This window comes from Salmo trutta, chromosome 10 (assembly GCF_901001165.1).
Source record: "Salmo trutta chromosome 10, fSalTru1.1, whole genome shotgun sequence".
Lineage (NCBI taxonomy): Eukaryota > Metazoa > Chordata > Actinopteri > Salmoniformes > Salmonidae > Salmo > Salmo trutta.
In genome coordinates, this window is record NC_042966.1 from 40,174,546 (window position 1) to 40,246,634 (window position 72,089).

Genomic DNA, 72,089 nt, shown 5'->3' on the forward strand with positions numbered 1-72,089 from the left:
CACTGGTGCCTCCTGCTTTAGTTTTTACTTGTAAGCAGGAATCAGGATAGAATTTTTTTTGTCAGATTTGCTAAATGGAGGGTGAGGGAGAGCTTTGTATAGGCAGTCTAGTTTTTCCCCCTCAGGTTGCATGTTTAACATGCTGGTAGAAATGAGGTAAAACGGATTTAAGTTTCCCTGCATTAAAGTCCCCGGCCACTGAAGGGAGATTACCCACTCGCCGTCGGATCCTTATAAGGCACCCAGACCTTCATCCCTGATATCGGTCTCTTTCTCCTGCGAATGACGAGGATGAGGGCCTTGTCGGGTGTCTGAAGTAAATCCTTCCTGTCCGACTTGTTAAATAGAAAGCATTCCTCCAGTATGGGGTGAGTAATCGCTATCCTGATATCTAGAAGCTCTTTTTCGGTCATAAGATACGGTGGCAGAAACAAACACATACTAAAATCGGTCACATACACATGGTTAGCAGATGTTAATGAGAGTGTAGCGAAATGCTTGTAGATGTACAAAATAAGTTACAAATAATGTGAAAAAACACAATAGCACAATAGTTGCTGTTTTACGATCCCCTAACCTATCTCCTCTGGCACCATTACCTATTATATAGCTTAGGTTATACATTAATATCTAAACAGCGTAGGCAAAGACAACTTATTAAGCACACACTGAAGTGCAATTTCCCATTTTCAGCATGCACTATTTGCTAACTTCAGCCTATATCAAGGTTAGTGCCTCCCGTGGAATATAATATACTGAAAAAATATATAAATTCAACAACTTCAACAATTCAGCATGCCAATTGCAAGCTTCCTCAAAACTTGAGATATCTGTGGCATCGTGTTATGTGATAAAACTGCCCTTTAGTCCCAAGCACAAGGTGCACCTGCGTAATGATCATGCTGTTTAAATCAGCTTCAAATTGAGAGACAAGCTTTTTTGTGCCTCTGGAAAAATTTTGGGGGATCTTTTATTTCAGCTCATGAAACCAACACTATAATTTAGGTCAGTGTATAATAACGAGGAGGGCGTGTAGCTGGTCCGCATGGCCACTACCCAGATTGGCAGTCTGCCCACATGCGAGCGCCTCACGACATATCCTGGGTCCTGTTCAATAAGAAAACGTTTTGAAAACTGAGTGCTACCGGAGTAATCTGTCAAATTTAACATCTGCCCGGCCTCTTTCATATGTTTTCTACATTTCCAGTTTGTTGCTCATGGGGGGTGGGGGGGGTCACAGAATGTTGGGTCAACAAGTTAGCCAGCTAACTTTCCAAAACTGCTTAGTCTTAAGAAATCTTGACTTTAAATTGAAAATCAACAACAACCAATATACAAACTTTTTTTTTTTTTTACCTGATGAAACAGCCACATATCATTTGACTACCAGTTAGCTGGGACTTGTCTGTTCCTGATAGCAGGATTATTACATGTGGTTTGTTACATCAATCCTTGGTTTAAAAAAAAAAAAAATCAAACAGGTTCAAGCACGAGTCATAGAACAATAGGTACATTGTGGTTTTATTCTTTATCAAATTCATACATTTTGTGTTGGCAGCCAGCTACTGTAAAACACAGTACTGAAGGAGGCACTCAATGTATTGCATCCGTCCTGTGTATCATAACTTCTTCCCATCATTCATCCAACCACTTACAAAAAGACACAAAGTTGCATCTTTTCTCTATATAGTGCACTTCTATTGACCAGGGCCCGTAAGGTTTCCCTATAGTGCTCCGGTCCAAAGTAGTGTGCGATATATGAGAATAGGGTGCACAACAAAGTAATTGCACAGGTTGATGTACGTTTTAAAAACGCACAATCGTTCTCCCTTTTAACACTGTGGACTCTTGGGAGGGAGATTTCATTGTGGCTATAAGGCAGAGTAGGTTAGCTCTAGTCCAGGGAGTTAGTGTGATCAATATCGATGCAGGGCGTAGTGGAGGAACGCGCACTAATGCCCTGGACCAGAGCTAGTCTTAGGTATAACTTCTGACGTGGCCAGAATTTGTTGATGGAATGTAGGTTTGTCTTCTTCAACGTTGTTTGCAGCATAGTAACTTTTTCCTCATCCTAGATCAATGGAATGCAGCAACAAGATCGATCGTTCCACGAAATGAGTGAATTTTTCATCCCTTTGACATTTTAAAGTATGAATTCTACACCAATATTGAATTTTTAAAGCCTGTTATATTCAATGAAGCAACCTTTGGTAGACCGAGTTAACATTTTTTTATATGAATAAGACTTGCTAAAGTGCTAAAACTCAGCATTTTCCACCACAAAACATTTCCTGGTGTTTTGAAAACTGAGTTGGTCGAGCAAAACGCATCAAACCCGTTATCCATATATAGACAGGCTAGGTATGGTTTCACAATTTCATAATCTTTTTCTCAATTGCCCCTGATTTAAGATAAAAATCGTCAACCCTGTTACAGTCAACCTTGTTACTTTATTTGGCACTTTTTATTTAACATCGAGATGGGATTTTTTATTTATTAAGTTGAACATGTTCTCTTTATGACAGAACGTAAAATAAAAAACTAAAACTAAAAATCCCCCACCAAGTTACACATCTGATAAGGCACAGAATTGGTGGAACGACCCAGAAACACTTTGGCCCAGTTTTCCCAGACACATATTAAGCCTAGTCCCTGGCTAACACGTTTCTTTTTTAAGGGAGATTCTCCACTGAGAATGTATTTTAGTTCAGGAATAGGCTTAATCAGTGTCCGGGAAACTGGCCCTTAGATTCTTATAGGAGTTGCAGCAATCAACTACTACAGTACAAGAACTAATTGTTTTGGAATGCATAACTATGATAATCATGTTTTAGTGTCACGTCTTCAGTCTCTTAAACAGATGTTCCTTCCTTCATTCCTGAACTCTCTTCCTGAAAGACAAGAAACAAAAATATTTACAACCACACCCAATCAATTAATACATTAAATCAAATCAATCATTGATGGATATTACAACAACAACATGACATAACTAGGGTTGTGGCGGCCATGAAATTTTGTCAGCCAGTGATTGTCAAACAAATAATTAACGGTTAATTTCCATGAGACCGGTATTTAAAACACGTTTAACATCTCTTAGCTTACACACACAGCCTACAAGCCACTGATGCAGACCTTTGGAATGTCTGCATTTGAAAAAGTCTAATAAATCCATTTAATATATTCTACACCATCACAATAAATCCATTATTTATTTTAGACAGGTCTAAAGAAACATGATATGAAGAAAATGTAGTCTATTTCAGAAGAACAGAATATTCTGAGTTGTCCTTATGTTAGGTCCTGATCTGACTATGTCATATGGCTACACTAGTTATTTAAGCAGACAAAATGTACTTAGAAATTATTTTAGAGTATGAAGAATACAACTGAACAAATAGAAACGATATTGTCTCCAAAATGATTTCCAAGGAAGTGCACACATGCAGCTATTCTGTGTTGAGTAGTTGATGCTGCAACTCCTATAAGAATCAAAAGGCCAGTTTCACGGACATAGATTAAGCCTATGCTTAATTTAGAGTTATTTATTTAAAAATAAAAAATAAAGTAGTTGTGATACAAAGTTTGGACTCTGTGTTTTGATTTTTTATAAATTCTAAGGCTGCATGATGGGGAAGAGTTGCATGAAAGACATGAGCACTGATTTGGTTCTTGTGTGGACTGACTGCCATCCACGAGAGGAGTTGGCCTAACACAGCAACAGCACTAGCCTGTCAATCTACTATCCCCCATAGTACAGTCTGGGACAGCTGTGGGATGTGATAGATCCCAAAATCAATACAATCAATCGCATCAAAAAAAACATTTTTTTAAAAAAAGCAAATGAGGCTGATGCAACAGATCAGAACCTTTAGCTTAAAATGTTGATAAAGTATTAGGCAATTTGTTCACATTGTAAGCGCAGCAATGCGCACCTGGCAGTAGGATATAAGCGCAGCAATGCGCACCTGGCAGTAGGATATAAGCACGAAAATGCGATCAACTAGCGGGAAAACATGCCAGTAAAGCGGATTAATGTGCTTAAGTTTTGGCCACTTTAGTTGTGCTACAAACCATATCAAACATATAGGCCTATGGGCTAGCCTACATGAGGTGTGATACAAACCTTATCAAACATATAGGCCTATGGGCTAGCCTACATGAGGTGTGATACAAACCTTATCAAACATATAGGCCTATGGGGCTAGCCTACATGAGGTGTGATACAGACCTTATCAAACATATAGGCCTATGGGGCTAGCCTACATGAGGTGTGATACAGACCTTATCAAACATATAGGCCTATGGGCTAGCCTACATGAGGTGTGATACAAACCTTATCAAACATATAGGCCTATGGGGCTAGCCTACATGAGGTGTGATACAGACCTTATCAAACATATAGGCCTATGGGGCTAGCCTACATGAGGTGTGATACAAACCTTATCAAACATATAGGCCTATGGGCTAGCCTACATGAGGTGTGATACAAACCTTATCAAACATATAGGCCTATGGGCTAGCCTACATGAGGTGTGATACAAACCTTATCAAACATATAGGCCTATGGGCTAGCCTACATGAGGTGTGATACAAACCTTATCAAACATATAGGCCTATGGGCTAGCCTACATGAGGTGTGCGACTATGATTTGAATAAGTTGTAAAAGTGATAGGCTAATATTGTAACCCATCAGACTATTCTTAAAGTTGTCTTTATATATACACTAAATCGTACACAGAGTGTAATTAGTTTTGATTTAGAATGGACCATGATCATGCACCTGCCTCGAAACAGGGGCAGCAGTAAAAAATACATGTCATCTATGCACTAAAATAGTGAACGCTTTTCCCCATGTGTGGTTAATTTTCATGCCAGCCAGATAGGCTGTTATACTCCTGTTGAAAAGAGAATCAATGTGCTTAATATTAGGAAAGTGGAGAAAGAAATAAAATATGCCTAGCCTATAGAAAGCTGATCCTCCTCTTAAGAGACCATCACTCTGGTTTCTAACCAATCGCATAGCCTATAGAAAGCTGAGCCTCCTCTTAAGAGACCATCACTCTGGGTTCTAACCAATCGCATAGCCTATAGAAAGCTCCTCTTAAGAGACCATCACTCTGGTTTCTCACCAATTGCATAGCCTATAGAAATGTTGCGCAACATGAGCTCTCATAAAGAGTTGGATTTTCTAAAACATTTGCATTGACGTCAGAGTGATTAGAGGAACAATAGAGTGCCGACTACCAGGCAGTTAACAAGTTTGGTAGGTTGCCAATGACCAGCAGCAGCATCAGAGCTTGGAGAAGCTTAGTTACCGTCACGTGGAATTTGACTGCCGTCATGACTTGTGACCGCCGTTGTGTAACAGCCCTATAACCACACCCATGCAGCAGTTAAACAGTATTAGGTGTAGTCATTCAGGGGAAGGTATTCCACTAAGCATACACATTCATTCAGAGCGACTTTCAGTACAGCGAGTGCATATTTTAGTATGTGTTTGTGATCCCTGTGGGAATTGAACCCACAACCTTGGTGTAATAAAGCAGTGACGGATTGGCCTCATTAGAGCAGTCCTGTAGAGTGTTGTGGTTGTTCTGCTCCAGAGTGAACTTTAAGAGCTGCTGGAGTTGTGGTGGCTGCTTGGCCCAGGTCTTTTGTTTTTCTTTCGCATTGTTTGTAATTCATTTTGTACATAATGTTGCTGCTACCGTCTCTTATGAACGAATAGAGCTTCTGGACATCAGAACAGCGATTACTCACCTCAAACTGGACGAAGATTTTCTCTTTAATGAGTCTGACGCAAAGGATATACTGCTTTGTCATGACAAGGCCAAATCCCTGTCATCGGCGTGAAGAAAAGACAGAGGGCGGGGTGCCTTGTCAGAATTCCCTGATGACTAGGTAAACCACCACTACCCTCTGTATTATTGGCTAAAGTTCAATCATTGGAAAACAAACTGGACGATCTACGATTAAGACTAATCCAACCAACGGGACATTGAAAACTGTAATAACTTATGTTTCACAGAGACTTGGCTGAAAGATGACATGGATAATTTAGAGCTGGCTGGCATCTTCGTGCATCGGCAGGGCAGAGCACTTACATCTGGTAAGACGAGGGGATGTGTCCATCTGTCAATAACTGCGTGTGCGCGATGTCTAATATTAAAGAAGTCTCAAGGTATTGCTTGCCTGAGGTAGAATACCTCATGATAAGCTATAGACCACACTATCTACCAAAAGAGTTCTCATCTATAATATTCGTAGCCATTATTTACCACCACAAACCGATGCTGCCACTAAGACCGCACTCAACGAGCTGTATAAGGCCATAAGCGAACAAGAAAATGCTCATCCAGAAGCGGCACTCCTAGTGGCTGGGGACTTTAATGCAGGCAAACTTAAATCTATTTTACCTCATTTCTACCAGCATGTCACATGTGCAACCAAAAAAAAACAACTCCAGACCACTTTTACGCCACATACAGAGACGCAAACAAAGCTCTCCCTCCATTTGGCAAACCTGACCATAATTCTATCCTCTTTATTCCTGCGTACAATCAAAGACTAAAAGCAGGAACTACATTACCCAACCAGAAGCCATGGATTACAGGTAACATCCGCACCGAGCTAAAGGCTAGAGCTGCAGCTTTCAAGGAGTGGGACACTAATCCGGACACTCATAAGAAATCCCGCTATGCCCTCAGACGAACCATCAAACAGGCAAAGCGTCAACACAGGACTAAGAATGAAACCTACTACACCGGCTCTGACGCTCGTCTGATGTGGCAGGGCTTGAAAAATATTACGGACTAAAGGGAAACCCAGCCCCGAGCTGCCCAGTGACGCGAGCCTACCAGATGAGCTAAATGCCGTTTTTGCTCGCTTTGAGGCAAGCAACACTGAAGCATGCATAAGAGCACCTGCTGTTCCAGAAGACTGATCACGCTCTCCATAGCCGATGTGAGCAAGACCTTTAAACAGGTCACCATTCAAAAAGCCGCGTGGCCAGATGGATTACCAGGACGTGTACTCAAAGCATGAGCGGCCCATCTGGCAAGTGTCTTCACTGACATTTCAACCTCTCCCTGACTGATTCTAATGCCTACCTGTTTCAAACAGACCACCATAGTCCCTGTATCCAAGAAAGTGGAGATAACCTGCCTAAATGATTAGTGTCCCGTAGCACTCACGTCGGTAACCATGAAGTGCTTTGAAACACTGGTCGTGGCTCACATCAACACCATCATGCCGGAAACCCTAGACCCACTCCAATTCGCATACCACCCCAACAGATCCACAGATGATGCAATCTCTATTGCACTCCATACTGCCCTTTCCCAACCGGACAAAAGGAACACCTATGTGAGAATTCTATTCATTGACTACAGCGCAGTGTTCAACACCCTATTGCCCTCAAAGCTCATCACTAAGCTAAGGACCCTGGGAGTAAACACCTCCCTCTGCAACTGGATCCTGGACATTCTGACGGGCCGCCCCCCAGGTGGTGAGGGTAGGTAACACATTCGTTATGCTGATCCTCAACACAGGGGCCCCTCAGGGGTGCGTGCTTAGTCCTCTCCTGTACTCCCTGTTGACTCATGACTACACGGCCAGGCACGACTCCAACACCATCATTAAGTTTGCTGACGACAACGGTTGTAGGCCTGATCACCGACAACGATGAGACAGCCTATAGGGAGGAGGTCAGAGACCTGGCAGTGTGGTGCCAGGACAACAACTTCTCCCTCAATGTGAGAAAGACGAAGGAGCTGATCATGGACTACAGGAAAAGGAGGGCCGAACAGACGCCCGTTAACATCGACGGGGCTGTAGTGGAGCGGGTCGAGAGTTACTTGGTGTTACTTGGTGTCCACATCACCACCAAACTATCATGGTCCAAACACACCAAGACAGTCGTGAAGAAGGCACGACAAAGCCTAGTCCCCCTCAGGAGTCTGAAAAGATTTGGCATGGGTCCCCTGATCCTCAAAAGGTTCTACAGCTGCACCATCGAGAGCATCCTGACCGGTTGTATCACTGCCTGGTATGAGAACTACTCAACATTTGGTTAAATGCAAGGCGCTACAGAGGGTAATGCGTATGGCCCAGTACATCACTGGGGCCAAGCTTCCTGCAATCTAGGACCTATATCAAATCAAATGTATTTATATAGCCCTTCTTACATCAGCTGATATCTCAAAGTGCTGTATAGAAACCCAGCCTAAAACCCCAAACAGCTAGGCGGTGTCAGAGTCAGAGTACTAGGCGGTGTCAGAGGAAGGCCCTAAAAAATGTCAAAGACTCCATCCAACCCAGTCATAAACTGTTCTCTGCTACTACACAGTAGTACCGGAGCGCCATGTCTAGGTCCAAAAGACTCCTTAACAGCTTCTACCCCAAGACAAAAGACTGCTGAACAATTAATCAAAATGGCCACCTGGACTATTTATATTGACCCCATCCCCCCTTTGTTTTTACACTGCTGCTACTCGCTGTTTATTATCTATACATAGTCATTTTACAAATTCTGTCGACTAACCTGTGTCCCCGCACATTGACTCCCACGGTATATAGCCTCGTTATTGTTGGCCTTTTATTTAGTAAATATTTTTCTTAAAACTGCATTGTTAAGGGCTTGTAAGTAAGCATTTCACAGTAAGGTATTCGGTGCATGTGACAAATAAAATTGTATTTGATTTGAACATTCCGCTGAATGTGGCCCACGGTCATGTACCTTTAGCTGGGCTACGTCCTCTGTGTCCGCCTCTGGGGAGCCTCCTGCCTCTTTCAGAATGTCCAGCTGAGCCTTGAGTTCTACAGTCTTCTGAGTCTGGGGGGGGGGACAAGATCACGTAAAATAAAGACACAAGTCAGTCAAATAACCAGTCACACAGACAGTCGCTGTTTAACTAAGCAGTTTGTAAGCCAATGTCAAAGTTCTGCCCTCTTCCGATTGGCTGTTGCACGTACCTGTTCAAACTCCTCTGTGGTTTGACTCAACTGGGACTGGACCTTGAGACGCACAAAACATTAGGATATAATGCATTACACAGTGTCAGAAGATGAAGAAGTGGCTGGACACTGAGATGTGTCCCCCCCTTGCCACAGACACAGATAGATAAAAGCATTAAAGAGCTTGTAATGACTTGCACACCCACGCAGACAGCCACACACCCACGCAGACAGCCACACACCCACGCAGACAGCCACACACACACCCACGCAGACAGCCACACACACACCCACGCAGACAGCCACACACACACCCACGCAGACAGCCACACACACCCACGCAGACAGCCACACACACCCACGCAGACAGCCACACACACCACTCTGTGCATCACTCCACAGCAGGCAATAAGAAGCATCACTTCAAAAAACAAAATGGCTCTACAGTGGAAAACTAAACCCAAGCAGTGAGTGATCGTGCTAAGAATAGAGAGTGAGCCAAGCTGTGGTTAGGGCAGCTGATAGTCAACACACTGGGTGGTTAAAACAAACACAGCATGGTTAGCAGCTGCTGCGTACGGAGAGAACTAAACAGACTGGACATACTGCCTATAATAATACATTAATAATAACACCAACTAAGTCAAGACACTGGCCTCACAACATTCTTGAACTAGAGAAACAACCCAGGTTGACAGTGACACACCCAAATCTGAAGCATAGGAATACCCATGTTGCTAGACCGCTCTCGTGTGTTCGTTAGTTCGCCATATATCACACACACAGTATCAGTCAAAAGTTTGGACACACCTACTCATTCAAGGGTTTTTCTTTATTTATTTTTTTACAATTTTCCACATTGTAGAATAATAGTGAAGACATCAAAACTATGAAATAACACATATGGAATCATGTAGTAACCATAAAAAAAAAAAGTGTTAAACAAATCAAAATAAATATATTTGAGATTCTTCAAAGTACCCACCCTTTGCCTCGACAGCTTTGCACACTCTTGGAATTCTGTCAACCAGCTTCCTGAGGAATGATTTTCCAGTCTTGAAGGAGTTCCCACATATGCGAGTTCCCACATATGCTGAGCACTTGTTGGCTGCTTTTCCTTCACTCTGCAGTCCAACTCATTCTAAACCATCTCAACTGTATTGAGGTCGGGTGATGGTGGAGGCCAGGTCATCTGATGCAGCACTCAATCACTCTCCTTCTTTGAGAAATAGCCATTAAACAGGACTTGGTCTTTTACCAAATAGGGCTATCTTCTGTATACCACCCCTACCTTGTCACAACAATTGATTGCCTCAAACGCATTAACATCAAGGAAAGAAATTCCACAAATTAACTAGGCACACCTGTTAATTGAAATGCATTCCAGGTGACTACCTCGTGAAGTTGGTTGAGAGAATGTCAAGAGTGTGCAAAGCTGTCAAGGCAAAGGGTGGCTACTTTGAAGAATCTCAAATATATTTTGATTTGTTTAACACTTTTTTGGTTACTACATGATTCCATATGTGTTATTTCATAGTTTTGATGTCTTCACTATTATTCTGCAATGTAGAAAATAGTAAAAATAAAGAAAAACCCTGGAATGAGTAGGTGTCCAAACTTGACTGGTACTGTATATATAAATCACACACACAGCCTCTTCTCCTCTTCTACTGGTTTTCATAAATCAACTTTCGTTTGTTGTCCAGAAGACAAAAAGGCACCTGCCCGGGGGTCGTATCAACAACCCCAGCCCGGGGGTCGTATCAACAACCCCAGCCCGGGGGTCGTATCAACAACCCCAGCCCGGGGGTCGTATCAACAACCCCAGCCCGGGGGTCGTATCAACAACCCCAGCCCGGGGGTCGTATTAACAACCCCAGCCCGGGGGTCGTATTAACAACCCCAGCCCGGGGTCATATTAACAACCCATCCTAGTTTTTGCATCTTTAGATTTCCCCTCCATGTTTTTCTTATCTCCGTCACATGAAACCGCTAACATCGTGTTTTTTTTATGTATATATATATTTTTTTACAAAAAGTATTTTCCCGAAAATGTCCTTTTCTTTGGCTGCTTCATTACAGTAGTTGTTCAATAATATAGCCTTTTAGCTGTGTGGACAATAGGCTTGCGATTGTTTCACTTTTCAATTAATCTCATATATATATATATATATATTTTTTTTTTTTAAAGAGTCCATTCTGTGTATGCATGCATAATATTTTCTGTTGGTCACATAATTTTTACAATTTGGAACAAAATGTAACCGTTTGCTAACTGGTTAATAAGGGTCGGTTAGTCTGCAGCAGAATTGACTGAAATGTTCATCCCCATCATAAACCTTCCTAATTAGAATGTTCATCCCCATCATAAACCTTCCTAATTAGAATGTTCATCCCCATCATAAACCTCCCTAATTAGAATGTTCATCCCCATCATAAACCTCCCTAATTAGAATGTTCATCCCCATCATAAACCTCTCTAATTAGAATGTTCATCCCCATCATAAACCTTCATAATTAGAATGTTCATCCCCATCATAAACCTCTCTAATTAGAATGTTCATCCCCATCATGGGTTGTGCCGTGGCGGACATCTTTGTGGGCTATACTCGGCCTTGTCTTCGGACGGTAAGTTGGTGGTTGTAGATATCCCTCTAGTGGTGTGGGGGGCTGTGCTTTGGCAAAGTGGGTGGGGTTATATCCTGCCTGTTTGGCCCTGTCCGGGGGTATCATCGGATGGGGCCACAGTGTCTTCTGATCCCTCCTGTCTCAGCCTCCAGTATTTATGCTGCAGTAGTTTATGTGTCGGGGGGCTAGGGTCAGTCTGTTACATCTGGAGTATTCTCTTGTCTTATCCGGTGTCCTGTGTGAATGTAAATATGCTCTCTCTAATTCTCTCTTTCTTTCTTTCTTTCTTTCTCTCGGAGGACCTGAGCCCTAGGACTACCTGGCATGATGACTCCTTGCTGTCCCCAGTCCACCTGGCCATGCTGCTGCTCCAGTTTCAACTGTTCTGCCTGCGGCTACGGAACCCTGACCTGTTCACCGGACGTGCTTGTTGCACCCTCGACAATTACTATGATTATTATTATTTGACCATGCTGGTCATTTACGAACATTTTAACATCTTGACTATGTTCTGTTATAATATCCACCCGGCACAGCCAGAAGAGGACTGGCCACCCCTCATAGCCTGGTTCCTCTCTAGGTTTCTTCCTAGGTTTTTGGCCTTTCTCAGGAGTTTTTCCTAGGGAGTTTTTCCCAGCCACCGTGCTTCTTTCACATGCATTGCTTGCTGTTTGGGGTTTTAGGCTGGGTTTCTGTACAGCACTTTGAGATTTCAGCTGATGTACGAAGGGCTATATAAATAAATTTGATTTGATTTGATTTGATCATAAACCTTCCTAATTAGAATGTTCATCCCCATCATAAACCTCTCTAATTAGAATGTTCATCCCCATCATAAACCTCTCTAATTAGAATGTTCATCCCCATCATAAACCTTCCTAATTAGAATGTTCATCCCCATCATAAACCTTCCTAATTAGAATGTTCATCCCCATCATAAACCTCCCTAATTAGAATGTTCTGATGACTATATTATTGTGTGGTAGTGACCAGTTTCCAGTACCCTCCAGTAGAGCAGACCAGCAGTACAAGGATGCCCCATGACCTATAACCTCCGATGCATCCTGACCTCTGACTCTGATTGGCCGTTCTGTGCCCCGGCCTCAGGGACCGCCTTCTGGCTCTGAGCGTGCTCCGTCGCCTTCTGGCTCTGAGCGTGCTCCGTCGCCTTCTGGCTCTGAGCGTGCTCCGTCGCCTTCTGGCTCTGAGCGTGCTCCGTCGCCTTCTGGCTCTGAGCGTGCTCCGTCGCCTTCTGGCTCTGAGCGTGCTCCGTCGCCTTCTGGCTCTGAGCGTGCTCTGTCGCCTCGCTCAGCTGACCTCTGACCTGGAACAGGAAGCTCCAGGGGTTAGGAACAAGAGGGAGAGAACTGGGATACACAAACTGATACACAGACTAAGTTGACCTCAACAAGCGACCCACTGACGTTCCGGTCAGGACCACAGGAAACAGGTGCGCACTCACACATACCGTAGCCAGCTCTTCCCTGTGCGCCTGGGCCTGCGCCTGGGCCTGCGCCTGGGCCTGCGCCTGGGCCTGCGCCTGGGCCTGCGCCTGGGCCTGCGCCTGGGCCTGGGCCTGGGCCTGCGCCTGGGCCTGCGCCTGGGCCTGCGCCTGGGCCTGCGCCTGGGCCTGCGCCTGGGCCGACTCCAGCTGGCTCTGAGACTCTGACAGCAGCTGCTTCAACTGGAGAACAGACACACAGAACAGACAGACTCCGTAATGTATTACATTCTATGGTCACTCACTATCAGCCATGTGATTTAGTGAGACGGAGCACAAGACAGCCTTGTGATATGGGATGATGTCTTTCCTAGTCAGTGTACCGGTGTAATTTTCTCTGACTGTTTCTAATATATGAATGTTGAGGTGTATAACTAGTGTACCCATCTATGGTCTATATAATAATAATAATAATAATAATAATAATAATAATAAGTTTGGCGGGTGCCTGTATGTTTCCTATTTCACACACAGGAAAATGTGTTTTTTTGCACCATCGGAGAGTAGGGTCAGGGTCTGCCATCATCAACGGTGACCCTGGAGCAATTAGGGTTAAGTGCCTTGCTCAAGTTCACGTCGATGTAATTTCCACCTGGTCGGCTCTGGGATTTGGACAAGCTCTAACTGCTAGGCTGCCTGCCGGGCCGTAACGGATGTAGATGTGTACCTGTGCCATTTCGTCCTCTGTCTCAGACTGTTTCCCCAACTGGGCTTCCAGAAGAATCACCTGCTCCTTCAGCTGCAGAGAGACGAAAAGAGTGAGGAGTGCATTACTAAAACATCCATCAGACAGTAACGACACTGGACCTGATATTAAAACATCCATCAGACAGTAACTACACTGGACCTGATATTAAAACATCCATCAGACAGTAACTACACTGGACCTGATATTAAAACATCCATCAGACAGAGCATTATGATAAACCCCTTCAGGTGGAAATTAATTCATTTATTATACCTGTTCTATGCTTTGGTTTCCTGTCTTCAATTTTTCAGCAGTCTCCTCCAGAGTGTGCACTTGTTCCAGGGCCTAGTGTGAGTAGAGAGGTTTAGAACAGGGCCACAGACAGAGACAATTGTACAGCCATGCCCAAGGATTACAGAAGAGAGGAGATATAATTTTTTTTTTTTAAAACACTGCTTCTTCACATTTTTCAACTGGTCCTCAGAGTCGGCCATCTTGGACTTCCACACCAGCTCCTCCTCCTCAACACTCTTCTGAAGGTTCGTCAACATTCCTTCCTGTGGAGGGAGACAGATCCATGACATGTAGACCACAACTCGCTCTCTCACACTTGTGTTTTTATGCAAGTAGGAGGTTTTGTTTCACATCTTTATCGATGCAGGCATTGGGTGATAGATGTGCTGAATTTATTTCCCATCCACACCTCGGTCTCTCTCAATCAAACACGCTATTGTCTTTTGTTGTAAAAAGTCTGTAGGCCAAATGTCTAGTTTATTTAGAGATGCAGGTGATGGTAGACCAATTGGGCATGTTGTATCAGTGTAAGTCCTTACCGTTTCAGCCAGGACTGTCCTGTACTGGTCACACTGTGCCTGCAGTGTTCCATGGCTGTCCTCTGCCTCCTTCAGTTTCTCCAACAGCTCCTGGAATCAAAACACCACAGACAGAACCAATAAGAAAGTCCATTACATTTTATTAAAATGTTATATTTGTCTTTGGCGCTCTGGCTTACAGGTAAAGGGTAAAAACCAGACACTACATATACTGCATTATACATTATTAACATACTACAGACTGCATAACCATGACTTCTGTCAGACCAGACTAATCAATAATAATTTAACATTATTATGGCTCAGTCTTACCGGCAGCTCTGTGCTCTGCTGGGACTCTTGGCTCTGCTGGACCTGAGCAAGGATCTCCTGTACCTTCTGTGATTGGTCCCTGGCTTCCCTTAGCTCCTCTTGTAGTGATTTCATCATAGCTTCTCTCTCTGCCAGACTAACGAAGAACCAAAGGACAGAAACGGTTTAGTTTCCTTTTTCTATAGAAGAGCCAAAATCCCATATTGCTTCATTTGTATTGTTTTACTGTAAAGTGTATTGCCATTTTGAAGACACTTTGATTTGATATTCCATGAGGGAAAGAACAATTTAAAATAAGTGGGTTTGGTAATGAGTAGCATTCCATGTACCTGGTTTGTAGCGCAGCCAGTTCTGCTGTGTTGTCAGACTGCTGAAACCAAAACAGATCATTCACTGATACAGATCATGTTGCTAAACAAGCAGGGAAAATATAGCCTGGTCCCAGATCTGTTTATGCTGTCTTGCCAAATCCTATGGTCATTGTCATACCGAACGCCAACAGGAGTTGCCTATACAGCACAAACAGGCCTGGGACCAGTCTAAGGTGACTTGTAGGAGAGGAAAGGGGCACGTACAGTAGTGCTGCTCTGGGACTGTTGAGATTTTTCTTTGAGTTGCATCCCTTCCAGCGATGCTTCCTGGCTCTCACTCTTCTCCAGACTGGATGGAAAGCACATGGTTAACCAGCGTTAGACAATGGCGTGTTTTACTGTAATACAGCTGTATTGAATTGATCGTTTTTTTGTTGAGTTGAGCACAAGACATAGGACTAGAACTACTATAACTGACAGTCCTATTCAAGTCACTGTTCTGTCGCCTGGTAAATGTATTTCCCTGGAACAAGTCACTGTTCTGTCCCCTGGTAAATGTATTTCCCTGGTACAAGTCACTGTTCTGTCCCCTGGTAAATGTATTTCCCTGGAACAAGTCACTGTTCTGTCGCCTGGTAAATGTATTTCCCTGGAACAAGTCACTGTTCTGTCGCCTGGTAAATGTATTTCCCTGGAACAAGTCACTGTTCTGTCGCCTGGTAAATGTACTTCCCTGGAACAAGTCACTGTTCTGTCCCCTGGTAAATGTATTTCCCTGGAACAAGTCACTGTTCTGTCGCCTGGTAAATGTATTTCCCTGGAACAAGTCACTGTTCTGTCGCCTGGTAAATGTATTTCCCTGGAACAAGTCACTGTTCTGTCGCCTGGTAAATGTATTTCCCTGGAACAAGTCACTGTTCTGTCCCCTGGTAAATGTATTTCCCTGGAACAAGTCACTGTTCTGTCGCCTGGTAAATGTATTTCCCTGGAACAAGTCACTGTTCTGTCGCCTGGTAAATGTATTTCCCTGGAACAAGTCACTGTTCTGTCGCCTGGTAAATGTATTTCCCTGGAACAAGTCACTGTTCTGTCGCCTGGTAAATGTATTTCCCTGGAACAAGTCACTGTTCTGTCCCCTGGTAAATGTATTTCCCTGGAACAAGTCACTGTCCTGTCGCCTGGTAAATGTATTTCCCTGGAACAAGTCACTGTCCTGTCGCCTGGTAAAATGTATTTCCCTGGAACAAGTCACTGTCCTGTCGCCTGGTAAATGTATTTCCCTGGAACAAGTCACTGTCCTGTCGCCTGGTAAAATGTATTTCCCTGGAACAAGTCACTGTCCTGTCGCCTGGTAAAATGTATTTCCCTGGAACAAGGCATCAATAAAATGATAACATACCCATTGAGTAGCTGGTCAGTCTCTCCTGAGACATCAGCCTGGTGTAAAAAAGAAAGAAAATAGTTTCAACATTAAGATGACTTTATTGGTCTGCTTTATCCCAAACCCTCTGAAAAACACACACGTTGGCGCAGGGGAGCAGTTGTGGTGGGAAGGTAAAAGTGCCTTGCTCAAGGACATAACGGCAGGCAAAGGCATCTAGGATTTGATATAAGCAACCCTTTGGTTGCCAGATATATTTTTGCAGACTCACTTCTCTAACCACTAGGCTATATGTCAACCCAAGTTAACCATGAGAACATGTCAATATTCATAATGGAAAAACTGTTGTGTAAATATAGAAATGTACCTCTTTTAGCTCAATAAAACTTTGGGGAGCTACGGGAGAGTTTAGTAGTTGTTCCATCTCTTCTTTAAGCTGCTTCAGTTCTTCCTGAAGGGATATCACCAGGCTTCTGTCCTCACTAAAATAAAAAGGAGATACATATGAGAATGTTCCGGTACGTAATAGCAGAATTAAACAAAGCTGGTGACTGAATCAAAACGGATAATTTAAAACAGGTAGAGGGAGACGTACCTGTTAGGTGCCTGCTCGGTCTCAGCTGTAGTGACCTCCTGTCGCGACAGAGTGAGAAGATCATTAGAAAGACAAAATCTACAGTTTTCTCAATACCCTTCTTTGGAAACAAGAGGGCTCTTTCCAATGGATACAATTCTGCCTAGACATGTCTAAATAAATACATGTAAATATTTTAAACAGCTAGTGACTCAATAGAGAAATAACCGATTCAGCTAGTGACTCAATAGGGAAATAACCGATTCAGCTAGTGACTCAATAGAGAAATAACCGATTCAGCTAGTGACTCAATAGAGAAATAACCGATTCAGCTAGCCAAAGTTCATGGCCATCCCACTAGCACAGTGACAACAGAACAGAGACGGTCTGAGAGTTGAGATACTTACGGCAGTTAAAGCTGCCTCTTGTTTCATTTCTTTGAGCTGCTTCAGCTCCTCTTGGAGTGACGCCAGCTGAACATCTCGGTCTTGAAGACTGGAAGAGAAATGATTGGTGTTGTTGAGAAAAGACCAACTCCACATCTATATAAGAGAGAGAGAATTACGAGGGACAGATCAGAAAGTACCTGATCTTTAGTCGTTCCAACTCAGTGGAGTTAGCCTACAAAAAAAAACGTAAACAAACTTTAGAAGTGGATCAAAAAGAACAGTCGATAACATGGATTCCACCACCATTCCATCTCGGAACAAGATAATGCTTACTAGCACCAGAGAGGTTTGGAAACAGACACTCCACTTGTGATTACTTCCTGCAAATACTTTGAATGAATTTTCCACTCTCTCATTGACGGTGCTCTGAGTCTTCATCACGGATGTTTACAGGAAGTAAATGCATGTTGAGTCTATGGGTTTTAAACCCTTCTGGCACTACTAAGGACTGGCTTGCGCAGTGTGCAAGTGCTGGTCGGGAGCAGTCTAGGCTCCTACCTAAACCATAATATAATATTATCTAATCTGATAACTCACCTCTAAGTCCTCATTCTCGTCTCTGTTCGGGCTGGCCTCGAGAAGAACATGAATGGATCCCACCTGGTCCTCCAGCTGTCCCTTCTCCAGCTCAGTCTGCTCCAGCTGGGCTGTGAGGGCCTCCAGCTGGGCTGTGAGGGATACAACCTGGGCCCCACGTTCCTTCAGATCATCCTCTACACTGCCCAGATGGACCTGGAGATCTGGAGGGATAGCAGACAGCGCTACAAACTATCAACGTTGTTTAATCAATAGTCAAAAAGACCTTATTCACCTGCAATTTTAAAGAATAAAAAAAAAAAATGTAGGTGAAGATTGTCAGTGAAAAAATAACGTGACTATAAGTACTCTGATTTGTTCCGTTGGTCAGTTTATTAAATCACGTGAAAATAACGTGACTATAAGTACTCTGATTTGTTCCGTTGGTCAGTTTATTAAATCATCCAAGTACATATTTTAAGGTCAAACTTGAGCTAAGTTTCAGCACGAGTTTACGTGGATTTCAAATGGAGCACTTTCGCTTCATGCCCCACGTTAGCCCACTGGAATTTGAAGAAACATGGCCGAAACGTGAATAATACTTTACCTGAGAGGGTGGTAGCATCCTGCTGGGCTTTTTCCAGATTCCTCTGAGAACTCCTCAACTCCTCACTGACCTCCTCCAGCCTCCTCTGCAGCTCCTGTTCACTCTCAGCATGACTGGCCTGATAGACATAGATAGTATTCTGTAATACCCTGAGCATGCTGTCACACTGCAGATAGTATTCTGTGATACTGCAGTGACGGCGTGCTCAGGGTAAGTTATGACATCCATCCATCTTATGCCATTTTAGCTCAAAATTTGATCCAAACCAACTTAAGTCACACGTGAATACATTTTTACATACGGGTGGGTCCCAGTGGGAATCGAATCCACGACCCTTGGCGTTGCCAATCTGTACCGACTGAGCCTCTACATGTTATGGTCTCGCTACTGTATCTGCATGGCCGGCTTGATTATGGAAGGAGGGTGTGCACCTTACTCACCACCAGAGGGCAGCAGAGGATAAATATAATATCTCTACTACACTGTCCAGCTACAGAGTTAGTAGGAACTATAAAACAGAGCGAGCACAAAACAGACGGATAAGGATATTGGCAAGGCGTAAAAGGCTTGGAGTGTATAAATTCACTAATAGGCCCTTTAATTACATAACATTCTGATGATAAACTTCAGGGCTGGTACAAGAAGAGATCATAGTTAAAATGATAAGACATTAAGTCTTGACCGTCAAGTAAAAGACCGGCTCACTCCACACATTATGATAATCAGCATTCCATTAGAATGTAGCTAATGTACTAAACACAGCTGGGTGTGATCCCATGATAAACAGCATTCCATTAGGATGTAGCTAATGTACTAAACACAGCTGGGTGTGATCCCATGATAAACAGCATTCCATTAGGAAGTAGCTAATGTACTAAACATAGCTGGGTGTGATCCCATGATAAACAGCATTCCATTAGGAAGTAGCTAATGTACTAAACATAGCTGGGTGTGATCCCATGATAAACAGCATTCCATTAGAATGTAGCTAATGTACTAAACACAGCTGGGTGTGATCCCATTAGGACAGGGGAGGGCACATTTTTGGCTTTAGGGCCACATCGGGGGGCTGCATTTTTTAGGGGACCAATTGTTTGTTAAAATCAATTTGCGGGGGCCTCCAGAGTGGCGCAGCGGTCTAAGGCGCTGCATTGCAGTGCTAGAGGCGTCACTACAGACCCAGGTTCGATCCCAGGCTGTTTCACAGCTGGCCATGATTGGGAGACCCATGAGGCGGCGCACAATTGGCCCAGCGTCGTCCGGGTTAGGAGAGGGTTTGGCAGGACGGGATTTCCTTGTCCCATCGCACACTAGCAACTCCTGTTGCAGTAGTGGGACAAGACTAACTACCAATTGGATACATTTTTTTTATGTCGTCTCGGTGCCGGATACAGCCCCATGGGCTGTAATTTGCATTAGGATGTAGCTTATGTACTAAACACAGCTGGGTGAGCTACCGTTTTAAACTCTGTGCAGGTCAGGCAGGTGCAAATGTCAAAAATGGGGTAAAGTTAACTGACCCTGCTGTACGAGCCTTTAGCAGCAGCAGCCTTTAGCAGCAGCCTTTAGCAGCAGCAGCCTTTAGCAGCAGCAGCCTTTAGCAGCAGCAGCCTTTAGCAGCAGCAGCCTTTAGCAGCAGCAGCCTTTAGCAGCAGCAGCCTTTAGCAGCAGCAGCCTTTAGCAGCAGCAGCCTTTAGCAGCAGCAGCCTTTAGCAGCAGCAGCCTTTAGCAATAAGGTGGTCAATTTCACACCATATGTATTGAATTCAAAATGAAATAAATCGTGAACATGAAAAATAAAGTTCAGAATGTAAACATTTGAGGACGGGTGAAATAATGGATGTTGAAATCAAAAAACAAATAATTGAAAGCAAAATGTATAGAATCGTAAACGAAAATAAGACCTCAAAAGATGGCGCCGAAGAACATGACTGACGTTTTACATTCTCCCAACCAATTGTGCTATTTTGTTAGTTTTTTGCTTAACTTATTTTTTATACATAATGTTGTTGCTGCCGTCTCTTATGACCAAAAAAATAACTTCTGGACATCAGAAAAGCGATTACTCACTGCAGACTGGAAGAAACTTTTTCCTTTAACTAGGCCGACGAGAAGAACATCCTGCTTTCACTGGAACAGGCCCAGATCCACACCTTTTGCGTGCCAAAAAGATGCAGATCGGGCAGCCTTTGAGAATCCGTAGGCGAGCAAATAAAACGCTCACCCAGAAGCAGAGCTGACAGTGCTGGCGTAACCGAGTCAGGTTTGTAGGCCTCCTTGCGCACACGCTTTTTCAGTTCTGCCCACAAATTTTCTATGGGATTGAGGTCAGGGCTTTGTGATGGCCACTCCAATACCTTGACTTTGTCCTTAAGCCATTTTGCCACAACTTCGGAAGAATGTTTGGGATCTTTGTCCCCAGTTGCAAACCGTAGTCTGGCTTTATGGCGGTTTTGGAGCAGTGGCTTCTTCCTTGCCGAGTGGCCTTTCAGTTTATGTCGATATCAACGCGTCATCTTCACGAGCGGTGTGATGGCTGCGTGGTCCCATGGTGTTTATACTTGCGTACTATTGTTTGTACAGATGAACGTTGTGCATTAAGGCGTTTGGAAATTGCGCTCAAGGATGAACCAGACTTGTGAAGGTCTACAATTTCTTTCTGAGGTCTTGGCTGATTTCTTTTGATTTTCCCATGATGTCAATCACAGAGGCACTGAGTTTGAAGGTAGGCCTTGAAATACATCCACAGGTACACCTCCAATTGACTCAAATTATGTCAATTAGCCTATCAGAAGCTTCTAAAGCCATGACATTTTCTGGAATTTTCCAAGCTGTTTAAAAAGGCACAGTCAACTTAGTGTATGTAAACTTCTGACCCACTGGAATTGTGATACAGTGAATTATAAGTGAAATATTCTGTCTGTAAACAATTGTTGGAAAAATGACTTGTGTCATGCACAAAGTAGATGTCCTAACCGACTTGCTAAAACTATAGTTTGTTAACAAGAAATTTGTGTAGTGGTTGAAAAACACGTTTTAATGTCTCCAACCTAAGTGTATGTAAACTTCCGACTTCAACTGTATATAATAGGCGGTGTCAGAGGAAAGCCCATAAAATTGTCAGAGACTCCAGTCACCCAAGTTATAGACTGTTTTCTCTGCTACCGCACGGCAAGCGGTACCGGAGCGCCAAGTCTAGGACCAAAAGGCTCAACAGCTTCTACCTCCAAGCCATAAGACTGCTGAACAATAAATAAAATCACCACGAGATAATTTACATCCCCCCCCCCCCCCTTTTGTACACTGCTGCTACTCTTTATCTACGCATAGTGACTTCACCCCCACCTACATGTACAAATTACCTCAACACACTGACTCGGTAAGGGTGCCCCCTGTACATAGCATCGTTATTGTTATTCTTATTGTGTTACTTTTATTATATAGTCTTCTTGGTAAATATTTGTATTATTTACCAAGTAGACTATAGAGGGGTTTAGAGGGAGGCGTAGACAATGAGTTTCCATTGGTCTGCTAGTTTTGGAGTGACGGTTTGGCTTAACCCAATCAATTGATTTGATGTATCACTGGCTCTGACCCTTCTAACTACCTAGGTAAACATATGAATTACCTGTTGCACAACGTTCGGCGCAGGTGTTGGTAACTGGTTCGCCATGTCGAGAACATGTGGGCACATGGGGGAAGATTTGGCACATAATGGTGATGTCAGACCGTCTACTTAAGTAGGCAATAGAAAAAAAAGCCTGTCTATCATGTTCATTGATTGGGTTAAGATGAACGTCACTCCAAAACTAGCGGACCAATGGAGACTCATTGTCTACGCCTCCCTCTAAAGCCCGCCCTCCACGGAAGAATAATGCCAAAACTCTCAATCGAAAGGACTGGCAGTGAAAGCAAAAAAGGTAGTACATGCAGGCAAGAGTGTAGGCAAAATGTATTCAATAAGATTTGTCGTCAGAGTTTTGATCTCGCTTTAAAATGATTTGCTTAAAAGTCTTGGGGTTTTGTTTTTGATGTCTTTTTGTTTACAATTCTCTACATTTTGCTTTCAATTGTTTGGTTTTTGATTTCAACAGCCATTATTTCACCCGTCCTCAAAAATATTTTTAGATTCTCAACTATATTCTTTATGTTCACGATGAATTTTATTTTGAATTCAATACATATGGTGTGAAATTGACCCCATATAGTAACTGTAGTAGTAACCGTAGTAGTAACCATAGTAGATTCCATATAGCAAACAGTCTGATGTACAGTATACATACAGCGAGTTAGACTAGATGGCGGCCATTTTGCAGACAGCATATGCAGAATGGAGTACTGCCTTGCTTGGGCACGTAGCACACATTCCATCTGGTGCCGAGAGACAAAGGCATTCCCTTACAGCCAGCAGCCAGCCCCATTATTGTGCGGTTGCATTCCAGTCCAACACACAGCTCTGTGATTACAAACCCATCAGAGATCCAGCCCCCAATCACCGGCGCTTTAGAGGGGTGAAGGGGACCAGGCTCTATTGGCTGGTCCGACCAACCAATAGATAAGGCTTTAGAGGGAGGAACCAGCCAGTAGATAAGGGTTGAGAGACAGATGTAGTCATCAGTCTGACCATGTGTGTGTGCGCTCGCTCCAGTCCTACCTGTAGTGAAGACAGTTGTTTCTCTACAGAAGACGCCTTAGCCTCCAGTCCAGTCCTGATGATCTCATCAGTCTGAAGGCTTACACTCTTCTCCCCCAACTCCTTGGTCAGTTTGGCACAGTCCTGTCTCAGCTTGGCCAGCTCTGCATTCTGTCTGAGGAGAGACAGTCACATTTGAGACCTCTAGCAGGACCATAATGCATTTGATCTGCAGTTCCATTTACACTCTCAAAACACCAGATTATGGTTTATTCTCAAAATGTTTTCTTCTTAGTGGCAAATACTAAAACGTTTAGGCTGGGACAAAGGACAGGGGGAGCCACCCATTTGCTGCCTGGCTGGTGGCCTAGTTCAGGGGTTATGGTAGAAGCAGAGACCTACTTGCTCTCTGCCTGGCTTGTGGCCTGGTTAGGGTAGAAGCAGAGACCTACTTGCTCTCTGCCTGGCTTGTGGCCTGGTTAGGGTAGGAGAAGACACCTACTTGCCCTCTGCCTGGCTTGTGGCCTGGTTAGGGTATGAGAAGTACCTACTTGCTTTCTGCCTGGCTTGTGGCCTGGTTAGGGGTTAGGGTAGGAGAAGCTACCTACTTGCCCTCTGCCTGGCTTGTGGCCTGGTTAGGGGTTAGGGTAGGAGAAGCTACCTACTTGCCCTCTGCCTGGCTTGTGGCCTGGTTAGGGGTTAGGGTAGGAGAAGCTACCTACTTACCCTCTGCCTGGCTTGTGGCCTGGTTAGGGTAGGAGAAGACACCTACTTGCTTTCTGCCTGGCTTGTGGCCTGGTTCAGGGCGTCTCTGAGAATAGAGTTCTCCTGCTGCAGACGAGCCAGCTGGGCAGTGGGACCAGACTCCAACTGCTCCTGAAGACTGAGGACCTGAGAGGGGATTTAACTTTTGACTTAGTTTTTGAATGCTCTGGCAACCTTTGCATAATTCATTTAAATACAATAAAGCACATTTAATTCAATTGAGAGAAAGTCACAGAGGCCAACAGGGACAGAGGCCTGTATTCTACTATTCTCATGTACATTAGTACCTTGGCGTTGAGTTTCTGTGTCTGGGCTACGTGGTCCTGGTAGGAGGCCTGCATACGAGCCTGCAGGGCGATCATCTCCTGCTCCCTGGACGAGAGCTGGGAACTCAGCCTGGTCTCCACACTGGCCACCTTGGACTTCTCAGCAGAGAGCTCCTATAGCGAGGAGAGACACACACAACACACCATCAGACAGCTCCTAGAGAGACCGAGAGCTCCTAGAGAAAGACTGAGGTAAACAATGGTCCAACTCATTCATGGGGAGTTCTATTGTATGTGGTTAATAAGTGGTCTTTCAGAGATATTCTCAACATGTGTTTTACCTTGGTGTGTGTCTGTTACCCTGCTGAGTTCTCAGAGTCTGTTCTTGGCTGTTGTGGTGTCCTCTTGCTCAGTGTGTGTGTGTGTGTGTGTGTGTGTGTGTGTGTGTGTGTGTTACCCTGCTGAGTTCCCGGAGTCTGTTCTTGGCTGTTGTGGTGTCCTCTTGCTCAGTGTGTGTGTGTGTGTGTGTGTGTGTGTGTGTGTTACCCTGCTGAGTTCCCGGAGTCTGTTCTTGGCTGTTGTGGTGTCCTCTTGCTCAGTGTGTGTGTGTGTGTGTGTGTTACCCTGCTGAGTTCTCAGAGTCTGTTCTTGGCTGTTGTGGTGTCCTCTTGCTCAGTGTGTGTGTGTGTGTGTGTGTGTGTTACCCTGCTGAGTTCCCGGAGTCTGTTCTTGGCTGTTGTGGTGTCCTCTTGCTCAGTGTGTGTGTGTGTGTGTGTGTGTGTTACCCTGCTGAGTTCCCAGAGTCTGTTCTTGGCTGTTGTGGTGTCCTCTTGCTCAGTGTGTGTGTGTGTGTGTTACCCTGCTGAGTTCCCGGAGTCTGTTCTTGGCTGTTGTGGTGTCCTCTTGCTCAGTGTGTGTGTGTGTGTGTGTGTGTGTGTTACCCTGCTGAGTTCCCGGAGTCTGTTCTTGGCTGTTGTGGTGTCCTCTTGCTCAGTGTGTGTGTGTGTGTGTGTGTGTGTGTTACCCTGCTGAGTTCCCGGAGTCTGTTCTTGGCTGCAGAAGCATCCTCCTGCTGAGTAGTGAGCTGTTTCTGATTCTCCTCCAACTGTTTCTTCAACACAGCCACTGGGTCGCCCTTCTGAGTAGCCTGATTACCACACACACAGCGTCACCACACACACAGCGTCACCATAAACACAGCGTCACCATAAACATCAGCGTCACCATAAACATCAGCGTCACCATAAACATCAGCGTCACCATAAACATCAGCGTCACCATAAACATCAGCATCTGTAGTGTGTCTGAGTCTGACCCCCCCCCAAATGCATTTAAACAGTATTTTAGTCATTTAGCAGACGCTCTTAACCAGAGCGACTAACAGGAGAAATTAAAGGTTAAGTGCCTTACTCAAGGGTAGACAGATTTAAAAATCTAGTCGGCTCATGGATTCGAACCAGCAACCTTTCGGTTACTGGCCCAACGCTCTTAACCGTTAGGCTACCTGCCGCCAACACAGTGGTTTGTCCCGTCCCAAACCACCCCCGCTCCAACCCCTTCGAATGACATCTCCCAGTCCCCAACGGATTGTACCATGTGCCCTGCCGGATTCCCTACCCACCACTTCAAGCCTGACATTACTCAACCCCCACTCCCCCCCTTCAACCCCACAGTGGTATCTCCCATCCCGGGTCATATAATCTCCCACCCCACCCACGGTCCTACCATGTGCCAGGTGTCTTGTCTGATGCCAGCCTTGTCAGAGAGGATCTCTAGGAGGCGCTGGGCCTCTCCCTGACTGAAGACCATACTGCTAACGGTAGAGACCAGGGCCTTGTAGGGAAGGAACAGGGGGGAATCCAGACCAGAGTCCGACACTACAGAGCGAGAGAGCACAAAAGAGAGAAAAAAAGGGGGAGTGAGAAAGAAAAAAAAAGGGGGACAAATGTTCTTACAAGTCAGCTGCTATAGCTGAGGGAAGAGGGAAACATGATCACATACCATTACACCAATGAAACACACAGTAGGCCTACGTCATCAAACAATGAAGACAGACCTGACAGAAAACACATCATTCCCCATTTTCCTACTGGGAAAAGCTCTCACCAAGGTGTCTGTGGTAAGGTGAGGGGTGAAAGGTCATGTGGAATAATCCTACCGTCTTGATAGGTCTGCCTTTGTTAAGAGTTTGGGTTCTCAAACTTCCTGCAGGCTAAGTAACAGGGGAGGGAACTTCCTGCAGGCTAAGTAACAGGGGAGGGAACATCCTGCAGGCTAAGTAACAAGGGAGGGAACTTCCTGCAGGCTAAGTAACAAGGGAGGGAACTTCCTGCAGGCTAAGTAACAAGGGAGGGAACTTCCTGCAGGCTAAGTAACAGGGGAGGGAACTTCCTGCAGGCTAAGTAACAGGGGAGGGAACTTCCTGCAGGCTAAGTAACAGGGGAGGGAACTTCCTGCAGGCTAAGTAACAGGGGAGGCTAGAGCTGGGTTAGGCAGTAAGGCTGGCACAATTGCTGTATAATCTTGCAACCAACAATTATGGATGAAGATCGTCATTAAAATAAATTAACTGTCATAACTGTTTATAAAAAATAAAATAAAGAACAGCTGACTGAAGACGGGTCGGCCGTGCATTCAAGCAGTTGACCCGTTTCCGGGGTAACATGGACTCTTTACATGATGAAACTGACTTTGTTACTCCTTGCAGACACATGCAAGGTGTTGTAGCAAACAAGTCTTTGGTTGCCTAGGCAACGCCTCCCTCCATGCAACAGCACCACATCCACTCAGGAAGGATTAAAAGTGTGAGCGCGGTCATTTGTCTCATCAATAACAGTCATCCATAATTCCATTACCTTTACAGCACTAGTGTGCAGCCATGGGTATTTTATTCATTCAGTTTGACTTATATTTTACAGAACTAAGTTGTCTCTGTGGGATGTTTGAGAGATAAAGGCAAAACATGTGTAATAGTAAACGTCTAATATGCTTAATATGTCTGCCTAATCGAAAAAGACGGCGCCGAAGAACATGGCTGACATTTTACATTCTCCCAAACAATTGTGCAATTTTGTTATTATTTTTTTGCGTTGTGTAACTTATTGTGTACATAACGTTGCTGTTACCGTCTCTTATGACCAGAAATAACTTCGGGACATCAGAAAAGTGATTACACAACGCAGACTGGAAGAAACTTTTTCCTTTAACGAGTCCGACGAGAAGGATATCCTGCTTTCACTGGAACAGGCCCAGATCCAGGCCTTTTGCGTGAAGAAAAGACGCCAGAAAAGGCTACGCAGAGCGGGGATCCTTCTGAGAATCCGGAGGCGAGCGAGTAAACTCCCAATGCCCTCCGTTCTCCTTGCTAACGTGCAATCATTGGAAAATGAAATTGATGACCTACTATTAAAGATTTTCCATCTACGTAACATTGCAAAAATCAGAAACTTTCTGTCCAAAAATGATGCAGAAAAATTAATCCATGCTTTTGTTACTTCAAATCAAATTTATTTATATAGCCCTTCGTATATCAGCTGAAATCTCAAAGTGCTGTACAGAAACCCAGCCTAAAACCCCAAACAGCAAGCAATGCATGTGAAAGAAGCACGGTGGCTAGGAAAAACTCCCTAGGAAAAACTCCCTAGAAAGGCCAAAAACCTAGGAAGAAACCTAGAGAGGAACCAGGCTATGAGGGGTGGCCAGTCCTCTTCTGGCTGTGCCGGGTGGATACTTCTAGGCTGGACTACTGCAATGCTCTACTTTAAGCACTAAACAAACTTCAGTTAGTGCTAAATACGGCTGCTAGAATCCTGACTAGAACCAAAAAATTTGATCATATTACTCCAGTGCTAGCCTCCCTACACTGGCTTCCTGTTAAGGCAAGGGCTGATTTCAAGGTTTTACTGCTAACCTACAAAGCATTACATGGGCTTGCTCCTACCCATCTTTCCGATTTGGTCCTGCCGTACATACCTACACTTACGCTACGGTCACAAGACGCAGGCCTCCTAAATGTCCCTAGAATTTCTAAGCAAACGGCTGGAGGTAGGGCTTTCTCCTATAGAGCTCCATTTTTATGGAATGGTCTGCCTACCCATGTGAGAGACGCAGACTCAGTCTCAACCTTTAAGTCTTTACTGAAGACTTATCTCTTCAGTAGGTCCTATGATTAAGTATAGTCTGGCCCAGGAGTGTGAAGGTGAACGGAAAGGCTGGAGCAACGAACCGCCCTTGCTGTCTCTGCCTTGCCGGTTCCCCTCTCTCCACTGGGATTCTCTGCCTCTAACCCTATTACAGGGGCTGAGTCACTGGCTTACTGGTGTTCTTCCATGCCGTCCATGGGAGGGGTGTGTCACTTGAGTGGGTTGAGTCACTGACGTGGTCTTCCTGTCTGGGTTGGCGCCCCCCCCCCCTTGGGTTGTGCCGTGGCGGAGATCTTTGTGGGCTATACTCGGCCTTGTCTTCGGACGGTAAGTTGGTGGTTGTAGACATCCCTCTAGTGGTGTGGGGGCTGTGCTTTGGCAAAGTGGGTGGGGTTATATCCTGCCTGTTTGGCCCTGTCCGGGGGTATCATCGGATGGGGCCACAGTGTCTTCTGATCCCTCCTGTCTCAGCCTCCAGTATTTATGCTGCAGTAGTTTGTGTGTCGGGGGGCTAGGGTCAGTCTGTTACATCTGGAGTATTTCTCTTGTCTTATCCGGTGTCCTGTGTGAATTTAAATATGCTCTCTAATTCTCTCTTTCTTTCTTTTTCTTTCTTTCTTTCTTTCTTTCTTTCTTTCTCGGAGGACATGAGCCCTAGGACCATGCCTCAGGACTACCTGGCATGATGACTCCTTGCTGTCCCCAGTCCACCTGGCCATGCTGCTGCTCCAGTTTCAACTGTTCTGCCTGCGGCTATGGAACCCTGACCTGTTCACCGGACGTGCTTGTTGCACCCTCGACAACTACTATGATTATTATTATTATTTGACCATGCTGGTCATTTATGACCATTTTAACATCTTGACCATGTTCTGTTATAATATCCACCCGGCACAGCCAGAAGAGGACTGGCCACCCCTCATAGCCTGGTTCCTCTCTAGGTTTCTTCCTAGGTTTTTGGCCTTTCTAGGGAGTTTTTCCTAGGGAGTTTTTCCTAGCCACCGTGCTTCTTTCACATGCATTGCTTGCTGTTTGGGGTTTTAGGCTGGGTTTCTGTACAGCACTTTGAGATATCAGCTGATGTACGAAGGGCTATATAAATAAATTTGATTTGATCCTACCAACGGGACATTAAAAACTGCAACATCTTATGTTTCACCGAGACGTGGCTGAACGAAGAAACGGACAATATAGAGCTGGCGGGATTTTCCATGCACCAGCAGAACAGAGACGCTACCTCTGGTAAGACGAGGGGTGGGGGTGTGTGTCTATTTGTCAATAACAGCTGGTGCGCGATGTCTAATATTAAAGTCTCAAGGTATTATCAAAGTATTGCTCGCCTGAGGTAGAGCATCTCATGATAAGCTGTAGACCACACTATCTACCAAGAGAGTTCTCATTTGTATTATTCGTAGCCGTCTATTTACCACCACAGACCGATGCTGGCACTAAGACCGCTCTCAACCAACTCTATAAGGCCATACGCAAAGAATAAAATGCTCACCCAGAAGCGGCGCTCCTAGTGGCCGGGGACTTTAATGCAGGCAAACTTAAATCAGTTTCACCACATTTTTACCAGCATGTCACATGTGCAACCGGGGGGGGAATCCTAAACTACCTTTACGCCACACACAGAGATGCATACAAAGCTCTCCCTCACCCTCCATTTGGCAAATCTGACCATAATTCTATCCTCCTGATTCCTGTTTACAAGCAAAAACTAAAGCAGGTAGTACCAGTGACTCGCTCAATGACGCAAATGCTACACTACAGGACTGTTTTGCTAGCCCAGACTAGAATATGTTCCTGGATTCTTTCAATGGCATTGAGGAATACACCACCTCAGTCATCGGCTTCATCAATAAGTGCATCGATGACGTCATCCCCACAGTGACTGTACGTACATATCCCAACCAGAAGCCATGGATTACAGGCAACATCCGTATCGAGCTAAAGGCTAGAGCTGCCGCTTTCAAGGAGCGGGAGACTAATCCGGACGTTTATAATAAATCCCGCTATGTCCTCCGACGAACCATCAAACAAGCAAAGCATCAATACGGAACTAAGATTGAATCCTACTACGTCGGCTCTGACGTTCGTCGGATGTGGCAGGGCTTGAAAACTATTACGGACTACAAAGGGAAACCCAGATGCGAGCTGCCCAGTGACGCGAGCCTACCAGATGAGCTAAATGCCTTTTATGCTTGCTTCGAGGCAAGCAACACTGAAGCATGCACAAGAGCACCAGCTGTTCTGGATGACTGTGTGATAACGCTCTCGGTAGCAGATGTGAACAAAACCTTTAAAACAGGTCAACATTCAAAGCCGCTGGGCTAGACGGATTACCAGGACGTGTACTCAAAGCATGCGCAGACCAACTGTCAAGTGTCTTCACTGACATTTTCAACCTCTTCCTGACCGAGTCTAATACCTACATGTTTCAAGCAGACCAACATAGTCCCTGTGCCCAAGGAAGCGAAGGTAACCTGCCTAAATGATTACCGCCCAGTGGCATTCATGTCGTTAGCCATGAAGTGCTTTGAAAGGCTGGTCAGGGCTCACATCAACAGCATCCCGGAGACCCTAGATCCACTCCAATTCGCATACCGCCCCAACAGATGATGCAATCTCAATTGCACTACCACCGCACGGCAAGCAGTACCGGAGTGCCAAGTCTAGGACCAAAAGGCTCCTCAACAGCTTCTACCCCCAAGCCATAAGACTGCTGAACAATTCATAAAAATCGCTACCGGACAATTTACATTGACTCCCCCCTCTTGTACACTGCTGCTACTCGCTGTTTGTTACCTATGCATAGTCACTTTGCCCCCACCTACAGATTACCTCAACTAACCTGTACCCCCGCACACTGACTCGGTGCCCCCTGTATTTACCCTCTTTTTTCGTTATTCTTATTGTATTACTATCTATTTTAGCCTACTTGGTAAATATTTTCTTCTTGAACTGCACTGTTAGTTAATAAGGGCTTGTAAGTAAGCATTTCACGGTAAAGTCTACACTTGTTGTATTCGGGGGCGTGTGGCAAATAAAGTTTGATTTGATCAAAAGGCTGTGGGTAAACTCCCATGCCTCTGGGCAGGGCGGGAGTGGGAACTGGGCAGCTGTACCCCAGGCTGAGTGGTCGTTGGGGCAGAGTGGCACCAGACAGACGGCCCTCTGGAAACCAGAGAAACAGCCTACTATCTGGGTTACTGAGAGGCTGTGTCAACTGACAACGGGGTCAGTGCTGTGCACAAGGGTGCACACACACACACACACACACACACACACACACACGCCTCAGACAGTTTGTCATCATTGCAGTAGTGGCACATTTACACTGAGGATTTACCCCAGTGCTTTACCCAAAAGGTTCAGACTTTTCTGTTTCTATCTACATGGGCCAGCACCCGTGTCTCACTGGGCCATGGCTCCAGTGGAGCAGAGGGGTACATTTCAAAGCAGGATCGATGATAAAGCCAGAAATAAACTGTTGATTTTCTGTTTCATGAAGAAATCTAAACTTAATGTGTTTTTTGGTTGTTCAGTCAATTAGACCACACCCATTTCAAGCTTTTATATTTCTACAAAATACAAATGTTATTTCAGAATATTTAGAGAAATTATCTGGCTAACGCATTGATCCTGCTTTGTTCTATAACCCTCTGCTTTTACATAGCAATGGCTAACTGAATTTTAACTTCTCACAAAGTAACCGTCTTGAATGACCGAGTGTGTTGATTCTGCTCGTCACAAGTCATTAGTGTCACACTCCTGATGGAAAGACGACCCCCACCAGAGCATTAAGATGAAACACGGGTGAGATCCTGGGGTGGGGGAAAAGTCTAGAAGGAAAAGCCCCATAGAGAGTACTTCAGTAGTGTTTGTGTTATGGCTAAAGTAGTTCCTGCCTAGACAACCATGTCCATCCATTCAAACAAAGAGATATTTTGTAACATCCTGGCTAGCAGTTAATCCCTGTGTCCGTCTGACTGTCCATCCGTCTGTCACACAACATGACCCACAGAAAGAAGAACGGTATCTTGAAATGTACAACTTACAGAGCCTGAACAATTTTTAAAATGGTGTATTTATATTTTATTTAAGTAGGTAAGTTGACTGAGAACACATTCTCATTTACAGCAACGACCTTGGGAATAGTTACAGGGGAGAGGAGGGGGGGGGGATGAATTAGCCAATTGTAAACTGGGGATGATTAGGTGACCATTATGGTATGAGGGCCAGATTGGGAATTTAGCCAGGACACCGGGGTTAACACCCCTACTCTTACAATAAGTGCCATGGGATCGTTTAGTGACCACAGAGAGTCAGGACACCCGTTTAACATCCCATCCGGAAGACAGACTAAACAATAAAAAAAATACTATACATGTAGGCTTTAAACAATTAGACTGCTCTAACCACCCAGTTTATAATCCTAGATAAACACTAACAGAGTAAATAAATAATATTTAATTTCCAATCCATTCCAAAAATGGAGAAATATTTATCTTAATCCAATAGCCTACTAGTTAGAAATGGAACCTACACATGCTGTATTATCAACAGTTGTGCTGCTCTAGTTATCGGACAAAATAGCTAGGATGTAAAATGATTGAATATAGGCAAAACTTCCTTACCAGACTCCGTTTTCTTCTTGGAGGACGCCTTCTTCTTGGAAAGGTCATGTGCCTTGGTCTCCTGAGCCTTGGCTGCAGTCCGCTGGGAGCCCACCGGGGGCACTGCCATCACAGGGACCTCCTTGGTGACAGCCTCCAGGACTGGGGCAGGCTTGGAGGGGGCCATGGGGGCTGCTGCGGCAGGGGCTGCGGCAGGGGTGGGCTTGGAGGGGGCCATGGGGGCTGCTGCGGCAGGGGCTGCGGCAGGGGTGGGCTTGGAGGGGGCCATGGGGGCTGCTGCGGCAGGGGCTGCGGCAGGGGTGGGCTTGGAGGGGGCCGAGGCAGGAGCAGCCAGGGCTGGCTCAATCTTAGCCATCATCTTCTTCTCCTTCTTCTTCTTTGGAGCAGGGGAGGCCTTTACAACGGGGGGAGCTGGAGCAGGGGTTGGTTCGGGAGCAGGGGTAGGTTCAGGGGCAGGTTCGGGAGCAGGGGTAGAGGTAGGTTCAGGGGCTAGTTCAGGCTCGGCCACTGGGATATCCTCTAGTTCTAATTCTGGAAGCTTCCCATTGGGCTTGTGTTCCTTTTTACCCCGGTTCTTCTTCTCAGACGCCTTAATGATAATAAGAAAACATTTCAGTTAGAACATGTATTATACAATCACAATGTGCTACAGTATGTGTACAAAAACAGATGTTCATACCGTCATACCGTTTCTGTAGCATACTGGGGTATACGGTATTACCGGAAGTGCACACAAGAGGCGCTACTTCTTAAAAATTAAAAAATTAAAAAGTTGATCTTCATCCAGGAGGGGGTTGAATGTCTCTGCTGTAACCAAGAAGACTGATCTTGACATCTAGCCACCTTAGCTAGCAAGTTAGCAAAACAAATACACAGCTGGAGTCCTGAGCTAGAGATCATTTATTTGACACATCATTAACTTCTAGTTTTATAAGCAGTGGTGTAGCATGAACCCCGGCAGCCACAACGAGGTGCTATTGACACTATTGAGTGGTTAGACTTCAGACCTGCGATCCAATGTAAATCACTCATTACTGTTGACCTGCCGAACAGGCATTTTTTGTTTGCTTCTACATTTTTTTTAAAAAATTTAGACCGTTTTTGGAAATATGTACCGGATGTAACGGGTGTAAATAAAAATAGACGCTCAGCGAAACTCAATATTTGGTGAGTAAAAAAAACGTATTTTGACATTCTAACACTCGCAGAGCCGTCTAGTGGGAGTTTGAGTCGGCGCCTCCTGGATGTTAGAGCGTGTATGTCATACCGCTCGTCGACGTCTCTAACACACAGATACTGGGACAACGCACACAGAGCTAGAGTAACATTTGGGTAGAGGTGCGTTTGATCTCGTCTTACCTTCTCCTTCTTCTTGTCCTTCTTGGTCAGCTGTCCCGGAGGCGCCGTCTTACCCAGCTCTCTACGTTGCTTGGCCAGGGCCTCCTCATATGAGGTCTCCTTCATGGAGAAGGAGACAACATATAACAGTTCACATTTAGACATTATCACACCAACAACAGTAGGTAGAGAATGATGCTTGCAATACCAGCGTTGTGGGTTCCATTCCCGATGGGACCACCCATAAAAATAAATTATACACGCATGAATAAGTCGCTTCGGATAAAAGCGTAGGCTAAAATGGCATACATTTATTACATTAACAACAACAGTTAGGCTACCTTCATGGAGAAGGTGGAGACCAGAACGATACCGAGGGCTGAGATGACCATGAAGCCTCCAAATACCATGATGCCTAGCGTCTGAGGGTCATATAGATCCATGATGACCACTATGACAGGTTAGCTGTCCTGTTGGATGGAGGAGAAAAACAGAAATTAAATCAGAATTGTATTTAACCAGTGGCCTTGTGGTTGAAATCGGAAGGTTGGGGGTTTGATCTCTGGACAAGTTATACCAAAGACTCTAAAAAGAAATTTTAGTAAATCTATTACAAATATAAAACAGAAATACCTTATGTAAATAAGTATTCAGACCCTTTGCTACGAGACTTGAAATTGAGCTCAGGTGCAGCATCATGCTGTGGGGATGTTTTTCAGCGGCAGGGACTGGGAGACTAGTCAGGATCAAGGGAAAGATGAACGGAGCAAAGTACAGAGAGATCCTTGATTAAAACCTGCTCCAGAGTGCTCAGGACCTCAGACTGTGGCAAAGGTTCACCTTCCAACAGGACAACGACCCTAAGCACACAGGCAAGACAACGCAGGAGTGGCTTCGGACAAGTCTCTGAATGTCCTTGAGTGGCCCAGCCAGAGCCGGGACTTGAACCCGATCTAACATCTCTGGAGAGACCTGAAAATAGCTGTGCAGCAACGCTCACCATCCAACCTGACAGAGCTTGAGAGGATCTGCAGAGAAGAATGTTAGAAACTCCCCAAATATAGGTGTTCCAAGCTTGTAGAGTCATACCCAAGACTCAAGGCTGTAATCACTGCCACAGGTGCTTCAACAAATTACTGAGTAAAGGGTCTGAATACCTACAAATCAGCCAGGCTAGACAATCTGGACCCTCTCTTTCTACAATTATCCACCTCAGTTGTTGCAACCCCTATTACTAGCCTGTTCAACCGCTCTTTCATATCATATGAGATCCCCAAAGATTGGAAGCTGCCGCGGTCATCCCCCTCTTCAAAGGGGGAAACATTCTAGACCCAAACTGTTACAGACCTATAGCCAGCCTGTCCTGCCTTTCTAAGGTCTTCAAAAGCCAAGTTAACAAACAGATCACCGACCATTTCGAATCCCACCGTACCTTCTCCGCTATGCAATCTGGTTTCCGAGCTGGTCATGGGTGCACCTCAGCCACGCTCATGGTCCTAAACGACATCATAACCGCCATCGATAAGAGACAATACTATGCAGCCATATTCATCGACCTGGCCAAGGCTTTCGACTCTGTCAATCACCACATTCTTAAATCGGCAGACTCAACAGCCTTGGTTTCTCAAATGACTAGAGTTCAATGTGTCAAATCGGAGGGCCTGTTGTCCGGACCTCTGGCAGTCTCTGGGGGTGCCACAGGGTTCAATTCAATTCTCTGCACCCCAGTATCCCTACTTGCACATTCATCTTCTGCACATCTATCACTCCAGTGTTTAATTGCTAAATTGTAATTATTTCGCCACTATGGCCTATTTATTGCCTTACAACCCTTATCTTACCTCATTTGCACACACTGAATATAAACTTTATTGTGCTATTGACTGTATGTTTGTTTATTCCATGTGTAACTGTGTTGTTGTTTGTGTCACACTGCTTTGCTTTATCTTGACCAGGTCGCAGTTGAAAATGAAAACTTATTCTCAACTGGCCTACCTGGTTAAATAAATAAACATGTAAATGTGATCCCTTTAAATGTTTTATACATTTGCTAAAATTTCTAAAAATCTGTTTTTGCTTTGTCATTATGGGGTATTGTGTAGATTGATTAAATTATTTTTTTCCCCCTCATCAATTTTAGAATAAGGCTGTAACGCAACAACATTTGGAAAAAGTCAAATGGGTCTGAATACTTTCCGAATTGAATAAGAGTCTGGTAGCAGCAGTTGTAGCATGAATGTGTGTGTGGGTGAGTGCGGAGAATCAGAACAGGTGATCAGTCCAGTTCAAGTGTTCAGCAGTCTTGATGGCTTGTAGATAGAAACTGTCTCGGAGCCTGTTGGCATCAGACCTCAATACCGTTTGCCTGACAGTAAGGGAGACAACAGCTTGTGGCTAGTAGAGGTCGACCGATTAATCGGAATGGCCAATTAATTAGGGCCAATTTCAAGTTTTCATAGCAATCGGAAATCGGTATTTTTGGACACCAATTTGGCCGATTAAAAAAATTTAACTAGGCAAGTCAGTTAAGAACACATTCTTATTTTCAACGACGGCCTAGGAACGGTGGGTTAACTGCCTTGTTCAGGGGCAGAATGACAGATTTTTACCTGGTCAGCTCGAGGATTCAATCTTGCAACCTTTCGGTTAACTAGTCCAACGCTCTAACCACCTGCATTACATTGCACTCCACGAGGAGCCTGCCTGTTACGCGAATGCAGTAAGAAGCCAAGGTAAGTTGCTAGCTAGCATTAAACTTATAAAAAACAATCATAATCACTAGTTAACTACACATGGTTGATGATATTACTAGTTTATCTAGCCTGTCCTGCGTTGCATATAATCGCTTAGGTACACGTTTCTCCAACCTCTGCTCTCATCCTTCTAGACCTATCTGCTGCCTTTGATACTGTGAACCATCAGATCCTCCTCTCCACCCTCTCCGAGTTGGGCATCTCCGGCGCGGCCCACGCTTGGATTGCGTCCTACCTGACAGGTCGCTCCTACCAGGTGGCGTGGCGAGAATCTGTCTCCGCACCACGCGCTCTCACCACTGGTGTGCCCCAGGGCTCTGTTCTAGGCCCTCTCCTATTCTCGCTATACACCAAGTCACTTGGCTCTGTCATATCCTCACATGGTCTCTCCTATCATTGCTATGCAGACGACACACAATTAATCTCCTCCTTTCCCCCTTCTGATAACCATGCGGCGAATCGCATCTCTGCATGTCTGGCAGACATATCAGTGTGGATGACGGATCACCACCTCAAGCTGAACCTCGGCAAGACGGAGCTGCTCTTCCTCCCGGGGAAGGACTGCCCGTTCCATGATCTCGCCATCACGGTTGACAACTCCCTTGTGTCCTCCTCCCAGAGTGCTAAGAACCTTGGCGTGATCCTGGACAACACCCTGTCGTTCTCCACTAACATCAAGGCGGTGACCCGATCCTGTAGGTTCATGCTCTACAACATTCGCAGAGTACGACCCTGCCTCACACAGGAAGCGACGCAGGTCCTAATCCAGGAACTTGTCATCTCCCGTCTGGATTACTGCAACTCGCTGTTGGCTGGGCTCCCTGCCTGTGCCATTAAACCCCTACAACTCATCCAGAACGCCGCAGCCCGTCTGGTGTTCAACCTTCCCAAGTTCTCTCACGTCACCCCGCTCCTCCGCTCTCTCCACTGGCTTCCAGTTGAAGCTCGTATCCGCTACAAGACCATGGTGCTTGCCTACGGAGCTGTGAGGGGAACGGCACCTCCATACCTTCAGGCTCTGATCAGGCCCTACACCCAAACAAGGGCACTGCGTTCATCCACCTCTGGCCTGCTGGCCCCCCTACCTCTGAGGAAGCACGGTTCCCGCTCAGCCCAGTCCAAACTGTTCGCTGCTCTGGCACCCCAATGGTGGAACAAGCTCCCTCACGACGCCAGGACAGCGGAGTCAATCACCACCTTCCGGAGACACCTGAAACCCCACCTCTTTAAGGAATACCTGGGATAGGATAAAGTAATCCTTCTAACCCCCCCCCCCTTAAAAGATTTAGATGCACTATTGTAAAGTGGTTGTTCCACTGGATATCATAAGGTGAATGCACCAATTTGTAAGTCGCTCTGGATAAGAGCGTCTGCTAAATGACTTAAATGTAATGTAATGTAATGTAAATGTGTACCTAACCATAAATATCAATGCCTTTCTTAAAATCAATGCAGAAGTATATATTTTTTAAACCTGCATATTTTGTTAATATTGCCTGCTAACATGAATTTCTTTTAACTAGGGAAAATGTGTCACTTCTCTTGCAAACAGAGTCAGGTTATATGCAGCAGTTTGGGCCGCCTGGCTCGTTGCAAACTGTGAAGACTATTTCTTCCTAACAAAGACAGCCGACTTCGCCAAACGGGGGATGATTTAACAAAAGCGCATTTGCGAAAAAAAGCACAATTGTTGCACGACTGTACCTAACCATAGACATCAATGCCTTTCTTAAAATCAATACACATAAGTATATATTTTTAAACCTGCATATTTAGCTAAAAGAAATCCAGGTTAGCAGGCAATATTAACCAGGTGAAATTGTGTCATTTCTCTTGCGTTCATTGCACGCAGTCAGGATATATGCAACAGTTTTTTTTGCGAACTAATTTGCTAGAATTTTACGTAATTATGACATAAGGTTGTGCAATGTAACAGGAATATTTAGACTTAGGGATGCCACCCGTTAGATAAAATACGTAACGGTTCCGTATTTCACTGACAGGAAAAACGTTTTGTTTTCGAGATGATAGTTTCCGGATTCGACCATATTAATGAGCTAAGGCTCGTATTTCTGTGTGTTATTATGTTATGTTATAATTAAGTCTATGATTTGATATTTGATAGAGCAGTCTGACTGAGCGGTGGTAGGCAGCAGCAGGCTCATAAGCGTTCATTCAAACAGCACTTTCGTGCGTTTTGCCAGCAGCTCTTCGCTGTGCTTCAAGCATTGCGCTGTTTATGACTTCAAGCCTATCAACTCCCAAGATTAGGCTGATGTAACCGATGTGAAATGGCTAGCTAGTTAGCGGGGTGCGCGCTAATAGCGTTTCAAACGTCACTCGCTCTGAGACTTGGAGTAATTGTTCCCCTTGCTCTGAATGTGTAACGCTGCTTCGAGGGTGGCTGTTAATGTGTTCCTGGTTCGAGCCCAGGTAGGAGCGAGGAGAGGGACGGAAGCTATACTGTTACACTGGCAATACTAAAGTGCCTATAAGAACATCCAATAGTCAAAGGTATATGAAATACAAATCGTATAGAGAGAAATAGTCGTATAATTCCTATAATAACTACAACCTAAAACTTCTTACCTGGGAATATTGAAGACTCATGTTAAAAGGAACCACCAGCTTTCATATGTTCTCATGTTCTGAGCAAGGAACTTAAACGTTAGCTTTTTTACATGGCACAAATTGCACTTTTACTTTCTTCTCCAACACTTTGTTTTTGCATTATTTAAACCAAATTGAACATGTTTCATTATTTATTTGAGGCTAAATTGATTTTATTGATGTATTATATTAAAAGTTAAAATAAGTGTTCATTCAGTATTGTTGTAATTGTCATTATTACAACAAAAAAAATAAAAAATAAATCGACCGATTAATCGGTATCGGCTTTTTTTTGGTCCTCCAATAATCGGTATCGGTATTGGCGTTGAAAAATCATAAAAATCGGTCGACCTCTAGTGGCTAGGGTGTGAGGGATCATTGATGCTACGTGCCTTAGGCACCTTTTCGAGTAAATGTCCTGAATGGGTGAGAGTGATCCCATTGATGAACTGGGCTGTTTTCTTCACCCGCTTGAGGGCCTTGTGGTCGTGGACGGAGCAAATCCCGTAGCGGCCGTACTGCAAGCGGGCACGGTGCTCTCAATAGTGCAACGGTAGCATTTGGAGGAGACCCAGGGTGGATAGCCGAATTTCTTCAGCCGCCTTAGGAAGTAGAGACCCTGTTGCACCCTCTTGACAACAGTGGTGGTGGTGTTGGTCCATGACAAGTTCTCAGTGATGTGGACGCCGAAGAACTGAAAACTGTATTGTGGCATGTTCCCTCTGCTTCCTTAAGTCAACTCTTTTGTTTTGCTGATGTTATGTTGAGTGAGAGGTTGTCGTCATGACACCAATAACAGTTCACTTACCCCTTCCCTATAGGTGGACTCAGAGTTGTTGGTTAACATGCAGATGGAGTTGGCGTCGTGCAAAGCCACGTAGTTGTGTTAACAAGGAGTACAGCAGAGGACTGAGGACACACCCCTGGAGTGGAGGGGGGGGGGGGGGGGGGCGCTAATTGTCAAGCCTCAGTCTGCGGTCTGCCCGTCAGGAAGTGCAGGATCCAGTGTCAGAGGGTGTTGTCCAGACCCAGGGCTCTGAGCTTGGAGGAAACAATAGTGTTGAATTCTGAACTCTAGTCAATGAACAGCATTCTCATATAGGTGTTCCTCGTGTGAATAGCGATTGAAATGGCATATTCCGTGGATCTGTTAAAAAGAGGTAGGCAAATTGAATTGGGTCCAGTGTGCCTAGGATACTGGCCTTGATGTGGGCCATGACCAACCTTGAGGCACTTTATGATGACGGAGGTGAGCGTGATGGGGTGATAGTCTCGACCTTAAAGCAGGTGGGGACTACAGCTTGAGACAGGGACAGGTTGAAGATGTTCAATAAAACGCCCGCCAGTTGGTCAGCAAACACTGAGGACCCATCCAGGGATGCCATCTTGGCTGGCGGCTTTGTGAGTATTCACTAAAGAGTTTTCCTAACGTCAGCCTCGGAGAGCGAAAACACCTGGTCGTCCGGAACAGCGAGAGTCCTCCTGGATGGCTCGGTATTGTCTGCCCCCGAAGCGAGCATAGCATGTGCTGAGCTCATCTGGGAGGGAGGTGTCGGTGGGCACTGCACAGCTAGATTTGCCTTTGTAGTTTGTAGTCCTTGCCACAAGTCTGAGTTGTCTGACCAGACTCAACATCAATTCAAGTTGAGTCTGGTCTTTTTGCATCCCTAATGGATTTGCAGAGCTCGAACCTGCTTGCCTTGTATGCGTCGCACGCCACCAAGTCATCGGGGTTCATTCTGCTGACATTGAATGCTGCAGTACGGGGTCCATTTGTACCGATATCTCCGTTGCTACTTGTAGGCGGGGAGTATGACCAGAGAGACGTGATCTGATTGGCCAAAGTGGGGGGATGGCTTTGTATCACAGATGTTTGTGTATACATGGTCAAACATGCTTGATTCTCTTATGGGGCAGGATACCCATTGGTGAAAATTTGTTTTAGACAGGCTTGGTTAAAGTCACCCGTGACAAAGATTTATTCCGGATGAGAGGACTCTTGCTGGCTAAATTGGTGTTTGCTTGTGGCGGTATGTACACAGCTGTGATAACACGTGAATTCCCTTTGCATATAGGTCGGGTGAACAGGAGCTCGCAATGTTTTCATCTTCGGCACACAAGGAGTTGTTTAATGAGGAAACATTGACAACTCTTACCAGAAACCGACGTTCGATCCATTTGGAATATGGAGAACCCGTCTGGTTGAATAGCAGAGTCTAAATGTATTGTCCCAGTATCTGGGATTCCCTACATACGAGGGCTACACGTCAATGACAAGTTATTATAGACAGCAAATTATTAATAAACTAAACCCAGCTTGGCAAATTATATGGATGAAGTATGCTTGAATGTTCTTTGCCAACCAAGCTTAACATAAGCCTATAAAAACATTGAGCAGTAAGGCTAAGTTATGGCTTGGTGGAATTAACCAGTTTACAAACTACGCAAAGGGAAGAGTGAGTCAAGTTAAGAGCCTCTCCATTTGGATAGGAAGCAAGGTTACAGACAAAAGCAAACAGAGTGTGGGCCTCTAACTTGCACGTCATCCTTAAAAAACAGGCATGTAGAAAAGGAAAGACAACAAAGCTTTTGGTGACACCTACCTCTGAAGAAAAATATTTCATGCAGACAGTGTTTGACTTGAGCAGGAGCTCACCAGAGCGGAGTACCAGCACCATAAAAATATTCTACTGCTTGAACTTGTTATTTTATAAAATATACTGTATGTTCAAAAGTATTGTGGAGCTCCTGCACCTAAATATAAACAGTACCAGCACCCAAAATGAGTACCCGAACCTATTTCAGTCCACGTCAAGCACTGCACGCAGAGAAAAATGCAAACCTCACGCCTTGATCACACCGATAGTGATTTGGCGCAAAATAGTATGCAGCATCATCTGGATACGTAAGCAGAAAGTTCAACATTCACCTTCTGCTGCCATTTCTGTCAAGCAGTCAACGAATTCGGTTTGACGGCAAAAATTTGATAAATCCAAAGTATGCACCACACCGAACGCAATGCAACTGCTTCTGCAAAGTAAAAGCAGCGTTTCATTGGAAATGAATGTACTTCTGGTGTACCAAAATGCAATGACTTTCGGTGTGAACGAAGCGTCAGTCATTACAGAAAACAATATAACTCCACATTCCTTCCTACTCCCTCTGCCATTAGGATACTCCATCGGAAGCGTTTCCATTCCCTACAGTCCATTGAATGTCGCCTATGCAAATACCCATATTCACTAACAAGTGTTTGGTATAATGTTAATACCCCAGCGCTCCGCCCAAGTCTGTCTGGACATTCCTGAGGGGTTCTCTCACACCCTCCCTGGACGGAGCACTGACTGAGGGAGGGAGGGGGGCAAGCTACCCCCCCCCCCTCCTCTCTCCCTCCCCTCTCTCCCTCCCTGGACGGAGTACTGACTGAGGGAGGGAGGGGGGCAAGCTACCCCCCCCCCCTCCTCTCTCCCTCCCCTCTCTCCCTCCCTGGACGGAATACTGACTGAGGGAGGGAGGGGGGCAAGTTACCCCCTCCCTGGACGGAGCACTGACTGAGGGGGGGCAAGTTACCCCCTCCCTGGACGGAGCACTGATTGAGGGGGGGCAAGCTACCCCTCTCTCCCCCCACACACACCCTCTGACTCCCAGATCCAAAGAAAACATGACTCGGCATAATATTGTGAGAAATACTTCTCACAATATTATGCATTGAGCAAGTATTGATAATTGTTGTCATAAAAACACTGTGACCTAATTTCTCAATCTTTTGACATAGCATGTGAAATGGAAAAGAAGAAATGTCATCATTACGTAGAAATGGCAAATAATGTTATCTATAAAAAAAAACTAAGTTAAAGTTAACTAGCTAACTAACGTTATATCACATCTCAGAGGTTGAGAATTAACGTTAACTAGGTTGTTACAACACGCTAGCTTGCTTGCTAGTTAGTCTCATAGCTAGTTAAGTTAGTTTAGCTACTACAATATTGTTACAAAATTACTCAACTGTCTCCTTGCGGTCTAATAACAAAACCACAAGCCAGCTAACTAACTAGGTTTATAATAAAAAACTAACGTTACAGTCATCATTATTCAGCTAAATTACCTAGAGACTCTGACTTCCAGAGGTCTTCAGATTTCCTACCTTCTTTTTTTATATATATCTTCTGATGTAACTACACCACTTTTGGAGGCGGTTGAAGAAAATTCGGATTGTGTTGTGGAATTTCCTTCAATCTGGCGATAAATATGCTGCTATTTCCGCAAATTCTCTTTCTCAGTCAATCCGTCTGGGAATCGTATTTATTTCAATTGAGTCGTGGCACTTTGAGCTGGCGAGACGCCGGACAACGGGCCAGTTTTATGCGCTGGGCTCATGTCCCACATAGGTATTCCACAAGATTCCTAATTGGCTAGAATGTACTCAATCATGTAACCAAAAATGGCACCGGTATTTTATTGTGGAATGTGCTTCTGGGATTTGTAGTTTAAAAAACTAGTTAAATTGGCATGGTTTATGCAGTCAAAACTCGTTCTTAAAACTACAACATATGTGGCGGGTGGACCCAGTGGCGAGAATGTAGGAATCGTCACCACTGATTATATTCACGCCCCTTTGTGGACGCAACTGAAATCGAAAAATGTGAAGGTAGTTTATGCACGTCTGTTTCAAGATCTCCGGAGGTGGAGAAATGCCCTGCGACAAAAGAATAAGATGGAGAAATCTAAGTCAGATATTGAATTCTATGAAGAATAGGAATATAAAACAGTCCTATATCTGTTTGAGTAGCCTATGTCTGATCAGATTAAGTCATTTTGAAGCGGTGAATAGAATAGAAAAACGTTATTTTCCCAAGAGGGACCCGGGTGTGTTGCCAATGATAATCCCCATCCCTGATTCCAGCAGGGGTGTAAATTATTTAAGTAAAAATACTTGAAAGTACTACTTAAGTAGTTTTTTGGGGGTATCTGTACTTTACTATTTATATTTTAGACTACTATTTATATTTTTTAACTTTTACTTTTACTCAAATCAAATCAACTGTTATTGGTCACATACACATGGTTAGCAGATGTTAATGCGAATGTAGCGAAATGCTTGTGCTTCTAGTTCCGACAGTGCAGTAATATCTAACAAGTAAACAATTCCCCAACATCTACCTGATACACACAAATCTAAAGGTGTCTACTTTGTGCATGACAAAAGTCATTTTTCCAACAATTGTTTACAGACAGATTATTTCACTTATAATTCACTGTATCACAATTCCAGTGGGTCAGAAGTTTACATACACTAAGTTGACTGTGCCTTTAAACAGCTTGGAAAATTCCAGAAAATGATGTCATGGCTTTAGAAGCTTCTGATAGGCTAATTGACATAATTTGAGTCAATTGGAGGTGTACCTGTGGATGTATTTCAAGGCCTACCTTCAAACTCAGTGCCTCTTTGCTTGACATCATGGGAAAATGAAAAGAAATCAGCCAAGACCTCAGAAAAAAATTGTACACCTCTACAAGTCTGGTTCATCCTTGGGAGCAATTTCCAAACGCCTGAAGGTACCACATTCATCTGTACAAACAATAGTACGCAAGTATAAACACCATGGGACCACGCAGCCGTCATACCGCTCAGGAAGGAGACGCGTTCTGTCTCCTACAGATGAATGTACTTTGGTGCGAAAAGTGCAAATCAATCCCAGAACAACAGCAAAGGACCTTGTGAAGATGCTGGAGGAAACAGGTACAAAAGTATCTATAGCCACAGTAAAACAAGCCTTAAATCGACATAACCTGAAAGGCCGCTCAGCAAGGAAGAAGCCACTGCTCCAAAACCGGCATAAAAAAGCCATACTACGGTTTGCAACTGCACATGGGGACAAAGATCGTACTTTTTGAAGAAATGTCCTCTGGTCTGATGAAACAAAAGTAGAACCGTTTGGCCATAATGACCATCATTATGTTTGGAGGAAAAAGAGGGAGGCTTGCAAGCCAAAGAACACCATCCCAACCGTGAAGCACGGGGGTGGCAGCATCATGTTGTGGGGGTGCTTTGCTGCAGGAGGGACTGGTGCAATTCACAAAATAGATGGCTTCATGAGAAGGAAAATTATGTGGATATATTGAAGCAACATCTCAAGACATCAGTCAGGAAGTTAAAGCTTGGTCGCAAATGGGTCTTCCAAATGGATAATGACCCCAAGCATACTTCCAAAGTTGTGGCAAAATGGCTTAAGGACAACAAAGTCAAGGTATTGGAGTGGCCATCACAAAGCCCTGACCTCAATCCCATAGAAAATGTGTGGGCAGAACGGAAAAAGCGTGTGTGTGCAAGGAGACCTATAAACCTGACTCAGTTACACCAGCTCTGTCAGGAGGAATGGGCCAGAATTCACCCAATTTATTGTGGGAAGTTTGTGGAAGGCTACCCGAAACATTTGACCCAAGTTAAACAATTTAAAAGCTAATCCTACCAAATACTAATTGAGTGTATGTAAACTTCTGACCCACTGGGAATGTGATGAAAGAAATAAAAGCTGAAATAAATAATTCTCTCTACTATTATTCTGACATTTCACATTCTTAAAATAAAGTGGTGATCCTAACTGACCTAAGACAGGGAATTTTCAGTAGGATTAAATGTCAGGAATGGTGAAAAACTAAGTTTAAATGTATTTGGCTAAGGTGTATGTAAACCTCCGACTTCAACTGTATATATGATATGATATGAGTAATGTAAGATATGTAAATATTATTAAAGTGGCATTGTTTAAAGTGACTAGTGATCCATTTATTAAAGTGGCCAGTTATTGAGTCTCAGTGTAGGCAGCAGCCTCTCTGAGTTAGTGATTGCAGTTTAGCAGTCTGATGGCCTTGAGATAGAAGCTGTTTTTCAGTCTCTCAATCCCAGCTATGATGCACCTGTACTGACCTCGCCTTCTGGATGGTAGCGGTGTGAACAGGCAGTGGCTCGGGTGGTTGTTGTCCTTGATGATCTTTTCGGCCTTTCTGTGACATCGAGTGCTGTAGGTGTCCTGGAGGGCAGGTAGTTTGCCCCCGGTGATGCGTTGTGCAGACCGCACCATCCTCTGGAGAGCCTTGCGGTTGAGGGCGATGCAGGTGATACAGCCCGACAGGATGCTCTCTATTGTGCATCTGTAAAAGTTTGTCAGGGTTTTGGATGACAAGCCAAATTTCTTCAGCCTCCTCCTGAGGTTGAAGAGGATCTGTTGCGCCTTCTTCACCAAGCTGTCTGTGTTGGTGGACCATTTCAGTTTGTCTGTTATGTGTACGCCGTGGAACTTAAAACTTTCCACCTTCTCCACTGCTGTCCCTTCAATGTGGATAGGGGGGTGCTCCCTCTGCTGTTTCCTGAAGTCCACAATCGTCTTCTTTGTTTTGTTGACATTGAGTGAGAGGTTGTTTTCCTGACACCACACTCCTATTGCCCTCACCTCCTCCCTGTAGGCTGTCTCGTCGTTGTTGGTAGTCAAGCCCACTACTGTTGTGTTGTCTGCAAACTTGATGATTGAGTTGGAGGCGTGCACGGCCACGCAGTCGTGGGTGAACAGGGAGTACAGGAGGGGGCTGAGCACGCGCCCATGTGGGGCCCCAGTGTTGAGGGTCAGCAAAGTGGAGATGTTGTTCCTTCACCACCTGGGGGCGGTGCGTCAGAAATTCCAGGACCCAATTGCGCAGGGCGGGGTTGAGACCCAGGGCCTCCAGCTTGATGATGAGCTTGGAGGGTACTATGGTGTTGAATGCTGAACTTTAGTCAATAAAAAGCATTCTTACATAGGTATTCCTCTTGTCCAGATGGGATAATGATGTGTACAGTGTGATGGCAATTAGACAGTCTCTCATAGCAGTCTCTCAAAGCACTTCATGATGACATAAGTGAGTGCTACGGGGCGGTAGTCATTTAGTTCAGTTATCTTTGCCTTCTTGTGCACAGGAACAATGGTGGCCATCTTGACACATGCGGAGACAGCAGACTGGGATAGGGAGCGATTGAATGTCTTTAAACACACCAGCCTGCTGGTCTGCGCGTGCTCTGAGGACGCGGCCAGGGATGCCGTCTGGGCCAGCAGCCTTGCGAGGGTTAACTCATTTAAATGTTTTACTCATATCAGCCACAGAGAAGGAGAGGCGGGGGACTGTATTATCCTCAAAGCGGGCAAAGAAGGTGTTTAGTTTGTCTTGAAGCGTGACATCGGTGTCCGTGGCGTGGCTGGTTTTCTTTTTGTAGTCTGTGATTTCCTGTAGACCCTGCCACATACGTCTCGTGTCTGAGCCATTGAATTGCGACTCAACTTTGTCCCTGTACCGGCATTTCACTTGTTTGATTGCCTTGTGGAGGGAATAGCTACACTGTTTATATTCAGCCATATTTCCAAGTCTCTTTCCATGGTTAAATGCGGTGGTTTCTACTTTCAGTTTTGCGTGAATGCCGCCATCCATCCACGGTTTCTGGTTAGGGTAGGTTTTAATACTACATTCCACTACATTCCTAAAGAAAATAATATACTTTTTACTCCATACATTTTCCCTTACACCCAAAAGTACATTTTGAATGCTTAGCAGACAGTAAAATGGTCCAATTCACACTCTTATCAAGGGAACATTCCTGGTCGTCCCTACTGCCTCTGATCTGGAGGACTCACTAAACATAAACGCTTAGTTTGTAAATTACATCTGAGTGTTAGTGTGCCCCTGGCTATCAATATCATTAAAAAAAATGTAAATCATGCCATCTGATTTGCCTAATATAAGGAATGTGAAATTATTTATACTATTAGTTTTACTTTGAATACTTAAGTATATTTTAGCAATTACATTTACTTTTCATACTTAAATATATTTAAAACCTAATACTTTTAGACTTTCACTAAAGTTGTATTTTACTGTGTGACTTTCACTTCAGTTGTTTTCTAATAAGGTATCTTTACTTTTACTCAAGTATGACAATTGTGTACTTTTTCCACCACTGGTTTCCAGGCAACCATCTGAATAAGAACTGAAAACCTTGACAACTTGTCTTTCATCTGTCATGCTGAGGTAGAGAAATTAGCGCTGTCTGGCAAAAAAAAAGAAAAAAAAAAGACTTGGAGCATTGATGCCACTGCAGATCAGTCAAGCAGACTAAGGCTACACAAGAAGGGACCATCAATCAATCAAATGTATTTAATAAAGGCGTTGTCACAAAGTGTTTTACAGATACCCAGCTTAAAATCCAAAAGAGCAAGCAACACAGAGGCAAAAGCACGTGCTACTTTGTCAACAGGGGTCTGGGACATGCTGGCGCGACCGGTGAAATCAGGTCAGGGTCTGGGACATGCTGGCGCGACCGGTGAGATCAGGTCAGGGTCTGGGACATGCTGGCGCGACCGGTGAGATCAGGTCAGGGTCTGGGACATGCTGGCGCGACCGGTGAGATCAGGTCAGGGACATGCTGGCGCGACCGGTCCCAGACCCTGACCCTCCCTGAAGTGCGGCCCCAGCCGCAGGACACCGATCAGAGGGACGATCCCGGGGACCAGGCCGATCGCTTCTGCTGAGGTGCGGGAGCCTGACGAGCCGGTTGAGGCACCGGAGCCTGACGATTCAACCGATTCTTGTGAACCTGTCAAGCTAGCTGAGGCATGGGAGCCTGACGAGCTAGCTGAGGCATCCTCGGTAGCCTTGGCCACAGATGCTTGACGGGCCAACTGAGTCTTGTAAGCCCAACGAGCCGGCTGAGGCATGGAAGCCCAACGAGCCGGCTGAGGCATGTAAGCCCAACGAGCCGGCTGAGGCATGGAAGCCCAACGAGCCGGCTGAGGCATGGAAGCCCAACGAGCCGGCTGAGGCATCCCCGGTAGCAAAACCCAGTTGTCACCTACAAAACAAAAAACAACTCCATGATGCTCCCCTTTGGTGAGGCGTTAATCTATAACGTGTACGCTGGGAGTTGGGAAGCAAGCTCAGGGAGTACAAATGTAATAATAAATAGAACAAGAAACACATAAAGAGTCAATGACACCTACGGAAAGAACCAAAGGGAGTGATAGTTACAGGGGAGGTAATCAGGAAGGTGATGGAGTTCAGGTGAATCTGATGAGGCGCTGGTGCTCGTAACGATGGTGACAGGTGTGCGTAATAATAAGCAGACTGTCGACCTCGAGCGCCGGAGAGGGAGTCTGCTATGACAGGCTCATTGTCCACCCTCCCTTCCAAAAGCTTTGCAGGGATGAGAGAGCCAAGCCTACAGGTTCATAGTTTTAACCCCCGCAGTACACACATCAACTGATTAATAGACTGCTGAATGTATATTTTTTTCCCTCTTGCTTTGTTTGCTCTTTTCCATATTATGTCTATCTCTGATAAGCTACCCAGGAAAGGGCTGAAAATAGCCCGTAATAATGTACTGTATTGTAGCCTTAGAAATATCTAGAGAAGATCTTCTATTGAGTGTTTTTTTAAAGTGTTGTAGATGAAGCACCTGGGCACATTTAAAGCTTTTTATTTTGGGTTGTTGCTATAGGTCACCAACTGCTAATAGTCAGTGTCTAAATGTGTGTGAAATGCTTTATAGTGTATGTGATGTAAACAGAGAGGTCTACTTTCAGTAAGGACCGACGCCGGAGACGAGCAGCAGGTACGGGGAGTTGACATTTTAATTAGGAACAGAAAAAGAGAAAGACAGAAATAGCATCAGCACACAATGACAAAACGACAATCAATGCAGCAGCGGGGAACAGAGATGGGGAATTGCTAAATATAGGCGAGGTAATAAACAGGTGATTGAGTCCAGGTGAGTCCAATAGTACGCTGACTTGCGTGACGGGTGGAAGGCAGGTGTGCATAATGATGGTGGCAGGAGTGCGCAATGCTGGGGAGCCTGGTGCCCTCAAGCACCAGGGGGGAAGAGCGGGAGCAGGGAGCCTGGTGCCCTCGAGCACCAGGGGGGGGAGAGCGGGAGCAGGGCGCCTGGTGCCCTCGAGCGCCAGGGGGGAAGAGTGGGAGCGGGGGGGAATAGTGGGAGCAGGGCGCCCTCGAGCGCCAGGGGAGGGGGAGAGCGGGAGCAGGTCGCCTGGTGCCCTCGAGCGCCAGGGGGGAAGAGCGGGAGCAGGGAGCCTGGTGCCCTCGAGCGCCAGGGGGGGAAGAGCGGGAGCAGGGCGCCTGGTGCCCTCGAGCGCCAGGGGGGAAGAGCGGGAGCAGGGAGCCTGGTGCCCTCGAGCGCCAGGGGGGAAGAGCGGGAGCAGGGAGCCTGGTGTCATCGAGCGCCGGGGGGGAAGAGCGGGAGCAGGTGTGACACTTTCTTGGGGGCCTGAATATTGACTGGTTTTCATCAAGCTGCCCGCTCAAGAAGAAGCTTCTCACTCTAACCACTGCCTGTAATCTGGTTCAGGTTATTAATCAACCTACCAGGGTGTTTACAAAGACTACAGGAAAAAGATCATCCACATGTATTGATCACATTTTTACTAATACTGTAGAACTTTGTTCTAAAGCTGTATCTGTACAGATTGGATGCAGTGATCACAATATGGTGGCTATATCCAGGAAAGCCAAAGTTCTAAAAGCTGAGCCTAAAATACTGTATAAGAGATTATACAAAAGATTCTGCTTTGACTCTTATGTGAATGATGATACAAATATTTGTTGGTCTGATGTGATTAATAAGTATCATTCAGATGCTGCACTTGATGAATTTATGAAATTGCTTCTTCCATTTATTGATAAAAATGCAACGGTTAAGAAACTGACCGTTAGAACTGTTAACCCATTTAAACCCTGAACTTTTCCCAGACATGAAAATGTCCAAATCATTTGTCATTAAATAGTACGCGCAAAACACCAGTCTTAACATCAACAGTGAAGAGGTGACTCCGGGATGTTGGCCTTCTAGGCAGAGTTCCTCTGTCCAGTGTCTGTGTTCTTTTGCCCATCTTAATATTTTATTTTTATTGGCCAGTCTGAGATATGGCTTTTTCTTTCCAACTCTGCCTAGAAGGCCAGCATCCCGGAGTCGCCTCTTCACTGTTGACGTTGAGACTGGTGTTTTGCGTGTACTATTTAATGAAGCTGCCAGTTGAGGACTTGAGAGGCGTCTGTTTCTCAAACTAGACACTAATGTACTTGTCCTCTTGCTCAGTTGTGCACCGGGGCCTCCCACTGCTCTTTCTATTCTGGTTAGAGCCAGTTTGTGCTGTTCTGTGAAGGGAGTAGTACAACAGCGTTGTACGAGATCTTCAGTTTCTTGGCAATTTCTCGCATGGAATAGCCTTCATTTCTCAGAACAAGAATAGACTGACGATTTTCAGAAGAAAGTTCTTTGTTTCTAGCCATTTTGAGCCTGTAATCGAACCTACAAATGCTGATGCTCCAGATACTTAACTAGTCTAAAGTTGACCAGTTTTATTGCTTCTTTACAGTTTTTTTCTGATTGCTAAGGCACTATCTTTGAAACTATAGGCTATTTTTGCAAAACTCTACATACTAACCACAAAACCTTACAGGGGGGGGGGGGGGGGGGGGGGGGGGGGGGGGGTCAATACAGAACACACAAACCATAATTTGAATAAGCACACGAAGCACCAACTAGGCACTGTTAGTATAAATGAAAAACACTTGTGGCTTTTTCTGTGTGCAGGGCATAGCAGTTTGCAATAAAGTATAGTCATACATGTAGTAAACACACATACAAACATGTATCCAAATGTGTAAAGTATGGATGTGTATTCCCAAACATAACACACTATCAATACAAACAAGGGGAATTATTTGTATTTTTCTCAAAATGTTCTAACACTCCTCGAACAACAAAAGCGCAGTAGAAAAAAAACAAAAAACATTTGTGCTAGAAAAAAAAAGAACAGAAAAAAAAGTGTGGCTACATCTCGCGTCTTTGTGGGTCTGGACATAAGACTTCACCCACATCACATGCGATGTTGTCTTGAGCTAGGCAGCGTGGGAAGTATCACCTGGAGTGTCGTATCCAGGCCTGGCATGACCCCTGATTGATGTCTCCACAAGCCTCTTCCATTGCCTGTAGAAGGGGTATGCATTGGTGGGGCACCTTCCAACGCCATGCAGAGAAGAATTCTTCAATAGGATTCAAGAACGGAGATTATGGGGGGGGGAGATTGAGTGTGATGAGAAGTGGGTGACCTGTGAACCAATTGCGGACCACACCAGCCCGGTGGAAACTAACATTGTCCCAGATGATAACGTACCTGGGCTGCTCTGGCCCCTGGTCATTAGGGATTAGTCTGTTGTGGAGGGTGTCCAGACGTGATAATATGTGCAGTGGCTGTATGGGCCTAGGATTGCATGATGGTGAAGGACGCCATTTTGACTAATAGCTGCACACATTATTATGTTGCCATCACGTTGCCCCGGGACGTTGATGATGGCACGGTGTCCATCGATCAGGGGTCATGATATTTCTGCCGCGGCCCCTTGTTTCTGCAAGGTTGAAACCTGCCTCGTCCACATATATTAGCTCATGATGAACTGCATCTGCTTCTAGCTCCATGACTCTCTGAAAGAGACAAGACAAAATAATGTAGCACAGTAGGAAAAGACAGGGATCAGTCAATATGATGTAGCATCATACACTTCCAGGTCCAGGACCAATGATAGGATAGTATAGCTTACCTGCACATATTCATATCTGTTGTTTTACACATCCTTTCATTCGAAAGGGACTCTGTACAGCTGCTTCATCCTAATTCTATTGCGTTTCAGTAGACGAGACAGTGCAGAGAGACTCACTCTGTTGACGTTTTGGAATATGGTGTTATCTGCCATTATCTGGTCCTGCAGTTCTCGGAGTCTGATGCAGTTATTTGCATTGACCATATTTACAATGTGGGTCTCCTGCTCTGGGGTGAACAGTTGACCTCTTCCACCAGATACTGGATTTCTTGCAGTTCTGTAAAAACGTTTCAATTGTTTTAGTGATAGATCCTTCTCATTATGAAAGTACAGTACATATTACTGTACCAGTAAGACTACAGTACTTAGTTACTTACCGGTTCTCATTTCGAAATATCCGGATTATACCTGCAACAGTACAGCGGCTCAGATTTGGTTGAACCCGTTGCCCAGCCTCCCTCATTCTCATCCCATGGTTGACAACATGGTCAACCACAGTCACTCTGATTTCGTCAGTTATTGTGTTCCTGACTACTCTTCCTCATCCTCTCCTTCTCCTCCACCTCTTACTTCTTCACCTCCTCATCCTCCTCCTTTAGTTCTCACTCCTCTTACTCTCTGTCCAATATTGGCCTCCATTGTTGTCCAAACCAAATGTTTACCTGTGGCCTATTTATAGTGCTCAAGCTCTTGTTTGTAAGTGAACTCATTATCTAAAAGTGTTTTCACATGTGTCAATGTGGAAAGGCAATTGGCGAAATTGTGTAGCAACGTAGAGACCAGTGTTTACAGTTTTGCTAGAAGTGTGTTATTAAATTGCAAACTGAGTGTAAAGCAGAGAAGGTGCATTCAGTTTGGCACACTTGGTAAATGCATTGGCTACAAGTCTTAATGGTTTCAGAGATAGTGCTTCAAGAATCACTGTTAGTGTTTAAGCATTCAGAAAAAAACTAATCAGCACAACAGTTGTCAGCTGTGCTAACATAATTGCAAAAGGGTTTTCTAATGATCAATTAGCCTTTTAAAATGATAAACTTGGATTAGCTAACACAACGTGCCATTGGAACACAGGAGTGATGGTTGCTGGTAATGGACCTCTGTACGCCTATGTAGATATTCCATTCAAAATCAGCCGTTTCCAGCTGCAATAGTCATTTACAACATTAACAATGTCTGCACTGTATTTCTGATCAATTTGATGTTATTTTAATTGACAAAAAGTGATTTTCTTTCAAAAACAAGGACATTTCTACGTGACCCAAAACGTTTGAATGGTAGTATATATACACATATAAATAAATATATATAAATAAATAAATAAAATATATCAGAGGTAAGGCTCCAGAACCAAGTGCACAATTAGTTTGTAAATCACTATTTTGAACTATGATCAGTCAGACCTACTGTCATACAGTATGTCTTGAATCAATTGACCTTTTCCAAAAAACATTTCAGCCATTTTGATTGTCTTTTTCGTCGACTTTTCTTTTCTTCCTACAGTCCGTTGTACTGCTTCTCATCACCCTTTATTGACTTTTCTATTTTTCTTTTATTGGCTTTTTCAGCCCCTCTTATCTCCTTTTCTACTGTCCATTGTATATCTTGAAGCACTCCAATGTGCAGTGGCGCTTTGCATTTCTCACATGCGTAGGTAGTGCGTTTGTCACAATGATGACATCTCTGGAACCGGTGCATCGTGTTGATTGGGCAGTGAGAAGCTTTGTCATATGTTGCCTGATCTTCAACAGTTGCAGCCAGTAGAGATATCCTTCCGTGGCTCAGTGGTTTCGTGCCAAACTTTTGCATAAGAGACTGTGCCACTATCCGTGAGAAGGTGAGCAGGTCGATGGTCCCTCACATAGCGTCTCTGTAAAATAAATGGCTGTTTACGAGTGCACTGTTGAGAGACCATGCAAAGATGGGCCACCAACACTTCTTAGACCTGATGGAGATATGGTATCTTGAAACCTGGAAGGTCATGAAGGTCAACACCACCCATGTGCTCATTGTTTCAGTTGATGCATTTTGGTTGTGGGACTTTGTCACAGACACGTTACTACTTGTTCCATCTCTAGCCAGCGGTCTCAATGTAATTCTCCTCCATGTTTGTTGCCACTGTGACAATGTTATTGTCTTTCCAATGGACCAGCAACTTGTCTCCTTGGGTCAGAACCTCAAGAGGTTCCCAGGGGTAACTCAATGAAGTCTTTCTGTGGCTTGAATGGGACATCAAAACAGACGATTTTGCCTCGTCGTTCCAGACTTCCCATATACTCTTTTTTGTCATTACATCGACGGAGTGCAAGCTAAGTGAAGAGGATGTCATGAAGGAACTTGCAACCTCGAGGCACCTGAGATTGCTCTGCAAGACCGGGAACAACACTGGGTCCCTGACCCAACCCAGTCTCAGGGAGGAGTGTGTTGGATCCACCATATGGCTCCATGTGATACTCATGGACCAGGCAAGAGAGGCAACAATGAGATAACCCTTAAGGATCTGCAAAGCTCCACAGTGGAGATTGGAGTATCTGTCCGTAGGATCACTTTAAGCCGTACACTCCACAGAGCCGGGCTATACAAAAGAGTGGCAAGAAAAATTGCTTAAAGAGAAAAATAAGCAAACACGTTTGGTGTTTGCCAAAAGGCATGTGGGAGACTCCCCAAACATATGGAAGAAGGTACTCTGGTCAGATGAGACTAAAATTGAGCTTTTTGGCCATCAAGGAAAACACTGTGTCTGGCGCAAACCCAACACCTCTCATCGCCCCGGAAAATACCATCCCCACAGTGAAGCATGGTGGTGGCAGCATCAAGCTGTGGGGATGTTTTTCCATCAGCAGGGACTGGTAAACTGGTAAGAATTTTAGGAATGATGGATGGTGCTAAATACAGGGAAATTCTTGAGGGAAACCTGTTTCAGTCTTCCAGAGATTTGAGACTGGGACGGAGGTTCATCTTCCAGCAGGACAATGACCCTAAGCATACTGCTAAAGCAACACTCGAGTGGTTTAAGGGGAAACATTTAAATGTCTTGGAACGGCCTAGTCAAAGCCCAGACCTCAATCCAATTGAGAATCTGTGGTATGACTTAAAGATTGCTGTACACCAGCGGAACCAATTTAAAGGAGCTGGAGCAGTTTTTCCTTGAAGAATAGGCAAAAATCCCAATGGCTAGATGTGCCAAGCTTATAGAGACATACCCCAAGAGACTTGCTGCTATAATTGCTACAAAAAGTGTCTCTACAAAGTATTGACTTTGGGGAGTGAATAGTTATGCACACTCAAGTTCTGTTTTTTGTGTTATTTCCTGTTTGTTTCACAAAAAAATTGCATCTTCAAAGTGGTAGGCATGTTGTGTAAATCAAATGATACAATCCCCCACAAAAATCGATTTTAATTCCATGTTGTAAGGCAACAAAATAGGAAAAATGCCAAGGGGGGTGAATACTTTTGCAAGCCACTGTATCCGATGCACTACTGGAGCCTTGACATCTTCAAGTTCAACCCAGCAACTTTCAGGAGATCCTGAAACACTTTATTTCTCTCCTGGGCCTGTACTGATGAAGCGTCCCGAAGTCTACATTAGTGGCTGACCCTGGCCATAACCCATTCTCAGAGGGTGTCTCAGGGAGAGTTGGGATATGCAAAATACACATTTCCAATTCACACATATGTATAATACATATGTGAAACAGGACAAATAAGCACCTACCTATTTGTCTAAAATAACTATTTATTTTATTATAGTGTTCTACTCTACTGTGAGGGGAAAAAGTATTTGATCCCCTGCTGATTTTGTACATTTGCCCACTGACAAAGAAATTATCAGTCTATAATTTTAGTGGTAGGTTTATTTCAACAGTGAGACACAGAATAACAACAAAAAAATCCAGAAAAACGCATGTAAAAAATGTTATAAATTGATTTGCATTTTAATGAGGGAAATAAGTATTTGACCCCCTCTCAATCAGAAAGATTTCTGGCTCCTAGGTGTCTTTTATACAGGTAACAAGCTGAGATTAGGAGCTCCTAATCTCACCTTGTTACCTGTATAAAAAGACACGTGTCCACAGAAGCAATCAATCAATCAGATTCCAAACTCTCCACCATGGCCAAGACCAAAGAGCTCTCCAAGGATGTCAGGGACAAGATTATAGACCTACACAAGGCTGGAATGGGCTACAAGACCATCGCCAAGCAGCTTGGTGAGAAGGTGACAACAGTTGGTGCGATTATTCGCAAATGGAAGAAACACAAAATAACTGTCAATCTCCCTCGGCCTGGGGCTCCATGCAAGATCTCACCTCGTGGAGTTGCAATGATCATGAGAACGTTGAGGAACCAGCCCAGAACTACACGGGAGGATCTTGTCAATGATCTCAAGGCAGCTGGGACCATAGTCAACAAGAAAACAATTGGTAACACACTACGCCGTGAAGGACTGAAATCCTGCAGTGCCCGCAAGGTCCCCCTGCTCAAGAAAGCACATATACATGCCCGTCTGAAGTTTGCCAATGAACATCTGAATGATTCAGAGGACAACTGGGTGAAAGTGTTGTGGTCAGATGAGACCAAAATGGAGCTCTTTGGCATCAACTCAACTCGCCGTGTTTGGAGAAGGAGGAATGCTGCCTATGACCCCAAGAACACTATCCCCACCGTCAAACATGGAGGTGGAAACATTATGCTTTGGGGGTGTTTTTCTGCTAAGGGGACAGGACAACTTCACCGCATCAAAAGGGACAATGGACGGGGCTATGTACCGTCAAATCTTGGGTGAGAACCTCCTTCCCTCAGCCAGGGCATTGAAAATGGGTCGTGGATGGGTATTCCAGCATGACAATGACCCAAAACACACGGCCAAGGCAACAAAGGAGTGGCTCAAGAAGAAGCACATTAAGGTCCTGGAGTGGCCTAGCCAGTCTCCAGACCTTAATCCTATAGAATATCTGTGGAGTGAGCTGAAGGTTCGAATTGCCAAACGTCAGCCTCGAAACCTTAATGACTTGGAGAAGATCTGCAAAGAGGAGTGGGACAAAATCCCTCCTGAGATGTGTGCAAACCTGGTGGCCAACTACAAGAAACGTCTGACCTCTGATTGCCAACAAGGGTTTTGCCACTAAGTACTAAGTGATGTTTTGCAGAGGGGTCAAATACTTATTTCCCTCATTAAAATGCAAATGAATTTATAACATTTTTGACATGCGTTTTTCTGGATTTATTTGTTGTTATTCTGTCTCTCACTGTTCAAATAAACCTACCATTAAAATTATAGACTGATAATTTCTTTGTCAGTGGGCAAACGTACAAAATCAGCAGGGGATCAAATACTTTTTTCCCTCACTGTACTTTACTATGCTCTGTTCTACTCTACGGCTCTGTTTCCTCATTTTTGGCAACACCCTGTGACTCATATCCTAAAAGTTCAACATTGGGTGCATCCCAAATGGCACCCACCTGCCTATAAAGTTCACTACTTATGACCAGGGCCCATACAGTTCTGGTCAAAAGCAGTGGGAACCATACGGTTCTGGTCAAAAGTAGTGTACTATATAGGGAATAGGGTGCCATTTGTGATGCAGACATTGTGTACCCTTAACTCCCCCCTGCCATATATGCAAAGCCTGCTGTTGGCTAACTTTGGCAAATGCTACTAATATGTGAGAAACATAACTATAAACATTCAGTGGCCAGTTTATTAGGTAATAGGTTATCTAATACTGGATCGCCCCCCCCCCCCCCCCTTGTGCCCCCAGAACAGCTTGAATTCTTCGGGGCATGGATTCTACAAGGTGTGGCCTTCAAAGGTTGTTCAATTGGTATCAAGAGACCTAACGTGTGCCAGGAAAACATTCCTCACACCATTACACCATCACCACCAGCCTGTACCGTTAACACCAGGCAAGATGGGGCCATGGACTCATGCTGCTTACGCCCAAATCCTGACTCTGCCATCAGCATGACGTAACAGGAACCGGGATTCGTCGGACCAGGCGACGTTTGCACGATTCTTGCCATTCTCCTTCAGCTTCTTTCCTAAACGAGCTGTTTTAGCCCACAGGACTGAAACCTTAGACACTGTCGTACGTGAAAAGCCCATGAGGGCCGGCCGTTTCTGAAATATTAGATCCACCACCCATGATCAGACAGGCTCTATGCCTGTCTGCCTGCTTTATATAGCAAGCCACGTGACTCACTGTCTGTAGGAGCGATCCATTTTCGTGAATGGGATGGTGTACCTAATAAACTGTCCGGCGAGTGTATTCACATGAAGTACAGTATTTATGCCCCAGACAACAACATAAATATAGAGATTTTATGTGGACCAACAAAATAATGATTTCTATCCTAAAATGTTTCTCATCAGCATTTATGTAGTGGTGTTTTCTTCAGTATAATTCGACTTCTGATAATTTTGTCATGAGCAAACAGTATTATCAATGACGCAAGACATTGCCTAGGCAGGGCACTGCAGGGCAGGGCAAACTAACCTGACTATCGGTAGTTGTGAAACACTGGCACAAGCACAAGTAAATCATAGTTTCATCTGCTTCTACCTTATGTTATCCTAGAAAATAATACGACAGCCTCTGTGTCTTTACAGTGTGTTATATTATGGTCTGTACAGTTACTCCGTCACCTTATTTTTTTTCTTCTTTATACACCACATTCACACATAATGGCACTGTGTCGTGAATAGTGAATTCCGATGCAACCATTGACAGACATTCTCTCTGATGAAGAACACGTTGTGTACGGGGGCTTTTTTGGCATCTGCAAGACGTGAATATAAGAGGCATATTCAGATTGCATTGCTGGATTACAGAACGACTGTGTCTAAAAACTGCAGTATTCTTTCTCGCTCGTCGTGACAAAGTCATTTCAGTAGTTGGTTTCACAAGGCTCCAGGTGTATCTATTCAAGCGAGACACTTCACATTTTGTTTCACAAGTTATGCAATTCAATTCAGGAAGACTCCTGAACATCTAATCAAATGGCTACCCAGGCTATTTGTATTCCCCCCCCCCCTTCTACACTGCTGCTACTCTGTTTATGATCTATGCATAGTCACTTTAATAACTCTACCTACATATACATCATTCCCTGGACACCGGAGCCCCCGCACATTGACTCTGTACCAGTACCCCCTGTATATAGCCTCCACATTGACTCTGTACCGTAACACCCTGTATATAGCCTCCACATTGACTCTGTACTGGTACACCCTGTATATAGCCTCCACATTGACTCTGTACCGTAATACCCTATATATAGCCTCCACATTGACTCTGTACCGTAACACCCTGTATATAGCCTCCACATTGACTCTGTACCGTAACACCCTGTATACAGCCCCGCTATTGTTATTTACTGCTGCTCTTTAATTATTCTTTTCTCTTATCTCAAATACAATTTGAATTCAATTGAACATTATTTATCCCACCAGGGGCAATTCCCACTGCATACCCTCATACCAGCATCCTGCTCCATTTTCCATTGTTTGTGTTCATTACATCCAGATTGAACGTGGAACTGAATAGTGCGACATACTGTGAGAAGAGGGGCATGCCGATAGATAGGAGAGACAGACAGCTGATCCTAGCATCCTGCTCCCTGTTTCAGATTGCACTGTACCCTCTAATGCTCAGTCAGACTGTGAGAAGAGGGGCATGCCGATAGATAGGAGAGACAGACAGCTGATCCTAGCATCCTGCTCCCTGTTTCAGATTGCACTGTACCCTCTAATGCTCAGTCAGACTGTGAGAAGAGGGGCATGCCGATAGATAGGAGAGACAGACAGCTGATCCTAGCATCCTGCTCCCTGTTTCAGATTGCACTGTACCCTCTAATGCTCAGTCAGACTGTGAGAAGAGGGGCATGCTGATAGATAGGAGAGACAGACACAAAACTGCATCCAGGGATAGTCAGCCAGATGCTGAGAGGAGAGAACATTCCAGAGTCTCCACCAACACCACTACACTCTGCCAGCCCCGGACACACACACACGGATACAAAACACACACAAACACTATGCAGTGCACTACTGTTGACCAGGGCCCATGAAGCACTGCCATGTGGTTCTCTAGACCAGATCTTTTTCACATCCTGCCCAGGCTTGGACTGGCAGTCATTACTCTACTGGACTTCCTGAACTAACTTTACTTCCTGTGGCATAGCCCTGCAGACTACACAAAAGTCTGGATGTGTGTGTGTGTCATAAATGTATGCAGCCTATCTGGAGCATTGATGGTCATGGTCTACCATCTGGTACTGATATAGAGCCACGGCAATGCCAAGGAGGAGCTTGGTACTCTAATGCCTTCAAATCAAAATCACCTTTCATTTGTCACATGCGCCGAATACAACAGGTCCAGACCTTACAGTGAAATGCTTAGTTACAAGCCCTTAACCAACAATGCAGTCCAAGAAAGTGTTTGTGTACGTTTGTTTGTGTGTCTGTGTATGTGCATGTTATGTGTGTGTGTGTGTCTGTCTGTGAATATGTGTGTGATCATAGATCAGCCAGCTCTGATATCCACGTTAATGGTTGACTTCCATCCTAGTAGTACTGTAGGTTGCTCTTTGGATCTGTGCTCTGGTAAACAGATTGCCAATAACCTAGAGCTATTTTCAAGTGACACGTTAAAAAAACACTTAAATGTGCTGTGGCTGGCTGGGTCACATGGGCTGGCAGATGACTGGGTCATAGTCATTTGGCGTCAAACGGAATAAAGCGGACTGATACCAAAGCGGAATGAAACACGGAAGAAAGCGGACTGAAAACAGGGCAGTACTAGTTACCTCAACTTCTCCAATAAGAAACTATTGCAAAGTGTTTTGCTTCGGGGAGCACTAATGAATACGACCCTGGCTTGAACATGAACACACTTCTGATGTGTCCTGTTCTCATTGGTTCTTCTTCAGTGGAGGTTTTTTTTTGTGAAACACACACTAGAGTTGCAAAGGTTCCAACATTCAACCACAGGACCTACTGTTGGAGTCACTGTTGCAGAGGCATCTTCGAACTATCAACCACAGCTGGCTTTAGGAAACAGGAACTAAATGGTAACTCTGACCCCGTGGTAACTCTGACCCCGTGGTAACTCTGACCCCGTGGTAACTCTGACCCCGTGGTAACTCTGACCCCGTGGTAACTCTGACCCTGTGAGTCAGTAGCAGCAGGCTACAGTCAGGCGTGATCAGGCCAACCCAACTCAGGAGTCATGACGCAAACAGTATAACGAAAGCTGGAGTGGCTGACGTGAGAGCTGTCTGTGTGCATGTCAGCAGTCACCTCACCCAACAAAAAGCCAGGGAGGGGCATTCTTAAAGACATTTAAACTGCAATTACCAGTAAACAACAAGTTTGACATGTTCCATGAAATGGAGAGATAAAAGAGGTAACAATGTACTATTATTAAAATGATTTATTAGGGGGTTAGAATAGGTGCTGACATATCTCAGATGACGTCAGAGTACAACAAAGTCTCTATGACAGTCTTGGCTACATACTCTTATGTTCCCTCCATGGCATTGACTTTGGACGAGCTCATTGGACAGGACAGAATACGTCTTTATCAAATATGTAAAAAAAAAACAACTGCTCTAATTTACTCAAACACACTTTAATATCATCATGGCAACATAGTTATCAGAACACTTTACCTGGGTGCTGATAGAGGTATGACTGTGTCACAAATGGAACCATATTCCCTATGGGTCCTGGTCAAAAGTAGTGCACTATATAGGGAATAGGTTACCATTTGGAATGCAACCCATAGTCAGCACTTTCTGCAGTGTGATAGTGAGTGTTATTTGCCAGTCAGTCTAGTGTGGGAAATTATTGTTTGCTCTCCACACGTTAGTACAAATGTTTGCTTAGGAAGTCTCGGGCAAATCTCTCAGAGGATACCCTCACAGCGTAGCTGACACACACATGCACGCTCGCACGGAAGAAAAAAAAATCTTTACTGGGGGGGTAAAATGCTGATAGACCAGAAAAATAACAGTTTAAAGTTAATAATACAAGGGACAGTGTATACATGTACAGTTCTGTAGATATAATCAGTTCTGGAGATGTTATACAGAACTGATACTATCAGTTCTGTAGATAGTAGAAAGCATCAGATCTATAGATAGCATCAGTTCTGTATAACATAAGTTCTGTAGATCATATCAGATCTATAGATAGCATCAGTACTGTAGATCGTATCAGTTCTGTACGACATCCGTTCTGTTGAAAGTAGATTGCATCCGTTATGTAGATAGCATCAGTAAGGCCTTACCAAAGCTTTGACCAAGCTATTTTTTTTTTTTACTCAATCCTAAAAAGCAGATGTGTGTAAAGAGCTTGGCCAGTGTATTTCAGAGGCCCAGCGCAGGGCTGCAGACCCATTGGTTTGTTTAGTGGCGGTTGCTAAGCAGTGCTCACCAAGCAGGATATGTACAGTCACAGTGTGTGTTTTGGTGGTGACAAGTCCCTGAAGCACGCTGGCATTTCCTTTTAACTACAGTATACTACACCAGACTGAACCCTACAGTATACTACACCAGACTGAACCCTACAGTATCCTACACCAGATTGAACCCTACAGTATACTACACCAGACTGAACCCTACAGTATACTACACCAGACTGAACCCTACAGTATCCTACACCAGACTGAACCCTACAGTATACTACACCAGATTGAACCCTACAGTATACTACACCAGATTGAACCCTAACCCTACAGTATACTACACCAGATTGAACCCTACAGTATACTACACCAGACTGAATCCTACAGTATACTACACCAGATTGAACCCTAACCCTTCAGTATAATACACCAGATTGAACCCTACAGTATACTACACCAGACTGAACCCTACAGTATACTACACCAGACTGAACCCTAACCCTACAGTATACTACACCAGACTGAACCCTAACCCTACAGTATAATACACCAGACTGAACCCTACAGTATCCTACACCAGACTGAACCCTACAGTATAATACACCAGACTGAACCCTACAGTATACTACACCAGACTGAACCCTAACCCTACAGTATAATACACCAGACTGAACCCTACAGTATACTACACCAGATTGAAACACCAGATTGAACCCTACAGTATCCTACACCAGATTGAACCCTAACCCTACAGTATCCTACACCAGATTGAACCCTAACCCTACAGTATACTACACCAGATTGAACCCTACAGTATACTACACCAGACTGAACCCTACAGTATACTACACCAGACTGAACCCTACAGTATACTACACCAGACTGAACCCTACAGTATACTACACCAGACTGAACCCTACAGTATACTACACCAGATTGAACCCTAACCCTACAGTATACTACACCAGATTGAACCCTACAGTATACTACACCAGACTGAATCCTACAGTATACTACACCAGATTGAACCCTAACCCTTCAGTATAATACACCAGATTGAACCCTACAGTATACTACACCAGACTGAACCCTACAGTATACTACACCAGACTGAACCCTAACCCTACAGTATACTACACCAGACTGAACCCTAACCCTACAGTATAATACACCAGACTGAACCCTACAGTATCCTACACCAGACTGAACCCTACAGTATAATACACCAGACTGAACCCTACAGTATACTACACCAGACTGAACCCTAACCCTACAGTATAATACACCAGACTGAACCCTACAGTATACTACACCAGATTGAACCCTACAGTATACTACACCAGATTGAACCCTACAGTATACTACACCAGACTGAACCCTACAGTATACTACACCAGACTGAACCCTAACCCTACAGTATAATACACCAGACTGAACCCTACAGTATACTACACCAGATTGAACCCTACAGTATACTACACCAGATTGAACCCTACAGTATACTACACCAGATTGAACCCTAACCCTACAGTATACTACACCAGATTGAACCCTACAGTATCCTACACCAGATTGAACCCTACAGTATACTACACCAGACTGAACCCTACAGTATACTACATCAGATTGAACCCTACAGTATACTACACCAGACTGAACCCTACAGTATACTACACCAGACTGAACCCTACACCAGACTGAACCCTAATCCTACAGTATACTACACCAGATTGAACCCTACAGTATCCTACACCAGATTGAACCCTAACCCTACAGTATCCTACACCAGATTGAACCCTAACCCTACAGTATACTACACCAGATTGAACCCTACAGTATACTACACCAGACTGAATCCTACAGTATACTACACCAGATTGAACCCTAACCCTTCAGTATAATACACCAGATTGAACCCTACAGTATACTACACCAGACTGAACCCTAACCCTACAGTATACTACACCAGACTGAACCCTAACCCTACAGTATACTACACCAGACTGAACCCTACAGTATCCTACACCAGACTGAACCCTACAGTATAATACACCAGACTGAACCCTACAGTATACTACACCAGACTGAAACCTAACCCTACAGTATAATACACCAGACTGAACCCTACAGTATACTACACCAGACTGAACCCTACAGTATACTACACCAGATTGAACCCTACAGTATACTACACCAGATTGAACCCTACAGTATACTACACCAGATTGAACCCTAACCCTACAGTATACTACACCAGATTGAACCCTACAGTATCCTACACCAGATTGAACCCTACAGTATACTACACCAGACTGAACCCTACAGTATACTACACCAGATTGAACCCTACAGTATACTACACCAGATTGAACCCTACAGTATCCTACACCAGATTGAACCCTAACCCTACAGTATCCTACACCAGATTGAACCCTAACCCTACAGTATACTACACCAGATTGAACCCTACAGTATACTACACCAGACTGAATCCTACAGTATACTACACCAGATTGAACCCTACAGTATACTACACCAGACTGAACCCTAACCCTACAGTATAATACACCAGACTGAACCCTACAGTATACTACACCAGATTGAACCCTACAGTATACTACACCAGATTGAACCCTACAGTATACTACACCAGATTGAACCCTAACCCTACAGTATACTACACCAGATTGAACCCTACAGTATCCTACACCAGATTGAACCCTAACCCTACAGTATCCTACACCAGATTGAACCCTAACCCTACAGTATCCTACACCAGATTGAACCCTACAGTATCCTACACCAGATTGAACCCTACAGTATCCTACACCAGATTGAACCCTAACCCTACAGTATACTACACCAGATTGAACCCTACAGTATCCTACACCAGATTGAACCCTACAGTATACTACACCAGATTGAACCCTAACCCTACAGTATACTACACCAGATTGAACCCTACACCAGACTGAACCCTAATCCTACAGTACACTACACCAGACTGAACCCTACAGTATACTACACCAGACTGAACCCTACAGTATACTACACCAGATTGAACCCTAACCCTACAGTATACTACACCAGACTGAACCCTAATCCTACAGTATACTACAGACTGAACCCTACAGTATCCTACACCAGACTGAACCCTAACCCTACAGTATACTACACCAGACTGAACCCTACAGTATAATACACCAGACTGAACCCTCATCCTACAGTATACTACATCAGACTGAACCCTATAGTATACTACACCAGACTGAACCCTACAGTATACTACACCAGACTGAACCCTACAGTATCCTACACCAGATTGAACCCTAACCCTACAGTATACCACACCAGACTGAACCCTACAGTATACTACACCAGACTGAACCCTACAGTATACTACACCAGATTGATACCTAATCCTACAGTATACTACACCAGATTGAACCCTACAGTATCCTACACCAGACTGAACCCTACAGTATACCACACCAGATTGAACCCTAACCCTACAGTATCCTACACCAGATTGAACCCTAATCCTACAGTATACTACACCAGACTGAACCCTACAGTATACTACACCAGACTGAACCCTACAGTATACTACACCAGACTGAACCCTACAGTATACTACACCAGATTGAACCCTAACCCTACAGTATCCTACACCAGATTGAACCCTAACCCTACAGTATACTACACCAGACTGAACCCTACAGTATACTACACCAGACTGAACCCTACAGTATCCTACACCAGACTGAACCCTACAGTATACTACACCAGACTGAACCCTACAGTATACTACACCAGACTGAACCCTACAGTATACTACACCAGACTGAACCCTACACCAGATTGAACCCTAACCCTACAGTATACTACACCAGACTGAACCCTACAGTATACTACACCAGATTGAACCCTACAGTATACTACACCAGACTGAACCCTAACCCTACAGTATACTACACCAGACTGAACCCTACAGTATACTACACCAGACAGAACCCTACAGTATCCTACACCAGACTGAACCCTACAGTATACTACACCAGACTGAACCCTACAGTATACTACACCAGACTGAACCCTAACCCTACAGTATACTACACCAGACTGAACCCTACAGTATACTACACCAGACAGAACCCTACAGTATCCTACACCAGACTGAACCCTACAGTATCCTACACCAGACTGAACCCTACAGTATACTACACCAGATTGAACCCTACAGTATACTACACCTGATTGAACCCTACAGTATACCACACCAGATTGAACCCTAACCCTACAGTATACTACACCAGATTGACCCTACAGTATACCACACCAGACTGAACCCTACACCAGATTGAACCCTACAGTATACTACACCATGTTGATTTTGTCCACCCACACCAGACGCAATCAGGACAAGCAGGTTGAAATATCAAAATGAACTCTGAACCAACAATATTAATTTGGGGACAGGTCGAAAAGCATTAAACATTTATGGCAATTTAGCTAGCTAGCTGTTGCCAGCTAATTTGTCCTGGGATATAAACATTGGGGTTGTTATTTTACCTGAAATGCACAAGGTCCTCTACTCTGACAATTTTTCCACAGATAAACGGGTACATTAGTTTCTAGTAATCTCTCCTCCTTCAGGATTCTTCTTCTGTGGATTTTATATGGCGGTTGGCAACCCAACTTTAAGGTGCATTACCACCACCAACTGGACTGGAGTGTGGACCTCAGTTCATCTTTCAATCACCCACGTGGGTATTATGCTCCTAAAAACCAATGAGGAGATGGGAGAGGAGGGACTTGCAGCTCGTCAAGCATCACAAATAGAACCAAGTTCTATTTTAGCGCCTGGCTATGCAGACGCTCGTTGACGTGCGCGAGCAGTGTGGGTGCAATGATTGAATAACATGTATGTGTACATTTATTTGGCAATGGTCGCGTCGCTAAATTAATTTACACATACGTGGTCAACACGTAACTCTACTGTGAATAAAATACTACAGCCGACTTGAACCCCAACCGTACGAAATACTTCACCAGACTGAGGGCCATTTTTGTTATCAAGTTATTTTCTCGGCTCATACAGTAGTAATAAAGGCCTAGTGCACTAGTCTGATGGATTTATTTACAACATTTATATTTCAATTGTGATTTATCAGGGAGTGATGCAGCACTCTCAGCACCCCTACTTCCTGCGGTTTCTAAGACAGGCAAGTTACTTTTCCAGTTGAGTCAACATCCGTTTCTCTTATAGTCCAAGGCAGACATTCCTCTGCTACCGTACATTCACATGACACTCCTAAATATCTTATCAAATCAGCACTGCCGAACGTAATCATACTGTGAGTATGGGAACTCTGAACAGGCACATAGTCCTAAATAATCCTTTAGGTCCAAAAGCAATAGTGGTAACACTCCCGAGAGAAAGTACTGTACATGTATTTATGTAGGAGTATTGAGGTAATTATGGGGTCCTATTCAAGCAACGGTCACATTCTACAAAAAAAAAGAGAAGATTTTGTTGATTTGCTTTTTCCTAATGTTGTGCATGAAAAGACCCTATCAATCCGCGCGCGCACACACACACACACACACACACACACACACACACACACACGCGCACACACACGCACCTGACAGACTATGGTGGGATGAGAGAAGGCAAAGAAATAAGTTAAAGAACACTCCATTCCAGATGTTATAGTAGTTTAGGTTTTTGGCGAGGTCTACTCAGCCAGGTTGTTCAAGATTGATGTCGAAATTGGACGTTGGGAAATGCCTTCAAAACTAGCCACTGGGAGGTAACAGTGAGCGCTATTAGCATCAAGTAGGCTTGGGTTTTGCTTGGGCTTCTGGACGGGGGTAATCTCCTGACTTTGGATCAGAAGGTTGCATGTTCTATCCCAGTAAAAAGAAAAACACTAAATAAAAGTAATTCACAAAGTTGGAATGCATTAGAACTACTTTCAATTATCAATCCTATGACTCTTGATCAGAAGGTTTAAACCCTGTAATGGAAACTTTTTTTTTTTTAACCCTATACTAAACCTTAACCCTTACCTTAACCATTTGGAATGAGTGCCTAAACTTAAATCTAACTTCGAAATTTGACCTTTTGAGAAATGGAACGATACAGTGCAGCAGGCGCAACACAAGCATTTCTCTAAATCAAATGTATTTCTAAAGCCCTTTTTTTAATCAGCCAATGTCACAAAGTGCTATACAGAGACCCAGCCTAAAACCCCAAAAAGCAAGGAATGCAGACGAAGAAGCACGGTGGCAAGGAAAAACTCCCTAGAAAGGCCGAAACCTAGGAAGAAACCTAGAGAGGAACCAGGTTATGAGGGGTGGCCAGTCCTCTTCTGGCTGTGCCGGGTAGAGATTATAACAGAACATGGCCAAGACGTTCAAACATTCATAGATGACCAGCAGGGTCAAATAATAATAATCACCACAGTGGTTGTAGAGGGTACAACAGGTCAGCACCTCAGGAGTAAATGTCAGTTGGCTTTTCATAGCCGATCATTCAGAGTTAGAGACAGCAGGTGCGGTAGAGAGAGCGAGTCGAAAACAGCAGGTCCGGGACAAGGCAGCACGTCCGGTGAACAGGTCAGGGTTCCGTAGCCGCAGGCAGAACAGTTAAAACTGCAGCAGCGGCACGACCAGGTGGACTAGGGACAGCAAGGAGTTATCAGGCCAGGTAGTCCTGTGGCTCAGGTCCTCCGAGAGGAGAGAGAATTAGAGAGAGCATACTTAAATTCACACAGGACACCAGATAAGACAGGAGAAATACTCCAGATATAACCGACTGACCCTAGCCCCCCAACACAAACTATTGCAGCATAAATACTGGAGGCTGAGACAGGAGAGGTCGGGAGACACTGTGGCCCCATCCGACGATACTCCCAGACAGGGCCAACCAAGCAGGATATAACCCCACCCACCTTGCCAAAGCACAGCCCCCACACCACAATAACATCTGCTAAACACTTGTATGTGACCAATACAATTTGATAAAAAATAAAACATTTTGAAACTTGACGTTAGGAGAACGTCTTAATTGTGCAGTGAGACAGAGCTTGTTGGGTCTACTCTCCCTCATCCTCTTCAGTATGCAGACTGCACCACCTGCTGGTGTGAGGCTACCAAGGTCCTGGTAACAGTTGACAATCGTTTCAATAGTAATAGTATCATCAGAATGATATCACACAAAAGGTTAATTAATAAGAGACTAACACATTAAGGATTTTGGAAAGTAGGACTTATTTAATGTAATTATTGCAAACGTAAAAAAACAAGTCATGCTCGGTAAGAAAGAAAACTAAGTAATTCACACAGTTGGAATGATTTAGAAATCCATTCAATTATCAAAAACACCACTTTATAAGACAGCCCTCTCTGGGCATGGAAATGATTAAGTATTTACCACCATAGATCAAATTTACAAAATAAAAGCACTCATTTTCCAAAGCAATTCAAAGAATTCAATAATTTTTGTTTCAATATGAACCCTTTTCTTTTACAGGTTAATACGTTTAGGCCTGATCCCAGATCTGTGGTCTTCTACAGCCTGGTCCCTGATCTGTTTACCAACTCCATTGCCAAGTCAAAGATGGCATGATAAATTCATAAAGAGTAGGCAAGACAGCAGGCTTACAGACCGGCCCCCAGGCTTACAGACCGGCCCCCAGGCTTACAGACCGGCCCCCAGGCTTACAGACCGGCCCCCAGGCTTACAGACCGGCCCCCAGGCTTACAGACCGGCCCCCAGGCTTACAGACCGGCCCCCAGGCTAGTTTAACAATATAAAAAAAGGTTCCGTCAGTAACAAAAAGCAATAGGAGAAATAAGCAACCCTAAAAATGCAATTCTTCAAACCAACCCTGCACCAGCAGTACTAAGCAAGATGATTGGATGGGAGGATAGGTTAGTGTTGCTCAGTACATCTCCCTAAGAGCAAGTGCACAGGAAGCCACACTGGTAAACACAGCAGGATATCAATGAAGTGCACAGGAAGCCACACTGGTAAACAAAGCAGGATATCAATCAAGTGCACAGGAAGCCACACTGGTAAACACGGCAGGATATCAATCAAGTGCACAGGAAGCCACACTGGTAAACACGGCA

The 72,089-nt window shown here is 44.5% G+C and overlaps 2 protein-coding genes and 2 long non-coding RNA genes across 4 annotated transcripts in view; all 4 read right to left on the reverse strand.

Moving 5' to 3' along the window:
- Positions 1 to 1,497: 1,497 nt before the first annotated feature.
- On the reverse strand, positions 1,498 to 44,340 carry LOC115200895 (ribosome-binding protein 1). Its single transcript, XM_029764011.1, has 27 exons — positions 44,051 to 44,340; positions 34,885 to 35,013; positions 34,565 to 34,663; positions 33,206 to 33,794; positions 26,149 to 26,300; positions 25,448 to 25,570; positions 24,445 to 24,597; positions 24,165 to 24,283; positions 23,414 to 23,567; positions 18,760 to 18,877; positions 18,174 to 18,376; positions 17,595 to 17,729; positions 17,209 to 17,246; positions 16,981 to 17,095; positions 16,632 to 16,669; positions 15,497 to 15,581; positions 15,251 to 15,291; positions 14,922 to 15,057; positions 14,610 to 14,699; positions 14,241 to 14,333; positions 14,050 to 14,121; positions 13,756 to 13,827; positions 13,056 to 13,271; positions 12,657 to 12,911; positions 8,978 to 9,019; positions 8,742 to 8,837; positions 1,498 to 2,891 (listed from the first exon to the last, which is right to left on the reverse strand). Exons 2-27 carry the CDS (start codon positions 34,984 to 34,986, stop codon positions 2,853 to 2,855), a joined length of 3,375 nt encoding a protein of 1,124 aa, XP_029619871.1. The 5' UTR covers positions 34,987 to 35,013; positions 44,051 to 44,340; the 3' UTR covers positions 1,498 to 2,852.
- On the reverse strand, positions 10,924 to 12,648 carry LOC115201720 (uncharacterized). Its single transcript, XR_003879798.1, has 2 exons — positions 12,360 to 12,648; positions 10,924 to 11,502 (listed from the first exon to the last, which is right to left on the reverse strand). It is a non-coding gene; the product is annotated as an uncharacterized LOC115201720 (long non-coding RNA).
- An 8,268-nt stretch (positions 44,341 to 52,608) lies between the features above and the next one.
- On the reverse strand, positions 52,609 to 54,517 carry LOC115200867 (uncharacterized). The gene is made up of 2 exons (XR_003879625.1): positions 53,545 to 54,517; positions 52,609 to 53,428 (listed from the first exon to the last, which is right to left on the reverse strand). It is a non-coding gene; the product is annotated as an uncharacterized LOC115200867 (long non-coding RNA).
- Positions 54,518 to 71,206: 16,689 nt separating this feature from the next.
- LOC115201721 (sorting nexin-5) overlaps positions 71,207 to 72,089 on the reverse strand; it is a 21,210-nt gene continuing 20,327 nt past the window's right edge. The window contains exon 13 of the mRNA XM_029765565.1: positions 71,207 to 72,089. This exon is cut by the window's right edge and continues 2,991 nt beyond it. The gene's annotated coding sequence lies outside the window, so the exon portion shown is untranslated.

Bases quoted from the DNA above. Each gene is read 5' to 3' on its own strand.
- LOC115200895 (XM_029764011.1), bottom strand. From the start codon at position 34,986: ATGGATCTATATGACCCTCAGACGCTAGGCATCATGGTATTTGGAGGC. The intron at 18,878-23,413 runs GTAGGACTGGAG...TATGTCTATCAG, and splicing joins AACAACTGTCTTCACTACAG to GCCAGTCATGCTGAGAGTGA. The intron at 15,582-16,631 runs GTATGTTATCAT...CTTTCCATCCAG, and splicing joins ACTGACCAGCTACTCAATGG to TCTGGAGAAGAGTGAGAGCC.